This window comes from Chenopodium album, chromosome 9 (assembly GCF_948465745.1).
Source record: "Chenopodium album chromosome 9, dcCheAlbu1.1, whole genome shotgun sequence".
In the NCBI taxonomy this organism is placed as follows: domain Eukaryota; kingdom Viridiplantae; phylum Streptophyta; class Magnoliopsida; order Caryophyllales; family Amaranthaceae; genus Chenopodium; species Chenopodium album.
Genome location: NC_137842.1, coordinates 62788110 through 62856274, shown reverse-complemented (window position 1 = coordinate 62856274; position 68165 = coordinate 62788110). Strand labels below are relative to the sequence as shown.

The following is a 68165-nucleotide window of genomic DNA, read 5'->3' as shown; positions in this document are numbered from 1 at the left end:
TTAGCGAGAGAAACCACTTATCGCACAGCCTGAGCTTCAACACACTCCGTTGTAGAAAGCTCGGTTAGCTTAGTTGCTGTTAAAAGTATGCAGCCATTAGCGTGTCTAAACACCAGACCAAGCTCTACTGTGCCAACTATAGTGATGTGTGCATCTACATTTGCCTTAATACATCCTTACGAGGGGGCATTTTACATCAAGCCACTGTCCAATTGTTTGCTTGAACAGTAGGGCAAATCACCTTGTTCGCATACTCCATATAATCCTCCACTGGCCTACAATACCCCGCAGCGAGCAAAACTGCATTTGGCTTGGGCGTTTGTTCTAAAAATTATCAAGTTCCTGCATCACCAAACGACCCAAATCAAAGCTGCCATACGCCGAAGGATTCCTCCCTCCACTTTTCTATATAGCTAATTCTACCTAGCAACAAACTATTCAGTTGGAGCATTGGTCACGTACACTATCAGCTCACTATGGTCCCATATTTCCTATGTTGTAGAGCAATCAAACAAAGAGTGTATGATTATTTCCCTCGCAACCCCACAAATTGGGCAAGAAGCATCATTGGTAACATGTCGCTGCACAAGCTAGTCGTTGACAGCAAGATTAACTAACAAGGTTTGAAAGTTTATTTTTATGAGTTACGTTAAAATTAATGAATAAGATTTGAAAGTTTATTTTTACGAGTCACATCAGTAAATAATACCTACGAATAGTTGTTTGATAATATTTTCACATTAAAAAAATTATTATCCTACTATATGGCAAATGAGATAACATATACAAAGACATTATTGAGTGTAATTTCAATTATAAAAAAAAATTACACAATGATTTAGGAGTTATAAATTTTTAAAAAAAAAAAAAAAAAGAAGATAAACTTTTAACATTATACTTTTTTTCTAATATCTGACAAATGAAATATCATATTTATAATATACTTATTAACTGTAAATTCAATTTGCACATAATTAGAATCAATGAATAAGTCCTAAAAAAATAAAATAAAATAAATTCAATGAATAGGGTCGCATAATAATAATAATAATAATAATAATAATAATAATAATAATAATAATAATAATAATAATAATAATAATAATATAAAATCTAACAAGTAGTAGAAAATTAATCAATATTTATATGGTCTAATTAAGAAAATTATCCTTTCATATATTAACAAAACTAAGTTATAAACAATAAAAGTGCGAATAAGTTTAAATTACATAATATACGTATATCAGTATATGTTCAAGGCTGATAAGTTTAGATGAAAAGAACACTACTTGCATTTACAGCAATGATTGGGAAAACAACTCCCAATATTTTTTTTAGAAAGATTCACTACCATCCAGCTCTATAAGTCTAAGGGTCTATTCTCATACGTTTATTTTCAGTTCAGTTCCTAATTTCCTTCTCTTTATAAAATATTCATTTCAGTTCAGTTCAGCTCTAATAAGTCCAGATCATTTCAGTTTAGTTCAGCTCTAATAAGTTTAGTTCATTTCAATTTAGCTCAATTCAGTCAATGAGAACAGACCCTAAGACTAACAGTCTAACATTTGTGATATGTTTTCGTGATATTATCAAGCTTCTTTGTATTCTATTGCTGAGATGATTTTTTTTTTTTTTTTTTACTTTAATGGTTTAATGGAATCAAGAATTCTTTTGCTTATGGATGGAATTAAGAGCTATCAGGTTTTGCTAGATAAGTTTTCATTTCAAAATACTACATTATTGTTAGGCAAGGCTTGTGGTGTTATTTTTTAGTTCTTTTTCAAATGAATTGTTCATGTGTGGAAAGGAAGCTTAGCTTGTGCATTTCAATGGTGCGCAACATGAAAATTGTGTATAGATATATAGATAAAGATATGCTCTATAACAAAAAAAATGGTAAAGATATGTCGTTGATTTGATTGTACTTGGTATTAAGTAATAGTTTTTGAAATGATTATGTTCAGTTCAATTGAGTTGAGTTCAGTTCAGTTCAGTTTTTTTTAATTTCCTCCACTCATAAACAATTCATTTCAGCTCTATTCATTTCTGTTTAGCTCAGCTCCAATAAGTTTAGTTTAGTTTAGTTCAACCCCAATTACTTCAGTTCCAATCAGTTCAGCTCCAATCAGTTCAGTTTCGTTCCAATCAGTTCAGTTCAATTCAATTTAGTTTAGTAAATTGAAACGGGTCCTAAGTTGAACACTTATTTTGGCGATTTAACAAATTCAAATTATTAAAAAAAAAAAGAGAGAATACAACCTAAATATTAATATAACAACTTTAAATAATTAAAATTTTTGTAATCTATAAAATGTACATTCCCTGTAATCTTTAGGCCCTGTTCTTTTGAGTTTCTGGGTAGAGTAAAGCAAAGCAAATTTCAGTATAGCAGAGCAGATTGAAGCAGAGCCGAGCCGAGCAAAGCAGAGCAAGTTTCATTATTCATTACTACTACTACTACTACTACTACTACTACTACTACTACTACTACTACTACTACTGTAGGGAATTATAGGTACTACGCAGCGGAAAAAACATGAATCATATTCATACAATACCTAATCCCAAGATCTAATGCATAACACATAAAGAACATATAATCGTACCTTTGAAGCGTGATTCCACGTGCGATCGAGCAAGAACAATGGGAGATAAAGAACCCCAAGCGTGATTCCTCTACTTGGTCCACGGGCACAGATTAAGACCTCCACTAATGCTAGTTAGTTGTAATTGAACCCTTCAATTGACCTTCTATGGAGAAGAGCGAGCAACGAACCACCACGAACCACCACACGCGCCGCCAAAGGTGGCCGGCCGTACGGACGAGGGGAGGAGAGAGATAGCCGTGAGTTAGAGAGAGGAATTAGGGTTTTGGGATTGGTTGCCTTGATGTCAAAATACACTATGTGTGAATTATGACTGCTTGCATGCAACCCTAGGCATGGATCTTATTTATAGATCTCTTCTCTAAATAAGAGCCCATGTCAAAAGCCCAAAACTTATTTCCAATCTACCTTGCTAGCCCAATCCATTTCATGATTAGTTAAATGCTCATGAGAACCCATTAATGGGCCTCTAACTTGCTTAACCCAATACCCTTGCGTGTGACCTCATAGGATCCATTCTAGCAGGCTTTGGACCATTTGACTAGCCCAAAGATCATCTCTCATAGTCTAGCAACAGATGATGATGCCCCAAGAGAACGAACTTATTATCTCCATAATAGTGATCCTTGATATATCTAGTAATTGCACTTATCGAAGACACAACTCCTTCAACTACTACTACTACTACTACTACTACTACTACTACTACTACTATTAATATTATATTAATAATATTAATCATTATTATTATTATTAAATATTCATTGTTAATATTATAATTATTAAATATTAATTATTCATATTATAATTATTAAATATTAATTATTTATTATTATTATTAAATATTTATTATTTTTATTATGATCCAATATTAATTATTATTATAATTATTAAATACTAATTATTATTAAATATTATTTATTATTGTTATTAAATATTAATTTTTAATAATCTTATTATTATTAAATATTAATTTTTAATAATATTATTATTAAATATTAATTATTATTATAATAATTATTCAATATTAATATAATTATTATTAAATATTTATTATTATTTTTAAATATTAATTATTATTATAATAATTCAATATTAAGTATTATTTTTAAGCAGAGCAGAGCAAAGCAGATTTCAGCAGAGCAGAACAGCTCTAAAGAAAAGGGCCTTAATCGTTAATCTAAAAAATGTATTGTTTGTTTCCTACTATAATAGGATTTTAACTCAATTTTAAATCTAAAATAGAGAATTGTTCGAACATTGTTCGAGCAAAGAACTAGTTTTAAACTAAGGCGACCTCTTATTTTTGGGTATTTAACAAATTCAAATTATTTTTGCTAATTTAAATTACTCTTCGTACAAATTGAGTTCTATTGGACCTTTATGGCTTTATTTTCATTTCAGAAAATTTTTATTGGGCCTTTAGGTTGGGCCCGAGTAGGGTGGCCTAAAGGAGTTTGGGTATCTTACGGCACGCGTTTTTAGTGAAATTTAGGCACACAAGTTTATAAAAGCTTCAGTTGTATCATCTTATCATCATCCATCACGCTTTGGGCCGTTGGATTTGTTCCTTGTACAAATCAATGGTAGTTTTTTGTAGTGTATGATGCCTTCTTGTTGAATGTTATTATGTGTGATATAAGATTGTAACTTGTAAGTCACGATATCGATCGGATTAGAATCTCGTATAAAACCATGAGTTTTATGAACTAGTAACGTATGTAACTACGTGATAGAGTATAAAACATATTTCAAATTCGAATAGAGATAGTAACTCTAGTAAGTACGATTTTAATCTAAATCATTTTTTGTACTCCTGTGTGAAGACATACCGCTTTGATTGTGAATAATATACTACCTATATACTTCCTATGATTAGTAAGCGAATTATGCAGCCAGCAAGGTAGAATGTGAAAACTTTTGTTTCAGAAATGAATCGATGAAGTAATGAAATATGAATGAATAAGTCAGTGTAAGCAATACAACAATGCTTTGATTTTCAACAGTATGTGTAAGTATGTTGTATGTTGTATGTTGTCTCAAAAGAAGTTAATTTAAACCAGTCATCAATCATCATAAAAAGATATGTCAACAATACCATTCACTAATGATATGAGTTCCAAATTATGCACTCTGATGCCTGCAGTTGATAAATGTCATACAAGAAAGAACACAGGTTAACTACTAGCGAAAGGCACAATTATTGTGTGCAAGAAAGAGCAAAACACAACCCTGAAGCTCGTACATTAATCAACAAAGTAGCTAGGCTCAAATCTGATAATTATATACTCTCAAGTCCTTAAGCTATATCCGAATTCCATTATCACATTAGTAGTTCAATAAAAATAATGTGACTAAGGGTCTGTTCTCTTCGGTTTGATTTCAGTTCAATTCAGCTTCAATCAGTTCAGTTCAATAAACAATTCATTCCAGCTCTATTCAATTCAGTTTATCTCCAATCAGTTTAATAAATCAGAACATGCCTAATTGTTCGGAATGTTGAAATAATGTAAAACACATACTTTCTTTGTTTGAATTCTGTTCATCAATTTTGAAAATTTTAAACAGTAAAAAAAATTCAAGTTGAGTCAAAGCCTCAAAGGTATGTAAAATGTAATTTAGTTTGTGTTAGCTTTGAATAAGAGCTAAGCTACCAGGGCATTAACTCGGCATTCAATATAGCAGCAAGTATGGATATGCAAGCATTATCTCGTCTAAAAAGTTCTTTCGTTATGGGACAAATAAAAAGAAACGGAGAAAATAGCATACATACTTCGTCCTGGTATGTTTGCATAAGTTAAATCTAACATAATCTCAAAATCAAATCAATACTTAAGATCCGTCAATAAATAGCTAGCATAGGTACATGTATCTTGCATTCTTGCCACATGTTACGTTCCATTATATTGCTTGTTCGTTCATTCTCTTAAGAGAAGCATAAACTTAATAGAGTGATCATGATTATGTTCGTTGCCTTAATTTAGATCATTCCACTATGTACGGTACATCTTTTGCCTCAATCTTTGTAAGCAATTTATAGGCCAAAGAAAATCAAAACAAGCAACTTCCTTAGGATTGAAGTAGTTTACTAGCTTTGACTATTGTTGTCCTACAATAGAATATCCTTTGAAGATCCCAACACCACTACTAATTCACAATCATTGCGTCTCAATGTCCCATATATAGCTTATGGTTATATAGATTAGTTATTTATATTTTATTAAATGTAAATTAATTATTTATGAATTTCTTCAACCAAAAGCAAAATATGTATGTCAAAAAGGCTAAATAGAGAATTAGTGAAGGCCCTATTTTTTTGAGTTTATGGGGAAAGCAGAGTAAGTGTAAGCAGAGCCGATTTAGTCAACTGAGTAGGGCAGAGCAAATTTCAGTAAAACATAGCAGATTTCAGCAGAGCAAAGCAGTACTAAAGAATAGCGCTAAAACCAATTAATGAATATTTTCTAAGGCAAGGAAACGACTTTGATCAGACCTCAACATGTATGGTTTTATCCGGCTTGATTTTATGTACATATATGTGGATGATGGAAGCATGCAATTAGTAATAATACATAAAATTATATTAAAAAAATGAGATGTTAAAATCAACAAATACAAGGATTGAAGACAAAGGTTCACTTTCTCAATTTTAAAATAGTACTTTTCATCATTATTATTAGCATGTAACATTATATGTTAAATAACATGCTCTTTGACCCTTGATTTCTTAAAATGTAGGGTCAACTGGTCAAGAAAAGTCATTCCTTGGAATTCAATAATTTTTACAACGTATTTTTTAGCAATGGATCTGAATGGCATAACTTATAAATGCCCAATGTGGAGTAACTTTACTAATCCACGCAAAAAAAAAAAAAAAAAAAAAAAAATAAATAAATAAATTCTAGAATAACTTTTACTGCACCCACAACATCATTTAAAATAGAGTAATGTTATATGCAGCCCTTATCACTTAATATACTTCCTTTTTTAGTATTAAGTTGGGAATTTATCGACAATTCACAAATAAATCGGTGAAATAAATGTTTATTTATTGTCTTTTCTTTTCATTTTTAGCTTTATATTTGCAACCCTAAAGGCTGCCTATATTTTTTTCCTTTAAAATATACTTGTAATTAAGAATAAGAAAATTATGAAGCATATAGTTGTGGTACATAAACTTTTACTCGTATTCACCAAATACCTGATTTTTACTTATTAAAACTAATTTTAATTGTGGATAATGAAAAGTGGATTTTGTTTCGATGTTAAATCAATGTTACGAATTATGAGTACTTCACAACGATCCAAATAAAATTATTGTATATGGAGTATTTTTTAAGTTTAGTTTGCCGGCCACAAGACACATAATGAGAATCAATCTCAATAGCTCCTACACTAGTAGATCGGAAAACACTAACAACTTAAGTTATTTGTCACTTGCATTTAGTGTACTCCGTATTATTATTGTACTATGTATTAAAGTGAAGAATCATAACCTGGCGAATTGTACGGTTGTACTCAAGCGGCAGAGCTGTCCAACTGTAGAAACCTGAAGTAAAATTAAGTTGCATGGCTGTTGTTAACGGTTTACCAGCAGCTGCTATTCAGCTGCCCATGTTGCACTCTACGCTCTACTCGTGTGTTTATTTTCTGACTTTTTTCTTCTTTCAACTTCAATTTTGTCCAATGGACCCATCATATCTCTAACATTGATTTCCTTTAATAAGTCAAAAGAGTTTTTTTAGAAGTAAAAAATTTAATCAGGTGATACTCCCTCCGTCTTATACAGAAGTACGTACTCTGTATGTTTCAACCGGTTTAAATTATTTTGACACGTTTATGATGCATTAAAAAGACTTGAGGTGGTATATATATGGGTATGCGTATTAGATTTGAAATTGAAATTTCGTCTGTATTACTACTTTTTTGTGACTCTTTCTAGAAAAAAGTAGAGGAAGTGAGAATGAGTGAATGTTTCACATCCTACACTGAGAAAAAAATTCGAGTGAAAATTTTGTCATATAAGATAATGCGACAATTAAACTAGAATGAAAACGAATGTCAAATTTTAAACAAATTCAGTTTATAAAAAATAAGGTTATGATGGTGTGTTAATTAACCATATTGATAAATTCACATGCCTAAAATGAGATGAATCGAGCTTGAAGCCTAAACACCTTAAACCATCGCGATAGTTAGTTAGTTACAATTACAACTTCCTTTTTTTTTTTTTTTTTTTTCTTTTAATTATATTCTTTGTATGCCTGTAAAATATTTATACGTGCACAACGTTGATGATTTGAGACTTGATTTATACTCCGTATATGTTATTAGTGCATACTTAGTCGAAGCAATGCTTAAAGTAAGGCCTAATTGACCCTATTTAAATGTCTAGTGATCCACTAAAATCTTATATGTGTTAAATTTCAATTTGACTGAATATAATCTATATATTATACTAAAAGACAAGCGCCTCAATGTGAGACTGACAAATGTCTCTTTATGATTCGCTGTCTTTTTAAAAAAATTTAATTTTTTTTATTATACATTTATGTTTCCATATAAAAAAATATTCTAAATAACTACATAAACTATTATAATAAAGTCTAGCAATATTATTTCTAAAATAGTGTTAGGATTATTTTTGGGAATTGCCTTTATTAATAGCATACTAGCATAGAGTGATATTTCTTTGGTCATTAGTCATAATGTAATCAGTTACTATAATAGATGGTCGTGAAAATTGTCAGAGTATATATTATAGTAAAGTCTAGCAATATTATTGTGACATAATGAACAAAGGAAAGAATTATACAAGTATTTCATATTACATAATACGAGCATAATGGTAAGAACATCTATTATAGTAAAGTCTAGAAATATTATTTCTCAAATAAATAAATAAAAAGTCTACAAATATAATGGTAGCATGATAAGGTAAAAATAAAATATTCAAAAAATACATTAATAATAAAATATTCTTAAAATATTCAATTCAAATCATAGTATTCAAATAATAAAATAAGATACAATTTTTTTTTTTTTTTTGTATTATCATCTATATAAATAATAGCCATAGTCATAACATATATGTCTTTATATTTTTCATTTCAAGGCCATATTATGGAAAGATTAATATATTGTTCTTCAATATGACATTCACTATGATGTTTGACCATACCCCTCTTAAAGAATCATGGTGAATAAATTAATTTAACTTTGATTAAAAAAAAATATATATCTAATAATTTAATTTTAGATTAATGTAGAGTCTATGAATTGTTAATATACAATTTATTGAATTTTTTTTTGAGGGGAATACAATTTATTGAAATTAAATTAACTTAGATTAAAAATATATATCTAATGTAAATTTTTCTTAAAAAAGAGTTAAACAATATTTTCCTAACAATAATTATGCCAAAACTTTACGCATATATAATAATTAAAGATTTCGCACACTTTTAAAATATTATTTTTCTATAACCATTAATTTTTCATATTTCCTTACTAATTTAATGCTAATATTCAAAATTTAAATAATTATAGTATAAGAATACATATCCATAAAAAATATATTTACATACATGATTGGGTAGTTGATGAAATTTGTCTTTTATTCTTAAAAATATTAATAAATATCTTTCATTCGTATAAAAATTTACCAAATCCATATCTATATATTTGTGTAGTATATTCTATCAGTTATTGATTGGTTGTATGGATATTATGTACTCCGTAATTATTTTTTACACAATGATTTGCTTAGGAAAAATGTATATAGTGGTGGGTCAAATATAAGGTAAGTTATTATTGTGTCTAAAATTTGGTGAATACAACAAGTAAAACAAATATTCGATTGTATAGCTGCTTATGTTAAGAAAATTTTAGTTTATATCTATGTGGGGTAGGAAAGATTTAGTTTATATCTCTTATAATTATGTGAGTATTATTCATTTATTTTTCAAATAAACAAATAACATTATATAAAAAAAGGAAAAAAAATAAATCTAAATGACAAAATTAATTTGTTAGTAAAAATGAACCCTTTATTACTAATTGAATTATGTTAGTTTTTTTCCCTACGGGATTAATAATACCTTATTCAAAAAATCAATAAGTTGATTTATAAATCGTGCATCGCACGGTCACTATGCTAGTTGACTAATAAAAAAGTTCTAGCTTAAATTACGGCCCTCACCTTTGTGCACAATGTGTGTTGATCATACGAACGTTAGAAGGTCAAATCAAAGAAGTTAATTACTCATAATGTAAACTCTAGAGATCTACTTCCAGCGGGTGTGGATGTGTGTGGTAAAAATAACTTTACATCGTGTATTGCACATTTGCACTCCTATATATTAATATTAAAAATAAATATATATTAATATTAATATTAATATTAAAAACAAAAGAAAAATAGAACAAAAGCATCATATATAGATTAATAATAGTACAAGTATAATGTATATAGAGACACTACAACAGAAACATTTGTGTAAAATCAGATTATTATCAATTTATTATGACTAGTTGTCTAGTTTTGTGAGTTATTGTAGGTATGTGACCCTATCCTATTGATCTTAGGATCTTTTTCCTCTCAACTCAACTTACATATAAAGTGGTTTGCAATGATAATACGATCTCATCTAACAAAGATACAAAAAATCAGATACAAGAGACAAATATAATTGGGGAAAAAAATGTTTTGATTTGTACAAACTTTCATATGTGGCTGGTCATACAATTTGACCAATCATTATAGGGGTTATTTTATTAGTGCTATAGGAATTACTCACTCGGTCAGGTCGGGTTACTAAGTCGGTTAGGGTTTACTTGCTTAGTCAGAGGTTACTCAGTCAGGGGTTATTTAGTCGGTTAAGGGCTACTCACTCAATCAGGGGTTACTAAGAGCCTTTTCTCTTCGGCTTAATTTCAGTTCAGTTCAATTCAGCTTCAATCAGTTCAGTTCAGTTTAGCTCCAACCAGTTTAATTTCGAACAGAACATGCCATATATAAGTCGATCAGTGGCTACTTGGTCGGTTAAGGGTTACTTGGCCGATCAGGGGTTACTCGGTCAGAGGTTACTTGTCGATCAAGGATTACTTGGTACGTGACAGCTGGCCACACCCAAAAGTTGCTGATTAATTTTTATTTTTTTGTTATCATTTCATCCCATTATTCCTATAATTTGAGAAAAAAAAAAAAAAAAAAAGATGGTCAGTGGTTCTCTCGAGGCTATTCCCAATATTTGATTTACTTTCGTATTTCAAATCATGTTAATTTAAGCTTTGCTAATCCACTAGTTTGGACACTGGTCTAGTGGTCTTCCAATTCCATTGATGTCACTTAATTTAAGGCAGTTGACTTAATGACTTTTGACATCAGATAGAAGTATAGAGCTACCAAATGCCATGCATGTAACATAATCATGAATTCATGGTCCTCCGTCCTCGTCACCGGTTTGCTGTTAATGAGTATATCTATATGCACTTTTCCTACCCTAATACTATAATTGTACTTTTCCAACAATATGTAACTACACTGCCTACATGGCTACATTGCCTTTTTTACATTCAAATATATTTTCTCTTTCTCTATCTTTAAAATAAAATATATTACGGATCTGTTCACATTTATTGAACTGAGCTGAGCTGAACTGATTGGAGCTGAAATAAAATGAACTGATTGGAGCTGAAATAAAATGAACTGATTGGAGCTGAATTGAACTGAACTGAATAGAGCTGAAATAAATATTTTATGTGAGAAGGAAATTAGGAGTTGAAGTGAACTGATTGGAGTTGAACTGAATTGAATTGAAATTAAGGTGAACTGGAATTAAGGTGAAGTGAATAGGTCCTACGTACGTATATAGTAATATAATAAAATTAAGTATTACATAGTACTCCCGGCCTTTGAAGTAAAATATTGTCGGATAAGTATTACGTATAGTTTTATTTTATGTATCAACTTATGCCGAGTGATATTTACTAATAGAAAGATATACAAAATTATCATGAGCTGGTAAACGTAAATACATACGTGATAGTCATGACTCATGAGAAACACAAATTTTTATAGTATGTGATCAATCATACAATTAGTTGATGGTTTGCCCACTTATATGATAATAAATTTACAGCGATGATTAAATAGGATTAACTTAACAGAGAGGGGTTACTCCAAGTCTCCAATACAGAAATAGGGTAACTAACCTTTATAAACAAATTGAGTTATTCCTTTGATAGTCAAAGCAAAAGGGCATGAATTACTCGAATTGAATTACCAAATTGAGTTACTTTTTCATTAATTAATTGATGTTACTCATATAATACTACTTAGTATAATGAATTGAGGTTAAAATAACATGTACAAATTAAGATGACGTACTTTATGAATAGTTGAGGTTACCAATATGAATATAGTTACTCTTATAAACAAATGTGGTCACACTATATGACTAGTCACTCTCTCACTCACAACACCTGGCCTCTTAAGAATTGTAACATATTTTCTTTCTTTAATACCACGAACCCCATCATGTAATTTTTTAAGAAAAATTAACGATGTGCTATAAGTCAAGCATTTTCATAATTATTTTCATTCATTTATTTATTTTTAGTAGTCTAATGAAAAGCATTTTAGAAAGAACTTTCATAGTCATATATGCAGCAAAAAAAAAAAAAAAAAAAAAAAAAAAAAAAAAAAAAAAAACATTATTAGAAAGGTAATGCCTTTTTTCATTAGAAAGAGTAGCTTATTAAGTGATATAAATATTGAGAGGAGAATAGGAGTAGTAAATTGAAAAAGTGGATGTGAAAGTTGGATGATAAAGGGTTGCACAATTGCACATGATAACATGAATAGGTATAGGGCTAAGCCGGCTAACCGCATAAATGTTGTGTGTTGGTATATTCCTTAGCATATCCATCTTCTCCAACAACCCTTTACCACTATTTCATGCCCGGAAACTACCGACTAATTAGCTAAAAGTACAAACAAATTTAAAAGGAAAACTTTTGTATACACCCGGTTTTCAGTAATTTATTGTACATCGGGTACACTTTTGCAGATTTAGTGTCACTTTTATCAAATTTAGTGTCACTTTTGTCAAATTTATCAATGAAGCATAAATAACTCATATATATCAAGGTAACTTTTATGCGTTTTAGTGTAACTTTTGCATATTTTATTGTCACTTTATAACGGATGTTAAGTAATTTACTGAACATCCGTTTTATTTAAAAGTTTGTGAATTTAAAATACTTTTGAACATAAAAATTCCTAAAATTGGGTGTTCTTTGAAATCCTTGTAAATCACACATCATAATGGATATGAATTTTCTCATTATTAAAGGTTAGTGTTAAATATCACATGTAAATACACTACGAGTTGTCCCACATAAAAAATTAATTAATCAAACATTAGTTTAGTTTGATCTTTTTTCTTTTTTTTTTCTTTTTTTTTTTAAGAAAAATAATTTTGATCTATTAACAAGTTATAAACATCTTTATTACGAATGGATTTTTGAAACAAAATCTAGTCGGTTTGAAGAGTTTAGTTCTAAAATCTTTTCATATGAAAATGTACATTGTGACCCTACGTATGCTAAAAAAGTGATTTAAAAACACAGGAAACATACATATGATATTGTGGGATGATGAAGCATTGAAAACCCCATAAGAAATGTACATTATAAGTTATTCAACTAAATTATGTTTAATAATTAAAAAAAAAAAAAAAATCAAATGTAAACCTAAATTAAATGGCACAACTCTTTACCATTTGAGATACAGTTCATCCTACATATTGTAACTCAAAAATTACAAAAAAAAAAGAAAAAAAAAAAAGAATGGTAATATAAATTATGCATGTAACATCATAACACATTAATACTATATAATAGGTGATCATTATATGAATTAAATGGTTTATCATGTATGATCCTAAAATAGGTGAAGATATGGTCGGCACATCAAAAATCCTACAAAATTGATAAATCCATGTTCAAAGGGCAGTATTGCCTTGGGCCCCAAACTCACCTCAAAATAGAATATTCACCATGGGATTTGGAGGTCCACCTTTAACATTAGATTTTATTTTCCCTATTTTCTTTCATTACTCTATCTTTAATTTTGTTATCAATTCTTCAAAAATTCATTATCTAATAATCAACTTCTAAAAATAAAATTATACTCCGTAGTAATTACTACTCCGTAATTCGTAAGTCGAGTGAATAGTAAATGGGTAGAACTAATTTAGGAAAACAGATAGATAGTATATGCATTCGAAAACAATTACTCTTAGAAACACGTAATAGATTCATCCTGCAACATGCACACATTGTTTTTGATAGGTGTATATGAATTATCACAACACACTTTCAAAACCTTTAATACACATATATACTTTAATTTATTATTAACTTGTCAAACTCGTAACTAAAGGCGTACTCAAGCATACACAAGATGTAAGAATCAAATTCCCTACCAAGTGATATATAAGCAAAAAATTGTTGTAAACCCTAACTTCAAAATTAAAGCTTATACCACATATCAAATTAAAGTTATTAAAGAATATAAAATCCCAATGGTGGTGTGACAAGTGTACACATCATAACATATCTTGGCCTAAAAAATAGGAGAAGAATATTCCATTTCACCTAAAGGAGAAAACAGTTAGATCCTTGACAAAAAATAAAATGATTAAATTTGGTTCACCCATTGTGGTTGTCCCATAAACTAAATTTCAATTTGCATAAATTATAATGGGGTATTTTTTTTTATTACCCTGTAAACATGGGTATGTGCTACATGGAAGCTCTAACCTCTCGCCGCGTATAGAGAATATCAATGTTGTTCCTTTGTCTTTACTTTTAAAAGTTGGTTTAAAATGATCCCAAACACAACTACAATTAAAATTCGCAAAACAATTTGGCCTTGAATTGATAGTCACGTTGATAATAATGTATAAATAGTACTTGCTTCAATTTTCAAGTGATGAAACAATATATTAGAAGGCGATAATATTTGTAGTATAGTTACAATAACTATAATATATGTAAAAGTTACTATATAAGTTAAGATTGAAACAATATGATAATAACTAACTTTAAATTGATTGAAATATAATATGGTTTGATTTACGAATTCTATATCACGTCTATATTCACCTTATTTTCATTAATTTTAAGAAAAATAAGTTCAAATGATACAAATTGCTCAACTGGGATAATTATAGGAGAATTCGAGATAAAATTAAATTATATATAATTTGAGTAAGTTATTTTGAACAAGGGTTAGTAAGGAATGTTCAAATTTCTTCAATTCAATTTATAGCTAAAGTATATTCAGATAAGTTTAATTTGCAAGTTTGAATAAGTAAAAGTCAGGTGAATAAAATGCACTATCAACTTTTAATTCTCTTGTAGGAGCGGAGCATTCTCTAAAGTTGGAAAGATCGAATTAATTAATATCCGTTCAATTAAGTGATATAATATAGGTTAAAATTCAGTCAATTGAATGAAATTAGTCATAGTTGAAGATATTCCATTACCATTACATCAGTAGTGGTTCCTCATGTCATGTTGGAAGAAGGCACAAATAGAGTAGTTTAAGAAGTTGAAACTTTTGACTAGCTATGATATGATTCTCCAATTGACAACCCAAAAGATTGGTTCTAATTTTTCACCGTTTAAAGATAGTTTTCTTTTCTTTTTTCTTTCATAATTTTAGAGGAAATTTTCCAACTCGTTAACATTATTGACCACATATATAGTATGGCATAGGGTTAGCATATTTTAGAATATCCTATTAAACTTCTTATGTTAAATTAGCTGGTGAATCAAACTATTCTTTTAGAGGAAATTAATGAAAGAATTAACATTTTCAATTAAAGGGGGTGAACTTTAAGCGAGTGGTAATGTGATTGTTTATGATATATAGTTGGATCGTTCTCATACTCTTGAATTTTTGTTGTACATGGAAATTATTGTACATACGTATCAATTCTAACCTCTAAGAGATGCTATATACTTCGTATATGTTTTTAGTAAACTCATTCATCATCATTGAATTGACTCATATAATAATAATTAAAGGTAGGGATTGCTAATATACAGATGAAGCATTATATTATTAGTGTATAACAACATTATTGAATTAATAATTAGTAGACTAATAGATAGATAATTGGTCAATTACATATACTACCTCCGTTAATTATTATGTGCAACAAAGGAATATTTTATGTCTCACAAGTAATACCCCTTTGTTGCACACAATAATTAACGAAGGTAGTAATAGAAAAATATGGAATATATTAGCTAGCATATATAGCATTTTGCCATTTTCATCCAAATATATAAATATATATTTCGTCTTTTTCTTTAATCTATTTTTTGAAATCATGTAAATAATAAATCATGTACAATATCTTGAATGAGGACCTTTATATAAATGTAGTGTTATTTTTTTTGTTTCAGCTCGTTGATCGATAGATATATAAAGGACGTGTTAATGTGTTGATGTAAGTACATAGTATAGCAATAGCATGCAAGATTGCAAGGTAAGGTTATTGTGGCCCGTGCCAATATAATGGTGTTCATCGAGAAGAGTCTTATCCTGATTGTTTGTGCACGGCGCGGCCATGCAATTCTTTGGCTAATAAAGCATGCATGTATGTAATGTGTGCCACTAGATAGGGCACTCCATGTCCACACATATAACCAACATGTTACATGTAAGTTATGTGTGAATCCGTAATATATATATTAGTCTTGATAGAGTATAAAATATATTTCTGGATTTCAATCATCAACTTAAGTTTTTGATTGAGATGATTCTCTAACATGGAATCGGAGCTAGCGTGACACAAAGGTCACGGGTTCTAATCTCATCCATCCCTCCTTTCAAAGTGGAATATTAAGCGCAGGGTATGTGTCAAACGCGGGTCTGGGCCGCACCCGCAAACCAAGAGAGAGAGTCCACTTTACAAGTCCAAGGAGGTTCCATCCCAAAACCATATGGCAATAGGAGGAGTAGCCCCTTAGCCTTATAAAGTGTTTAACTCTCTCTTTTTCAACCAATGTGGGACACTTACATGTGGTGGCACTTGAGAGGTTTATTCTTCAATACTCCCCCTCACATGTAAGGTCCCTTTTTAACTTTGTCTCATGTGATTTTTCGGGCTAAAGTGCTTCTTCACTCCCCCTCACACGGACCTACTCTTGGCCCAGTGAACTTTAGCCATTTAAGGTCCCATATCGTGGGCCTGGCTCTGATACCATGTCAAACGCGGGTCTGGGCCGCACCCGCAAACCAAGAGAAGCTTTGAATTGAATTAAATATTGTCATAGGTGTCGGATCAATTTGGGTCACTATTGTGAGGGGATCGGGATATGTCTAATCGAAATTAAATTTGCTAAATTATTGTGTCCATATAGATGAAAATTTAGTGTTTTGCACCTCTCTTTGAACTATTATAGGATGTTAGATACTGTAAAGTTGTAAACCATAATACCATATCAACAACTTATCAGATACATTCCATAGAGTTCTTAATATAAGCTTGCTTACATTACTGGCTTACTGCATTGTTGTAGTTTAATCCACCTAATTTTGTGGCATGTATGTATCTTATATACAAAGTGTTGGTAATTCGAGTAATTTTTACTTAGTAAAGTACTTAGCAACATTAACTTGATTAGCAACACTTCAATATTGTGATTGTTATTCTTATTTTCCTATGATCGTTCAGTTTTATTATTGTTATTAATTATTATTATTTCTTGTTTGTGTGGTTAATTACGATTTCTCAACAGATTTTTAACAACTTAACCTTTTCATGTGTAAGTTTGTTTTGAATCTAGCTCCACTTAGCTAGCTAGTACACAATATACTCCGTATCTTAGCTAACTATTTATTTAATTAACAATTTTTTTTAGAGAAACATCACCATAAAAAGAATTTGTGTAGCAAAAAATGTCACTTTTCAAAAGAAAAACAAGGACCAACATAAAAAGTACTTATGATTGTTATGGATATGCAAGGGGAAACTAAGGGGGAGCATAATGTTAGGAATTTTGAGAAATTGGCCAATAAGATATACGTACACCTCAATTACGTAAAAAGGATTCCTACGAAGTATAATTTAATTAACAAAATCACTGTCAAATTTGTAGACCTTAATTATTTTAGTAACTGATTTTATTTTAGTAATATTTTGGTCACCAAGTTGAATTATAATTGATTCCTTAAAAATGTAATGGAAAGATTGACAAGTACTAAGCTATCACCTTTCTAACTTCTCACTGGCTAAGAGAGTAGGGGTCTGTTCTCTTCAGATTATTTTCATTTCAGTTTAGTTTCAATAATTTCACTTCAGTTCAGTTCTTAATTTCCTTTTATCATAAAATATTCAGTTCAGCTCAATTCAACCAATAAGATTAGACTAGGCCCTAGGAGTATATATATAATTTTATCTACTTCATCAAGCCTTAATCTATTCATCTTATTTTTATTTTATATCACAAAAATAAGTTATTATAAGAATTAATGAATTATTCAACATCAAATTACAACTACAATAATTTTAATAAGGTGTAATAAGTTCAAGAAATTTCCGATGAGATATTAATATAAGTGAATAAGGTGAATAATTTGGAGCTAAACATAATCAAAATAAATTTTTGAATGGATTTTTCTAAACATTCCATCAAAATACAAATATGAAATAGCTTACTAGTGAGTAGTGACTACCCATTGTTTGTTTTTTTTATTTTCCATATGGTGCACGTAAAAACTAATATTGTACTATGTTCAATTTTGTTTTATACAATAAGATATGAGAGGCCCCTCCTATCACATACAGGAGGGGGTGGGGGGTGGTGTGAAGATCGAACCCTCGTCACTGGGGGGGAGATGGAGGAACTATAACCTACCCTCCACTCCTTAATCCTCATTTGTACTATGTTAGAGTCTTAGGCTTTAATTCAAAAATACCATACACGGTGTGAGGGGTAATAAGTTTTTAACATGCAAAGCCTTAAAAACACTTGACACGAAGGTATGACAATTGACAAACTATTAAACAAGTCGACCAGAAAGCTAAGCATACTAGACAAATTATATTGTGGATTAAATTTTTCTTATCTACAAAACATTTCTAAGTTCCTTTATTTGCTCTTATCCAATACAATAGCAAAACGTGAGAAATTAATCAATGATTGTTAGTTCTTTTCACCTTTATGATTTTTCTTATCTAGAATATATAGTAGCAAATGTTACATTCATATCTTTAGTTGGGTCCTTAATATCTATTTTACAAACCAATTCTTGAAAAGTTTGTTGTTCATCTTAGAACCAAAAGTACTATTAGTTTTGATATTTTTAGTAAAAAATAATTATTATACATTTTCTTGTACTTCAAATCATCCAATGCACATCTAATCAGATCAGACCTCAATCCTCATGAATATTTTAATCGGTCTAATAATTACAGTTTAGACATTTAGAGCTTGTTCTCTTCATGTTATTTTCAGTTCAGTTCAGTTCAGTTCAGCTCCAATAAGTTCAGTTTAGTTCAGTTCAGTCAATTATAACAGGCCCTAATTAAAAGTGGGAGGGAAATGTAAATGGATCCCAACCCCTAAGTACCCTTAGCTTATTTAAGGAGATTTAAACTCAAACCTGTAAAATCTAAGGCAAGAAGTCTTATCAAGCAAGTCAAACCTCGCCGGACTAGCAACTTCTACTAAGTAATACTTCGTACAAGTATAATAATGTTTACTTTCGTTAATCATATCTGCAGAAACATATCGGCCCAACTAACTGACTTATCCTAATGTATAATGAAATTAAATTTGAATGGTTGGCTGAGGTAGGCCTTGATAATTTGCTAAAGATTGCACTAAAGTAATCAAATAATATCATACGTATAAAAATGATCTCACTTTAATCTTTTATCAAGCTGGTAGGATTTACTAAACTAATAATGCAAATTATAGTTTAGATATTATATGCCCTTTCTGTTAACATAACATACGTGATACGTGTATTATTTGTAATAATCAAGGGGAAGCAAAATATAGATGTAGGTCGTACAGCTACAAAAATACAAAGTAGTATTGAATTGAAAAAGATTTTAAGTGTAGTTATTGTGTATATTAAAATGAATATACCTCGATAATATAAGTTCACGAAAAATAAGTTTAGAAAAGGGTAGATAAGAGCTGCACTACGTACAATTTACAATTACAATCAAAATAATTTATATTCACTTACTTTTATGCGTTAATATAATTTAAATTTTAAAAATATATAAGTTCAAATAAGTTATGATAAGATTTTTAAAGGGTTATCAAAGTTCAACTCACAACTATACTCAAAACACCATAGTACCATACCAATTTTGCTCTTAATTTTGAAATTAAATAATTAGTATTGTAATATTGTGATTGTGAAACGACTAATCGAATATGTTCAACAATTTGTTGTACATTGAACGTTATATTGCCATAATAAGCCCCTAATTGCATAAGTGTTTTTACATATTAATCAAATATATACTACCTCCGTTACAGGTTATGTGCAACGATTAGACATTTCCCCTCTCGTTGCACATAACCTGTAACGGAGGTAGTATATATATTGATAGATATTATATTTAGGATAATATTTGCCACATTATAGGATATATTTAATATATATTTTGTATGTTTATATATAATGCTTATGAATGTTAGGATATTTCCTATATAGATTAATATTATCAATTTTCGAACTCTTAAATTAATGGAAAAATGGAAATTAAAAATCCAATCTTTGCAGTTTTTCCTCCTAAAAATCCAACCTTCATTTTATTCCACAAAAATCCAACCTTTATACCCCCCTTCATCTAAAGGTCCATTACCTGTTGATGACCGGTTTTTTAAGTTAGATGCCACGTGTCAACTATTAATAGGTCGATTATAATTTTAATTATTAAAAAAAAATTAATTAAAAAAAAATTAGAAACCCAGCCCACCCTATCCCCACCGGCCACCGGAATTCCCACCCTCTTCCTCTAAATTATCTAGCAGCCCCAAAAATTTCCGGCAGCCACCTCTTCCCCCCCCCCCCCCCCCCCATCTGACCAACCTCCATGATTTTTTTTTCAATTTTCTCCATCCTCCATTAAATTCGGCCACCATTCCTCCCCTTACCCTCCCTTTCCGTCCACAACCTAGCTCGCACCACCGCCCAACTCTATTTCCACCCTCAAAACCGCACCTGCTCCAATCCTCCAACCCACAAATACGCCAGCCACCAAGAAATAAACCCAGCCAACAACTCCGATCCAAACCCAAACCCCCCACAAACCGCCCAGCCACCAATTAAAACCGCCCAGCCACGAAAATACCTGCCCACAAATTAAACAACCTTTGGGCTTTGAAACCGACCGTACCACCCAAAAATCGTCGCCGAAAAACGTTGCAGTATCACGAATTTGGATGCGGTAGTACGTAGAGGAAAGAGGAAATCACTAGGGGTTGGATATCAGAGCGGCAAGAGGGTGGCAATTGGGGTTTCGGGGCGGCAGGTGGGTGGGTCTTGTGGTTTCAAGGGGGCAGCAGGTGGGTGGGTTGATTGTTTCCGTTTTTGTGGAGAGAGGAGAGAGAAAGAGGAGGAGTGAGAAGGGAAAGTGAGAAAATTAAAAAAAAAAAAATTAACCTGTTAATCAGGTTAAAGGTCAAATGGATCTGTTGGAGAAGGGGGGTATGAAGGTTGGATTTTTGTGGAATAAAATAAAAGTTGGATTTTTAGGAAGAAAAAGTGCAAAGGTTGGATTTTTAATTTCCATTTTTCCTAAATTAATTAGGTTTACTTCATTAAACTTAGCTTTATGAATTATACCGGTACACTTGTTATTATCATGATGAACAAGTTACGTGCATATCATGCACACTCTTATATCATACTACATATAAAAATTCAACCCAAACCTTTTACAATAATACAAAAAACAAAAGTAACTTTACCATGCATATGTTTGATTTGATTTTTAGAGAAAAATATCTCCCCTTCAGAAATTCTTCCATAATTTTTTTTTTAATTTTTTTATAAAACATTAAAACATATTTGGCATAAATATATGAACGGAATTAATTATTAGTAAGAGAATCATAACCGAAAGCAAATTAAACAAAAGTCAAGCTCACAATTAAGGAAATTCAAAGAATCTCTTGTTTAAAAGAAGGGATATAAAAATTGTTGTTAAACATTTTTAAAAAAAAAATTTAAAAAGAAAAAGAGTTAGGACTATTGAAGGAATAAACTATTAGACAGTTTGCAAAAGAACAAAGAGTAAACGTGAAGTGTGAAAAGTCATTGATAATTTCGTTTTTTTGGAAGGTCAGAATCTTATGCACTCACATTTTTAAGCTGGTTAAAAGTGATCAATATGTATTGGATTCTTAATTTTGATGGGTTAGATTCTTATTTTTGGGTGTAAGTTGGAGGAAAACAATTAAGCTTTATATGTAAACGCAAAGCAAGTTTATTTCAACTTATATTATCTAATACAAATAATAATTATTCTTCATTTCAACTTATTTTTCGGTAAGGGCGAAATAAAGTTTATTAGCGTGTTTTGTGCGTAGAATTTGTTATATAGATCTGGGTGCACCATATATTCGTACATCCAAGGGTATTGTTTCGATTATTATATCTTCAAATGAGCAAACAAATATCCTTGGATGCACCACGCACTTGAGTGTATATAACAATCCTCTTTGGTGTGCAATTGGTTATATTTTGTCCCGCATATAAAAAAACAAAATACTCGGTAATTCATATAACAATGACCGAGTAACCAATATAAGTATATAACGCTTTTGATCATATAACCTATGTAACGCTGACCGAGTAACATTAAACACTAATGAAGTAACTTCCATTATGTCACCAGTCACATATAAAAGTTGGTGAATAAAATTATCATATTATTGTCTTAATATTATATAACATAATGCGAAAATCAATTACAACACTAATATGGAGGTCGGCATATAAATATAAAGCACAATCTATAATTAATTAAAACCACATTTGTTCATTTTATCGTATATATCTTAATAATTTCGTGAAATACTCAACGTGGGAGATAAAGTTATATTTTCATCATAGTTTATTATATAGATTTATAATTCTAATGTATGGTTGATGACAAAAATTTATGATTTATTTAGTTAATATAATTTGACCACAAAAGTCAAATCTAAGACTTAATTTGTTGATGGAGATCTTAATAATGCAACAACTTTCACCGATTATAAGTAGGAGTTCATGTTCAGTGTATAGCTAATCGAGAAAAACATGTACGTAAATGGAATATGCTGAAAATTGTCTTTATTTTGGTTTTCGAATGACAAGGCTATAGTATACAGAAATACTTGCGTGGACCTGGTTCACAATAATATTATTGTGGACCCGAGGTTTATACACACGCAACTGACATTATATTGAACATAGTGACCTTTATTTTTAACATATTAACCTTATTTTTAACATAGTAACCTTTATTAAAAGTTGTATAACGTTTAATACTATTGTGAACTTGAAGTACGACGTTATGACCCTAATTTTAATATAGTGACCTTTATTATTAATATTGACCTTATAAAATATTTCATTAAAAAAATTAACCTCTTATAGCCTATATATTACCAAAATGACTTTTATTTTCAACATAGTAACCTTCATTTTATTATAGTGACATTTTTTTTTATTAATAAAACAACCATAGTTTCACTAATGTTAGTGGTCCACAATAAATTAGTGTGAACCAGGTTCATTTAAGAATTTGTATATAGTATAGTACTACGTGATTGAATTTTTTTTTTTGTTTTTTTTTATCTACTCATTTGCCTATTTTGAGGGTAAATTTTTGAAAGATAAAAATTCTTCCTAATAATATAATAAGTTGTTAAAAATTGTTGTTAAAACTTCTTTTTAATGAATCTTAACTTGTTCTCCATCTTCATTCAAAATTGTTTTAAAAAAATTTAAGTATAATGAGTAGATATACCATTCAGATAAACAAATTGTGTTTATTTGTGTCAACTTTGGATTATTCACCAAATAAATCAAGAATTATGTATGTAATAAAAAGTAGGATTGTAGTAATGCATTAATTTTTTTATCCAATCAGATCAAGTTCGAGCAACTTATTCGTGTATGACTTGGGTCAGGGTTGAGTTTCTCTTAGTAACTTCGAGTTAAGTTCATTGATTTACTTTTAGATTTGATAAAAAAAAAAATCGCATAGTTAATCAACTCGACTTACTTAATTTTAAGGGATGAAATTGGTTATCAATTCTCATTAATTTAGACTTAGTTTTTTGTTCAAATTTCTATATAAAACAGAGACATGAAAATTGAAAAGTACTACTCCGTATTTTTCAATATGAATGACTTGGATTTTCCATTTATTTATAAAGTTTTATTCCGTACACATGCTCACACTTTATACATAAATAATACACAAGTACTTATATATCTTCCGTCAATTAGACTAAATCTAATTGTAAAAGCTTATATCTAAGTTTAAAAATAATTATACTGCGTCCAATCACCCCGTAAGCATATTCAATTGATCCAATAAGACACATCTATACTAACATAGTAACATGCCTATCTCATAAATTCAAGTATGATTTACAATTTACATACAATACAAGGTACTCTTTTGGTACATTCCATAGATTCCAAACCATTATTTGGTGTTTATACACAAGAGAGCATGCAAATGATCAGAAAAAAAAACCTTTGTGTTACAAGCTCCATGAGCACAACACACGCATATAGATCCAAATTGAAACATAAATGACTCACACTCTTCTAGTCAAATGGCTCAAACCCTTGTTGTAAAATTCATGTACATACCTTATTGGTCCACTAACAACATCCTTTTTTTTCGAAAGAAATGTTTCCCAAAAAAAAAAAAAGAAAAAAGAAAAAAGTAAAACGCTAAATTACGAAAATACCCTTTACAACACTTACACCAATTCTCCTCATAACACCCACCCCTATAAATTCCAATTCCCATCACCCTTCATTCCTACAACTCTAGCTCAAACACACACTCTCCAAACAATTCCTTAATATTATTTTTTTAATTAAAAAAATTTAAAATATTAAATTACCAAAATACCCTTCTCACCACCTATAACACCCACCCCTATAAATTCCAATTCCAATCCCCCTCTCATTTCACTCAACCCAAAACACACACTCTCTCCAAATTATCCTCTAATCAAAACTTCATAATTTTCCCATTTTTCTAAAATCTAAAAAAGAAAAATGGGAGTAAACTCAAATAGAGTAGAAGATGAGAATCATTGTTTTGAAACAACTCTCAATATCATCCCAAATCACAACAACAATATTAATAATACAACAGCACAAACAATGGTGGTGCAATTACCAAACCACCCTTCATCTCCAACAGAATTACACCGTGTTTGTTTGCCACCAAAAAGAAGCACTCTCCAAAAACTAAAACACAGGGTTTCAGATATATTCTTCCCAGATAATCCATTCCATAAATTCAACAACCAAACATGGCTTAAGAAATTTATTCTTACTCTTGAGTTTTTATTCCCTGTTTTTCAATGGGGTCCCACTTATAGTCTTAAGCTTTTTAGGGCTGATCTTATTTCTGGCCTCACCATTGCTAGCCTTGCCATCCCTCAGGTATATTTTTTTTTTGTCTGGTTCGTGCACCACATACGTCGGTATTTTATTTTTATCAGAAAAACAAAGTTAGGAGCGCAAAAAACTTATATTAGTTTGTTATAAAAGTGCACAAAATTCTGTTTTTTTTTTCTTCTTCATATTTTTAAATTATGATATTTTGCTGGATTTATGACTTATGAATGAGTAGAGTATATGAAAATTAAGTAGAAATAGTAAATATCTAAATTCATGGAATGATCCATGATTTTAGTAGCTGGCCAACTTTATGCGTAGTACTACAATACAGTGATCCATAAGATATTTAATGCTTATAAGTAGCCCGATTTTAGATTTTTATTTTAATTTAAAATTTTTGTTTTATAATGATATATTGAATGAGAAGTCTTAGTCAAAGAATTTAATTAACAAAATCTTACATTACTTCATTACTTGGATTGCAGGGAATCAGCTATGCAAAGCTAGCCAACCTACCACCAATCATTGGCCTATGTAAGCTACTCATAATTTTTTTTTTTTTACTACATCCGTTTTTAAAAGTACTTCCTGTTTATACGTCGATTGTTCGTCGTGTAGATTCAAGCTTTGTGCCACCATTGATATACTCAATACTAGGGAGTTCAAAGCATTTAGCAGTGGGCCCAGTTTCAATAGCTTCATTAGTAATGGGAACAATGCTAAGTGAAGTTGTTTCTCCAACTGAAGAACCAATTCTTTATCTTAAGCTTGCTTTTACTTCTACCTTTTTTGCTGGTGTTTTTCAAGCTGCTCTTGGTTTTCTCAGGTTTGTTATTTTTTCTCCTTTTTTTTTGGGTTTCAACACCTTTTTTTTTTTGGAGAATATTCTAAGAATATTCTTTTTTGGGTGGGTTGGAAAAAATAGTTGAAACACATTTAATGGCAAAAAAACATCATTATGTATGTGATCTTACATGTGAATTGTTTTAGGCATAATATGTATACAACTTTGACAATTGGTATGTTTATAATCTATTTGTAAAAATTATAAGAAAAAATGTAAATATTTTAGAATACATCGTATTAAGATAATAACACATGATAAATAACTTACAACTTACAAATTCAAGTGATTTTTTCATAATTTTTATATGTATGTGATGGCATATAAGCGGTTTTGTAATATCACTATATTAACCGTTTTTTATCGTGAAAGATAGCTCTTGACTTAAAAGTGACGTCATTTATTTAGACAATACAAGTAATGTTTCTATAAAATAAATACGGAGTAAAAGTTTTTTTGAGAGTTATGAGCTAAACTAGTTGACAATCGACACCACCCGATGTCGGTACGTACTTCATACTCCGTACTATTTAAGACACTCTTCCACACTAAATGATGATAGTGCAATGAATTACTCCATGTTCCCAAAATAAAGAATTATATAGCGGTGGGATGATTAATAGAAAGAGCCAAAGGAATTTGGACTATTACAGAAAGAGATATACCCAAAATTGAAATAAATAATTTTTTTTAAAAAAATTTGTGAAAAATAAATAAATTTAAAGTAGCAATTTGTAATTTTGTAGTTGAAAGTAATAAATTCAAAAATCTGTGGGTTTAATTGCAGGTTGGGATTTGTGATAGATTTTCTGTCAAAAGCAACCCTAATAGGATTTATGGCTGGGGCAGCAGTCATAGTGTCATTGCAACAGCTCAAGGGTTTACTTGGGATGGTCCACTTTACTAACCAAATGCAGATCATTCCTGTTTTGTCCTCTGTTTTGAAGTACAAAGACGAGGTATTCTACGTGATTATGTTTTTCCGTATATATTCCTTCTCATTTTTATCGGTGTATACTTATACTTGTACTCGTAGGTCTTTTACGGAGTATAACCTACGAGTACAAGTATTTTTAAAAAAATGTCCGTTGTCTAGAACTGTAATTCTATTTAAAATTTTATAGTTAATGAATAGGGTTGATATTGATAATTTTTTATTTTTTGGGACGACAGTGGGCTTGGCCAATAATTTTAATGGGCTTATGCTTCCTTTTCTTTCTTCTTTCAGCAAGACATATTGTAAGTAGCATTTTGCTATTGTTTTTCTTCTTTTGTTTTTGTTGTTGTATTTTTACAATTTTATTTGATTTATACTATGTATTGACACATTTTTTGTTCTTTCTAATTTTTTTTTTTACCCAGAGTGCCAAAAGGCCTAAGCTGTTCTGGTTATCAGCAGCTGCACCATTAACATCAGTTATCGTCTCTACAATCATGGTGTTCGCTATTAAGCCAAATCCTCAACGTATCCCAATTGTAAGAAAATTATATAAATACTTGGATTTCATACATAAATTACATCATATTATATATAAAAAAGATGGTACATTTGAAGAATTTAAGGCATTGTTTAGACATCTAATAATATCATGCTGTTCTTTTGCAATATACTAGATTGGTCACTTGCCTAAGGGCCTCAACCCACCTTCAGCAAACATGCTCTATTTCAGTGGCTCTTATCTCGTTCTTGCCATCAAAACCGGCCTTGTTAGCGGCATTCTTGCTCTCACTGTAAGCATTCTGCATACTAATTTACAATCATGAATCATTTGTCCAACAATATACGAAGTACTTTTCTTGCAAAAGATCGAAACTTACATGTATATCTTTCGTCCCCTTTCTTATTTGTAGGAAGGAATAGCTGTTGGAAGAACATTTGCAGCCCTTAACAACTACCAAGTTGATGGTAACAAAGAAATGATGGCGATTGGTCTCATGAATATGGCGGGTTCTTGCTCTTCTTGCTATGTCACAACAGGTAATAATCTCATATTCTATAATCTATACTTGAGGAACACAGTTTATGATATTTTTTCCCTGATGTTTAGCTAATTATTTCTTCAAATCATAATGTGCAGGATCATTTTCAAGGTCTGCAGTGAACTATAATGCAGGAGCTAAAACCGCGATCTCAAACATAGTCATGGCATCAGCAGTCCTCATTACTCTTCTGTTCCTCATGCCTCTGTTCCATTACACGCCGACTGTTATCTTAGCTGCTATCATCATCACAGCAGTCATTGGTTTGATCGATTACCAATCTGCTATTCATTTGTGGAAGGTTGATAAACTTGATTTCTTGGCTTGTGTATGCTCCTTCTTCGGCGTCCTCTTTGTTTCAGTTCCTCTAGGACTTGCTATTGCTGTAAGTCAATCTGTTTCATACTCTTTAAGTAAAAGATCATATAAAGTCCTGTGAATGACAGCCTCATGATATAATGAAACAATCATTTTACAGGTAGGAATTTCGGTGTTCAAAATTTTGCTTCATGTCACTAGGCCAAACACAAATGTTCTAGGAAACATTCCCGGAACTCAAACTTACCAAAGCCTTGGTAGATATAGAGAAGCAATGAGGATCCCTTCGTTCCTCATCCTCGCTATTGAGTCTCCTATCTACTTTGCAAACTCGACCTATCTTCAGGAGAGGTTCGATTACTATCCTAATCTCATGGCATTCAAAAATAGATATTTATTAAATTTTAATTATTCTAACACAACTTGTGATACAGAATACTAGGATGGGTTCGAGAGGAGGAAGAGCGAATCAAAGCTAACAATGACAGCGTGATGAAATGCGTAATCTTAGACATGAGTGGTAAGTTTAAATCTAGCATCCCCTATTTTTTCTTTAGCTCAAGCAACTACTTTCAAGTTGCTACATAACGTGCCTATATTTTGAACTATGCACATCTCACAATTTTGTCAGTCACTTTCTTGTTACATATATTGTCGAGTTTGTCTAGACCAACCCTTACCCGACAACCCACCCTACACTGAATGATACGCGTAAGTACACCACCTAATTCACCTATTTGCAATTTCTTTTATGCAGCCGTAACAGCTATAGATACAAGTGGGATTGAACTGCTTGGCGAGCTTAGGAAGATGCTTGATAGAATGTCACTGCAACTAGTACTAGCAAATCCAGCAGGAAACGTGATGGAAAAACTGCACGTTTCAAAAGTCATAGAATCCTTTGGCACACAAGGGCTTTACTTGACAGTCGGAGAAGCGATAGCTGATATTTCATCATCATGGAAAGCTCAACCTTAACCAACCTCCAAGAGACAATTCAAGTAGACATAAAATATAATTGGAATCATTTTAGGTTAGAATTAGTCTAGCAGAGTTGTAGCAGTACCATAAATGTAACTAATGTGAACCATCAAGTTCCAGCTCTTTCAAGGAGGAGATTTTGAGGCCTTTTTTTTTTTTTAAAAGTAGGTCTTGGTCCTTTCGGAAAAAAATAATGGAAGAAAAGTTGCGCGAAATAGCCAAATTACCCTGTGATTACCTATTTAATAATAGTGAAAATTAGTGACGGTAGGCAAATACCGTTATTTTTATGTTCTTTTTCCTTCCATTTTGTCGTTTTCGCTTTCATTTTAAATAACCTTATCAAAAGAATAATTAATCTGTTGATTAGAAAGAAAAGCTTCAAATTTATATTAATGAAAGGTTGGAGAAAAGGGAAGAAAAGTGTGTATATAAATTTGGCTGATTAGTACAGATTTTTGACACAAAATGGGATACCCCATTAACAAGATTCTGAAAAATAATATTAGAAGAAACAACAGTACAAACCATTAAGCCAATTTATGAATGTTGATAAGCATATTATAGACTAGGTAACCCTACCACATTTCTACTTTTTCAAAATAGAATCAAATTTTTTTTTGGTTTCTTTTTTTGATAAATAGAAACCATGAAAACTGCCTTCTCATCTTAAAGATGAGTCAATCTTTATCAATCACAAAAAAAAAAAAAAAAAAAAAAAAAAAAAAAAAAAAAAAAAAAAAAAAAAGAAAAAAGAGCACTAATATTTTTGATATGATATAGAACTATAGAAGTCTTTGTTTGTAATATACTTTTGGTAAAATGCAATATTTGTGATGGGGCTCAACTTCCAACTTGATGAGTTGACTCTCTCAACCATTGACTGTAGGGTGTAGCAGTAATCACTCCAAAATTGATCTATCTCTTTGTCACAAGTGTATGATTTTATGTTTAACTACTTAAAAAAGTTAAAAGTTCACTAATTTCACAGTGTAAAAGTGCTTAAAATATAATAAATAATTATCACTATGATTGATAAAAGCTCAAAATATGAACAACCATATCTTTAGCACCATTGTTGAAACATTCTTATCCTTAACACCTTAACATAAATGCACTTATCTATGAATTTTGCCCAATGCAAACTACTTTTCAACAATTTCTTTTTAGGGACTCATGAGATGTACACTATTTACCAATCTCTATGGCGGAATCTACCCAAACGCGATGTTTGCATAACACACGATATCTTGACACAACCCAAAATCGGCCTTATACTTATAGGTCCTAAACGTGGAAGGTACAATTTCCTCACACCAACTCGCGTACGTACAAGGCAAAATTCATGCTCTAGAACATGGATTTGAGAACTTCAAAACTTTGCTTTGGGTGTACCTTCTTCATGTCCTATCAATGTATTATAGACTTTTGTAAAAGGAGATGGAAAACAAATGGATATGGCTAAGAGGGCAGCAACAATTACTGAGACAATTGGCTACTTTTTACTTGCTTCTAGATTTTACCTATTGATTGTCTCCACCCACAAAGAACAATGAAATGAAGATAGCATTTCAATAATTGTTATCTATACTAACTAAATGGATAATTAAGATGTCACTTCTATCTTCTTTTATGGCTCCACTTCGATTATTTACATAGATAATTCTGTGGATTTGGTACAGTAATTGTTAGAATATAGAGTTCTTGGTCTCAAAATAATGTCCTCTCTTTCGTAAGGAGGATACACTGAATTGAAAGCCGAAATAGCTTCTTTCAATAAGGCGGACATACAATTGAGTAGAGCATACAAATGTGATTCTAGTTGCGTAAAAAATAAATGCAAGCAAGAGTGCAGAGACGAATGCATGCACAAAAAAACAGACAAACAAAGAAAGCCAAAAGTTGTACAGGAGGAGTTCATGCCAGCAACACCAAAGATTTTCTATTGTCAAGAAAAAAATAACGGTACAAAACAATGGACAACCAATGAATCTAATTGAGATTTGATTAAATGAAATCTGAACAATTGATTGATCCTCTTGAGAAGATGCCTAGAGATTTTACAAGTTCTTGGAAAACTATGCGTACCTAGTAACAGCAAAAGCTCTATGTTTCAAAATACCTTTTTAACTCTTGCTAAGTGTTGCTCCCATGTGGAATCAACCAAAACAATAAGAGCTCCGTGTAAAGCGCTCCAGTCGATACATCCTCGTGAAATATAACTTGATAATCTATATATACTTAAGTTTCCTCCACAAGCGCCTTAGAGAGCAAAGCCACCAATTCCAAGTTAAGAATAACAATTTCTCTCACATAAGTTTTTCCGGTCAATCATACATCTGTACAAGCAAAGTGTCAAATTAGAACACAGTTTATGGATATAATTCATTTTGGATTTTCGGTCAATAAGAAAAACAATTGCACAAGAATTACATGCTCTCAACTTCGAATTTCAAGTTATATGCATTTCGACCATGAACAGAGCAACAAACTGATACCAAACACACTTCCCATTAGGCAAAGCAATCAACCAAACAACTCCCAAGAGATGAAGAAAAAAGCAATCATCTTCATAAGTGTTACCATTTTGCAAACTGAAACACCCTAACTTCACCTAAAGCTTAATATAATAATATCTGCCTAATCTGAATTACCAACTTCATCCCACATGAGACTATTATCCAATCGCACTAAACCAGACTATATCACAAAGTAATTCAACATACCATCAAGACTAGAAAAACCATACCCCATGCATATATCACAAGGTAATTCATGGTACCATCAAGACCAGAAAATTCCTATCCCATTAAGACCATAACATGCGATTAACACCTGAAACCCCCCAACAAGTTAGGAAGTGAATCCTACAAATTCCAGTCTGCAGCTGCCTCCTCTAGTAGCCACTGCAAACAGTCCTAAACCAGTGGATCTACAAGCCAGAAACACAACTCATTATAGACCTTGAAACATTAATGACAATAGGGGGATACAAGGAGCTCGAACAAATGACAGAGCATTCAGACCAAGCCTCAGACCTAAGGTCTTTCAAGCCCAGACTACTCATGTCACTGACCTAGTGGGGAATGATTTTCCATAGGTAAGACAACAACATTTTGAAGTACAGAAACAAAAGGTTCAATATACAAGCATTCTGGTCCAGTATAAGGGTATCATCATAATATATAACAGAATAATCACAAAGATGCCAGAATATACAAGCTAAGTTTAGGATGTTTGCTATCAGCCCATTTGGTGCAGGTGTATTCTAGCCTTGGAAACAGCATTAAAAAAATTGATTTGAATCACTAGTTGGTAATGTCTTCTCATATGTTCATTATTGGCACTTGCTAGAAAGAAAAATAAAAGAGCTAAGAAGTTAAGGATTTTTTTGAAGCAGCCATATAACGAGTATATCACAGATATACACAGAATAAAATATACAGCTACAGATCACTGAAAACTAGAGTTTTGAAATAAAAAAATTAAATGTCAAGGTGTAAAATGATTATTTGCTTACTTGAACGTAAACGAGTAATAGGAATCTCCCGAAGTTCACGTCTTATGCACAAGTATTCACCAAGTAATGCCATAACTGCAAGTCCAGCGATATTAACAATCCACCACGTAAATGACGAAGGCCATCCACCATACACAACACAAATGATGAGATGGATGATGTAGATAGTTGCGGAAAAATCTAAGCACTTTTTTGCCCTCTCGACCAGATAAAGTAGATAGCCAGCTCTGATCATAGATGAAATTTCATAAATTAGATCTTTAATGACATCTAAGAATTATGATCAATTCTAAATAAACTGTTTCAGAACTTAATATGCACTTGAAAAAGGAGATAAGAAAACACCAAGATATATCTTATACAAGTCAGCAAAAGATTACGCTAGGTTAGAAAGAATGAAAAGCTAGTAAATTTTCATTTCCATTACTGCAAAGGCATTATGTGGTTCAACCATCTGCTGATCACAGGCACCCATATCCAACCCCATTGGACTAAGTTCTAGTTCAGAACACTGATTATTGGTACAATCGCATTCTTTATAGGTTTGTTGATGTATTACAATCAAGTACTCACAGTCTACTCCATGCAAGAGAAAAGACAGCCCAATAGAAAGAAAAAATAAAATAAAATTAGTAGACACCAAAGGCATGAAACAACATCCCCCCTCCCCCCCCCCCCCCCCCCCAAAATAATGCTTAAAAACTCTGCAATAATGCATTAAATTCTATGCTAATTTGATTAATAAAATATGTAGTCTAATTTTTGAAGAAGATTCCTCAAACAAAATGCATCAATTGTTGTCGAAGCTGCTAAAAACTCTTCACAAGTTGATGGTGTTACCAAGTTACTACTGTCTGTTTTTCAAAGTCCAGATGAAAGGTGTACGTCCATTCAGTAGTACTTTCTCTTTCATCTTGGTCAGAGACCCATTTATTATCAAAGTTTCCAACTAGTCTTAAATTGTCTCCATAAGCATAAATCATCCCATAATTTAAGATGTTTTTTTTTACCATCCATTCTTGTTTGCAGCACTTCAATAGGATATATAATAGGTGTCTCAACACATCTACTAACATGAACAACTCCAAAGACAATATTCAGTCATGGTAAAATGCCTCAGGCTTCCAACTAGGCTGCTGTATAAAGTTGAGTCATTTAATTTCCTCTCCCCAATTTATTTTCATAACTGTCGCAACAGTACAGCATAATGGTTTGCAACTTTGCACGATATTCATTATAAACTTCCTTGGTAGCTTATTTGTGTAGTTCTTCTCTAAAACAGAAACTAAACTTTGATGTGGATCAACTTTTATTCCAAGAATAAAAATAGTATAACATCAATATCTAACTTCAAGCTCATCAACATCACAACATGTAAGCTAATTCTCAGGATATCTCCTACATACTCATATGGCCATTTAATCAATCCAAATAGAATCTTAATACCCCATCAATGCTGGCAATTCAGCTGTTAAATGCTTTCATGTCTTCAAAAAAAACTTTTGGTACTTCCACTTACATGTCTTAAGACTGAAAAATGTGGACTTAAGAATGAGAAAAAAAAAAAAACTTCCACACTTAGTTTGTAGCCTTTTTCTACAAAACAACACCCCCCCCCCCCCTTCCCTTCTCCCTGTCCCAAAAAAAAAAAAAAAAAAAAAAAAAAAAGAACCAGCAGTATTGCCCATTAATAAGATGCTTGTAACATAACCTTTATGAGAGAAGAGCAATATCAGACAAATCAGAAATGAAAAGGCAAAGAGTCCCTCTCAAATAACTTGAATTGAGTCTACCATAACCATTTACTTTCTTCTATTTAACAAGCCGGAGGCATCCACCATTGGCCAGAAAAGATGGCGAAGATGACATCTTCATATTAAACGTTCATATTATACGTCTTTAAAGGGACCAGTCCTCCTATGATATCTTTCAATCAAAAGTACCATATGCAATACTGAGAATCCGAGACAAATTCAAATCTAGCTCATAAAGCTAAATGCATTCACTTTTATAACTTTTGAAAAATCTACAACAAAGGTCTTTCCAATGCCAACTTGTAAGAAAATCTAGGCTCATCTCCACAAAAAAAAAAAAAAGGGGTACAATAAAACATAATGATCTGCTAATGAAAAACAAGTTCCTAACAGCACAAAAGCCCATAGCGTCCATAATAGTCCTTAAAAAAAGGAGCAAAACCTAATAGTAATCACATAAATAGGCCTAAGAACCTTCTCTTAGGAGCAATCTTTAGATGCCTTTCACTCTGTCTAAAAACTTCCCTAAATATTTTACCGCTAAGACTTATTTCAAAGGAGCAAACAAAGTAGATTAGAATCCATGCCCTTGTTCATCCATTCATGTTCTACTAGCATCCAATGCCTTCAACAATACTCTTATTGACAAAATATAAGAGAAAGCTAGGAATAGAGGAGTCCAGAGTCAAACTTCTATGTCACTAATATTCTTTAACATCCTCCTCACTCAAAGATCTTTTACTCATAACTACTTATGTCTTGGTAGTTGGTACCCACCAAAAAAATAAAAAATTCTCAACTCTAAACTATTGGCCATATTAAGAGGCGATCTGATGTTAACTTCCAATTGTCTCATCACCCTTTATTCATGAAATAAATACAACTCCTCTTGTTAGCCATTTTGGGAGCTAAAATGAAAAATTGTTTCTTACTTCATACATCTAGCTTTCGGTTGCAATCACAGAAGACATTACAACTAGTCCTTAGAACTGTGCTCTTCCAACAAAGCCAAACTAGTACATAAAACACAACCTATCTAACAATCTCCTGAATTGGACAACAGTTTTGACTCCATCAGTCTATGATTCATATGCTTCAATATCCACATAAGAGCAAACCAATCCAGCCCCTACAAGTGCACTGAATTCTCTTGAGTGGAGTTATATATTTAGGTTACAATTAGCTACAATAGCACAAACCCACCAAACCCCTCCTCCAACATGTGCACAAAAACAGATCAACCTCAAAGCCACATTACAATGACACTATATCACAACTGCGTACAACTACTCATCAAAAAGAAATTGACCAAAATCCATAATTGAGTACCCACCCTTCTTTAATTCTTTTCTGTGATTTGAACTACAACAAACACCTAGTAACAAAAGACTTTTATATTTGAACAATTTTCAACAACCACCGTGAAGCATAATCATAAATCTAAAATCAGATCAAACATCATTCTTAGTAGTTAGTACAGAAAGCACCCTCATTACTCTTTCATAAAACTTACCAAATCAATCAACCAAATCACCAAATCTATTCAACTTCATCAGCCCTCAAGCATCTTCAGAAAACTGTCCTACCCCATTGGTCCAAACTAGATCATAATTCTCAAAATATAAGTTCAACCTAACAATAAAATACAAGCCCACCTAACAAAAATAAAAATAAAAAAACCCCAAATACAGCAAAACATCTGAAACTATGATTACAACATAATTGATGAATTATAACCAAAATTATTAGAAATTGAAACAAATTAAGAAAATGGGCTTACCCAGCAAGGGAAGTGAGGAGAAAGGAAGCAATGACACACCAACCAGTGACGGTAGAAGCAGTAACAGCGGCGAAATCGAAGAAATAAAAGAGGCTCATTCTTGAAACCCTAGTTCCAACTAAAAGGGCAAACAATAATCCCAGTGTTACATAATACAAACATTGCAAACACACAATTTGAGCGACGATCATCCATGGGTCCCACACCACCGCCCCAAAGAACATGACTCTAATTTCTCTCTCCTCTCTTTCTGTCCTACTAAAATTCGATCAACACTGAATTTCGATCACAGTAATTAGGGTTCTACGGAACCCATGAAACCAAAATTCGGATCTTTTGGATTAAAATCGACGGATCAGATGTGAAAGAAAGATTAACAAATTGGGTGAATGATGAAGATCAAATTGATCAGATTTGGGGGAGGAATTGTTGCAATAGTTGAAATTAGGGTTTCAGAATTGTGAAAAATGAGTGAATCGGAAGAGAGAAGGGGGAAGAAAGGAGACCGTTGAGACACAGCTGATTCTTCCACTTCACATAAACAGAGAAAGAAAGTGAGGAGAGAGAAAATGGGTTTATGTAAATTAATTAACATAGAATATTCATCAATAGACCGCATAGCGCAGTGGATTAGCGCGTTTGACTTCGGATCAAAAGGTCGTGGGTTCGACTCCCACTGTGGTCGAATTTGTTTTTTAGTTTGTGATCTATTTTTTGCACGGGTTATAATTAATAAATAGGATTACTCTATCGATTTCTAAATAAATATTCGGGTCTACTCACTATCTAGTTTATCTTATTTACACTTATTTTAGGTCTAATAAGTTCGGTTTATTTAAGATAGGTCAATTCAGGAAAAATAAGTTCAGATAAGTTTTATTTAGGAAAAATAAGTTCTCACAAGGGTTACCTAAGCTAAAATTATAATTATGAAAAAAAAAAAGTTCAAAATATAATTAAAATAAGTTTTTAATAATCTCTCTGGTCTAGAGTATTGAGAAGTAAGTATTGTCAAGGTAGATGTGATGTTGATATGTTCTCTCTAAAGCAAGATTCTTCAAATGCTTGGAGAGGTATTGTGGAGAATTTGGATACTCTTCGAAAGGGTATCAAATCAGCGGTTGGCAATGGGTTAGCTACTAATTTCTGGTGGCATCGATGGGCTACTAATGACCCTTTGATGGAATATGTAGTCGCTAGACCCCCTGATGATATATTGGAATGCAAAGTTAATCACATGTGGGATGAGAATCGGGGGTGGAGATGGGAGTTGTTTGCGGACTACCTTCCTACTGACATTCTCAAAGTGATTGAATCTCATGAATTAATGCTTGATGATGTGGCAATTGACTGCATTACTTGGAAGGGTACTCCGTCTGGGGGCTTCTCAATCAAGTCAGCCATCCAAATCATGCGGCATACTCAACCAGCTGAAGCTGAAGATCGAACTATGTGGAAGCACATTTGGCAATTAAAAGCCTTTCAGAGAATTCGTTTCTTTTTATGGTTAGCTAGTCATGGAAAAATAATGACTAATGCAACTAGATTCATGCGTCACCTAACAGGGGATCCAAGATGCTTTGCGTGTGGGTATGTGGAGGAGAGTATTTTCCATGTCCTAAGAGACTGCCCAACTGCCAGATTAGTTTGGAATAAGTTCGGAATTAATTTCGATGCTAAGTGGCTGAGTACCTCTGCTAGGCAATGGATTGAAGATAATCTGAGATCGACGAGTGCTAGCGACAGTGAAGACTGGGCTCTTATTTTTGCTACTACATGCTGGTGGATATGGAGATGGCGAAATGAGCGTACTTTCAATCATGATGTATCTATTCCTTTGGATCATAACGCCTTTATTATAGCCAGAGTTGGTGAAATCCGTCGAGCATTCGATAGCAATATCATGGATAATGTTTTGGGTAAAAGGAAATATAGAGAGACTCTTGTTCGATGGGAATTCCCAATAGAAGGTTGGGTTAGACTCAACACAGATGGTGCTTCAAAAGGTAATCCGGGTCCAGCAGGGGCTGGAGGCGTTATCCGAGGCCATAGAGGGGAACTTCATGAGATGTTTGCAATCAATTGTGGAATATGCTCATGCACTAAAGCTGAACTGTTGGGGGTTATGAGAGGACTAGCAATTGCGTGGAATGGGGGGCATCGGTTAGTGCAAGTTACAGTCGACTCGGAGACTATAATCCGAATGTTGGTGGATCCAACTCCTCCCAACTCTCCTTATTTTCACATAATTCGAAAATGCAAATCTCTAATCACTCGCAGTGGTTGGAAGGTTACCGTTGGACATTGTTACAGGGAAGCTAATCAAGTGGCAGATAAATTAGCTAACATTGGAGTGGTGTCAACGGAAAAACTTATTCTCTTTGAGGCGGTCCCGGAGGATCTTCGTGCCGTTTTATTGGAGGATTTAGGAGGGGTCACGAGGCCTAGGATGGTGCCTTTGATGGGCAATTAGAGACCTCGTTTAGTTGGAGGATAGTAGTAGTATTTTTGTGTTTTGATTTCTTGTTTTTTAGTTTCTGTTTTTTGCTTTGGGTCCGTTTCCTTTCTAGTTTGTATTAGCTTTCTCTTCTTTTTGGGGCTTGCCCCTCGTGTGCACCAAAAAAAAAAAAAAAAAGAAAAAGAAAAATTCGAATAAGTAATATTAAATTCATATAAGTAAAATTCAAATGAATAGAACACATTCTTAATTTGAATTTTAGCATTATTCACGAAATCCTTTTTTTTTTTAAAAAAAAAAAAAAAAAAAAAATTCACAAAATCCATTTTAACCAATGCTAATTATTTATATATGAAAAAATAGTCACATTTGCGTCAAATTTGTATAGTACATAAATGTTATTTTTTGGTGTTGCACTTAACTCCTTGAAATGTATGCAGTTGATTTGATCATGGATTCATGGGGGTGTGGCCAGGGCCCTGGGATGCGGTAGTGGTGTGCTGTTGAGCATTGTTTCTTTAGTATGATTGATTTGTATATATAATACATGTTAATTTTTGAGATTCTATATAAAATCAAACATGTACAATTAATAATTCGGGTATTATCCGAGAATATAGATGAAAATGGATAGGGTTTGGGTGTATAGGGATTAGCAATACCTAATGTGGACTCAGTATTTTTGTTCCATACTCATACCCTACCCGAACCATTAGGGTCTTAAAATTTTAAGACCCTACTGATCCAATTTGGGTCCTTTGCCAACTATTAAAGTACACAATATACATAAGAAATTAGTTCTATTAACATAAATGAAGGTTATTATTCTATATGGGGTTGACCGTTATCAACATACACCATAAATTTAAACTATTACTTAACCACATTCTTTTTGAGTGAAACGTTTGATAGTTTAATGATTACATTAAAAAATAATTGACAAAGAGAAAATAGTAATTACACAAAGTCTTATATGTAGCTGATCACACCGTGTGACCAGCCACTATAATGGTTACTTCGCTAGTGTAATGGGAGTTACTTGGTCATTATTAATAATACAATAAACTAGATTAATCCCATGCGTTACACGGTTTAAATAGATTTTATTTGTTTAAAATAGTTGTCAATATTCTTTATTTAAAAAAGTGTACTCCAATTTTTTTTTTGGTGAAGGATTCAAAAAAGTGTAATCATAATCTTATTTATTAATTTTGAAAGAAATATTGTAATTGTTTAGTTTTAGAACTTAGGAGAAAAAAAATGATGTCAAAAATACTTTTTGCGAATTTTCATAAGAAATTGACAAGTGTAATTTAATGGTGTCAGCATGTTTTGTTTTAGTAATAGTTAATAGATAAAAGGAAAGTCCTAATAAGTGAATTTAAAATTCTTATTAGGATATATTAGGATAATTGAATAATCTAATTTATTTTTGTTGTTTTATTAGTACTAATATATTTTATTATTAAAAAAATCTAAAACTTTCCTTTTATTTTAAAATAAAAATCTTAAAATTTTCTAAAAAGTAAAATGAATAAACTTTCTTATAATAATTAAAAAAAAAAGGAAATATAAGGGATAGGATAGTATCTAGCTTTTATTGCCGGTTGAGTAATCACATTTTACCCTTCACAAACAAAAAAAAAAACAAAAAAAAAAACAAAAAAACAAAAAAAACAAAAAACAAAAATGTCAACCTTATTTCTTCTACCTCCGTATTGTCTTCCATTACACCCACCATCATATTGTCCCCGGCTTCTCCGGCAACCTTGCATTCCGCCTCGAGAGTTTATTAATTGGCTTCCTCCAATTCCCGGCTTCATAAAAGTTAATATTGATGCAAAAGGTTGGTTATGGAGTAGTTGCAAGAGATGAACAAGGTGTTTGGATTAACGGATATTGTGGGTATTATCTTGATGATCAATTTGACAAACATGTTGGTCCGAAAGCTGGAAAAGTTGTTAAGGGAGAGATAAAAGCTATATTGGTTGGTCTCTTAATATCAAAAGAAAAGGATTTCAAACAAGTAGTCATCGAATCAGACTCAAAAAAAGCCATTGATATGATAAATGCAGTAAACAATAAAACCATGTACAAGTATTCATGGTTAGATAAAGAAGCTGTGGATATGGTATTGGAGTGTAGGGAATTGGCGAATGAACTATGTTATTGTTGCTTTCAACACAAGAAAAGGGAAGGTAATTTTTGTGCCGATAAAATGGCTGAACTTGGCACTCAAGGAAGTGAAGTTGAGCAGAAGTTTGAGCATCCTCCGGATGAAGTGGTTCCGTTTCTAATCGCAGACTATTATAGATTTCCGTTTCCAAGGGGTATTAAGATGACCAAAAAAGAAATCTTAAATATTTGTGACTACTTAAGTAGTTAGTTGCATTGTTGTAAAATGTATGTAATTAATTAAATTACTGTATAGTAATGATTAATTAGGAGGTGGTTTACTTCGAACTTAGGGGTTATTTGTGAGCTTCTGATCTTAATTTAGAAGATCATCATATCAAGTATTTGTTTTGTATTCTTTAATTTTCAAAGAATGAATGTCGTCGTATGTACTCGATCATAATGTTGTGTGTTGCGATTGCTATTCTAATTAATTTGCAATTGGAATATTATTATATATATGATATGATCAAGAATTCAAGACTGTTCATTGTTTGATTTCCAATTTTAATTCAGAGTATTACTTATGGTATGATTCAGATTGCCGGTCTTTAATTTGTTCATTGTTTATTTTTCAATCTTAGAAACAATTTCAGATCAGTATATAAGGAGTAGAGTTCTTTCGTGTAGCTACGAGTCATACGACAACATATATTACAAGTACTCCTATACATTTTACCTTTCAATATTAAGAAATCTAATATATATATATATATATATATATATATATATATATATATATATATATATATATATATATATATATATATATATATATATATATATATATATATATTATATATAAATAAAGGGGAGTTTTTTTCCCGAGTTTTTAGAGAGTCACGTAGGATTTAGTTTTCTCGGCGCGCCATGTAGGATTATAAATCTTAATAGTAGCCAATATTTAAAAAAAAATCAAATAAAACGTGTATTGCACGGGTTCATCTAGTTTATAAAAATTATTCCAAAAAAATAATAGGAAATATAGAAGTTATTCCAAAAAAAAAATTATGAGAGTTGAGGATTGAGGTTTTGGAGAAACCTCATTAAATGACTGTGTAATTATATATTAGATATACTCCCTTAATAATTGGACCGAAAAAAAAAAAATAATACTCGTAACATTTTGAAATCTATATAGAACAAGGAAAAAACATTAGATATATTTAAAAGAACATGGGAAAAAAAAGAACATTATTGATATTTATAAAGAACGCGAGCATAATATGTTCTTTAAGTTTGATTATTATGTTCTTTGAGTTTGAAATATATGTTCTTTACATTATATAATATGTTCTTTAATGTTAAAAAAAAAAATAAAAAAAAAACCGAGTAACCAGGAAAAGAGCATGTTCTTTAATGTATTATCATGTTCTTTTTGTAAAGATTTTATATTCTTTGGCTAGAGGTAATCAAAGTTAGACCGGCCCAGCCTGATTTTGGGCAGAAATTTTTCGCCCCCCAAATCGGGTCGGACCCAACCCGTAAATTTAATTTTTTGAGCGGGTTTGGTAATGAGTTTTTATGCATTTTAGTTTTTTTTTTTTACTCGACCCGAAAAGCCCGCACGGCCGGACCATTTTGGGCGGGTTTGGGCACAAAAAATTGGCCCAAAACTTGTCCCGACCCGAGAAGTGAGCTGATTTTTTAATGTTGGCCCGGCCCGCCCAATGATCACCTCTATCTTTATCAAACGCAAACATGTTCTTTTTTGTCAAATATTATGTTCTTTTTCAAACACGTTCAACCACCCGATTAACCATGAAAAATAACATGTTCTTTTTGTAAAGACTTTATGTTCTTTGTAATGGCATGTTCTTGTCAAACACAGGTATGTTCTTTTTCAAACACTAGCATATTTTTTTTTTCCCCATGTTCTTTAAAAATGTCTAATGTACTTTCGGGTGCACCCGGCCGACCCTGGTGCACTATACTATATGTTAAAACCATCTACTGATTTGAGGTAAAGAAAAAAAAAATGCAAGTAGAAGCTTAGAGCACTAGAGATTAATAATAACTCAAATATTCAGTCAAATGTGCCTGTGGATCTTGACAAAAAAGATTTACATACATCAGTTTCTAGAAACTCATCTTTACATGGCAATGGCAATGGCATTAGAATATATTATGTGAAATTACAGAAGCCAGAGAAATTATAGGCTAGAGTAAAATAATGCGCGAGAAAAATCAATGATTAGAACCCAAGAAGGTGGACAATTTACCCGAGAGCTCTCACTGGCTACTTGTTCTTTTCCTCCGGGTAGTTTTCTTTACTGGTGCTGCAGTAGAATCAATAGCAGGCTCAGATTCTTGCTTTGATTGGTTGTTAACAACTGTTTGAGTTTGAGATTCGGTTTCTTCCTCAGAATCACTGTTATTAGCAGGCGATTTTCGTTGCTTAGGCTTACCGTTAGATGCAGTTTTTGAAGAATTTACTTCAGCTCTCAATCTTAAAATTTCACCCTTTGCAGAAGCTAAATCCTCCTCCAGTTTTCTGGCTTTCTTCTGCAAATTCTCTCTTTCAGTACCAAGTCTCATGATAACACTCTGTGCATCTTCAAAATTTTCTAGGGTTTCTTGGGCAGCTTTCTTTTCAGTTTCAAGAGAATTGTTGAGGAACTCTTTTTCCTCCTCGAGACTGGAAATTCGGGAATTAGACACCTCAAGATCTTTAGAAAGCATCAATGCTTGTTGATTCATCTCATCAAGTGATCTAATTGCTTCATTGAGACTGGTCTCGAGAGATTTCCTTGCCTCCTTGTCCTCCAGTATTTGGTTTTCCAAGGTTTGTACTTCACTATTTAAGGAAGCAACCATTTTCTTTTCCTCTGTCAAATCATTGGTTGCACTTTCAGCCTTTTTATACACTTCAACCAATTTCTGCTGAAGGCTATCACAATTCTTGGATGTTGCTGTCAAATCCTTAGACACAATTTCCAGCTCCTTTTTAGTTCTATTCAGAGCCTCCTTCACTGAACTTAGCTCCCCAGCTAGTGTTTCTGAATGTAAAGTAGCCTCATTTAGGCTTCTCTGAAGTGACTCTCTTGTTGTTGAAAACTCTGCTTGAACTTTCGAGAGTTCAGCCTCAAGCCCTGATGACAACTTTCGCGACTCTTCTAACAGCTTATTCAGATCAGATGCTTCAATTTTTGATGATTCAAAAGCTTCTTTTGTCAGTTGAAGCTCCTGTTTTAAACTTTGCACAAATTTGGTTTCTTTATCAAGCATTTCCATATAGTTGTCCCTGTCTTGAGTCAGATCAGATATCAAAGCTTGCTTAGCACTAGCTTCGTTCACAAGCAGCTCGTACTTTTCTTTTAGTACATTCAGTTCACTCTCTTTCTCCTCTAAAAGTCTCCTATCATCAGCTGTCTTTTTCTCAGATGATGATTTCAGATCATCATACTCATGCTCAAGCGTGTTGAGCTTTAATTTTAAATTGTCACGATCAACCGTCAAAGAATCAACACTAACATTCAGATCGTCCAACATCGAATTCTTCTGCTCTAGTTCATTTTGATACTTCAACAGCTGTTCATTCAAATTTATAATCTGTGATTTAAGGTCATCAACTTCATCCCTAGTATGTCTATAGGAAGAGTTCAACTCAGTCAGATCAGAATCCTTTTGCGCAAGAGAGGAGTTAAGGCCTTGTATAGTTTCCTCCTTTTCCTTTATTTCTGAACTCAACAAGTTAACTCTTTCTTGCAAGACTGCAACTGAGCCATCCTTCTCCTTCACTTTCTCTTCAAGTGAACCTTTTTCTTTTGCAGCCTTATCAAGTTTAACCCCAAGATCTTCAATATCGAGCAGCAGCTGTTCTATTTTCTGTTTTTCACCTTGTAGCTCTTGACCTAGCCCAGTTATTGTGCTGTTTGCCGACTCTAAACGATTTACCAAAGACAGCTGCTCTTCTTTTGCTTTGTTGAGTAGCTTATCTTGTTCTTCCTGTTTGGAAGATAATTTTGACTCAAAGTTCTTCTCCAAGGTTACAATGGCAGCATCCTTTTCCTTCAGTTGGTAGTTAAGCTGCAAGTTTCAAGACCGTTCAATAAGACAATAACACATTAAAAGAATTAACATGTTGCATCAAATATTTGGGGAAATTTCAAGATAAGTAATCAATCACATGAGGAAGCCTTAAAGACTAAATATACAGATGAAAGCAGACGTTGCTAAAAATAGAGGGAAAGGGAAGATTACCTAAAAATAATCAATAAGAAGAAATGACTTACATATTCTATCTTCGCCTCTGATGTTGCCTTGTCCTTTCGCGCCAAAGAATAGAGAGCAGCAAGCACACCAGAACCAAGGAGTCCTATTGCATTTAATAGAGATAGAAAAGGATTCGATGATCCATTTCTTTGACTTGTTTTCTGCCAATAAAAGTTTCTCATTTCAGCTAATAGCTAACTTCACCAAGACAGAAAAAAAGTAAATCAATTTGAAGTATTTATCACAAAGAAAGAAAACAAATAAACCTCAATGGCTTGATTTTCTTCTCCGCTTCTTTCTTTATCTTCTGCTACAAAAAAAGTTACAGAACCATGTAAGAAACTCAGGATCACATAAACAGAAACCGCATTTACCATTAAAGCGTGTATATTGGTACATCTATCTTCCTCCACCCCCTAAAAGATACCCTTTAGATATCAACCCAAAAACCCTAACAATGGTGAGTATCACTCCATGGAAATCCAACCAAGTGTGGGCCAAAAAGATTGGAAAGCTATTAGCCAAAAGCCTTTGAGTCTCTTCATGGAAAACCACCCAAGTTACGCCAAGAACCTCATTGTCGCAATAGAACTAGTGCTCCAATTGCTCTCCTAAGTGAAACACTTGGAGAACTCCTCCAAGATAACCATTGCACATGGACAAGGGTTTTTTTTTTTTCCAGAGGCAAATCTGCATAATTAGGACTGAGAAGTCCATTTTGAACAGCTAATTCACAACTTAAATCATGAGTGTTAGTGTGTTACCATGTTTCATACTATAAAGAAAATTATTAAACTCTCAATCTGCACCTTCCACACACGCTCTTTTAAGAAGAAAATAGATAAGGGATTTGAAGATATCCAGCTACAATACGGAAATAAGTATTTATTGGCCTCTCAACAGACTATGTATTATTATTTAACACAGATCACCAAAATTATCTTCACGCCAATTAATGTAGGATACATGCATCTGAAAGTCAACTGAGAGTTTTGGAATATAAACCCTAAGTAACTAAAAAATAATACTTCATAATATTTAAAAATTAATGGGTTCTTTGACCAGAATTAAGTTGAGAAGCCATTTTCTGGCAACTAGATTAGTGTTGTCAATGAGCCAAGCTTATTAAGAAAGAACAAAATTAATCAGTTGATTGAACAATATAGTATAAATCACACCAGAAAGAGAGAGGGGAGGGGGACAGTGCAGTAAGAACTACAAACAAACTAAAACTGAGGGACACGTCTATTTTAAGGATATATTTCAGTCACCGCCTGCAAAATAATGTAATGTAGAAAGAAAATGTTATAATGAAAGTGGACAAAAACGAAGAAGAAGAAGAAGAGAAAAAAAAAAAAAAAAAAAAAAAAAAAGAGCAAAAATGGGAGCAGTGTAAGTGAATGCCCAAAAAAAGAATACTAAAATAAAAATTTTGATAGTAGGGGGGGGGCAAGGGGAGATAAAAAGAGAGGGAAAATGTGAGTGAAAATACCAAAGTTTGAAAAAACCTTAACAAAGGAAATGAATAGACTTTGCAAAACACAATGAGTTTAGGAACAACCAAAAAAAGAAGAGGGTACATTTAAAGTCATGACTTGTCCTCAACGTAGAGTTTTCCCTCCACCCTATCCAATCCCATATTTTCCCTATCCTTAAAAACTCATATCACTCTACGTTAGGTCTTCCCCTACCCCTCACAAGTCACAATCCCATCACTTTGCCACTCTTCAAGCCTCCTTAACAGAGCCTCACTCGATCTCCGTCTTACATGGCCAAACTACCTTAGGTGATTCTCCCTCATCTTGTTCTCAATAGACGTAACCCCTAATTTCTTCCAAATTATTTTATTTCCAACCAACCCTTTCTAAAATTCCTCCAAGGATTTCTAAGATATTGTTTCACTTCCTTAAATAAATGAATAGCAGGACAATTCAGATCAACATCACCTTCACCTACTTAAATATCATCATTTGAGAGGATTGTGGAAGCCATCAGTCGAAAGGGCCTAGAGTCTTAGGCCATTACTGCTTCTTACAGTTTGACTATAACATGTTGTTTGGATAGCAAATAAGGAAGGAAAGAAGGGGAAGGGAATGGAAAAGAAAAAAAAAAAAGAGGGGGGGGGGGGGGGGGGGGGGGGAGCTCCATTTCCTCTCCAAATCTCTCCAATTTTGGAGGGATTATGCTTATTAAAGAGAGAGGGAAAATGGATCCCTCCCTCTCCTTTCTCTTCCTTCCCCCAATCCTTTACCCAAACAAGAGAGTTTGTCCCCCTCCATTTCTCTTCCTTTCTTTTCCTTCCACCTGCTTCTATCCAAACAAAGCGTAAGACTCTTAAAATTTGACCACCACCATGAGAGGATATGCTAAAGGGGGAATTGAGTTGACTACAAATGATGAATTAGTTGAGGCTTCATTCTTCCTCCGATTGGGAATGATCAACAATAATGATGGACAATTCTCTAGGCTTTGTCCCCTCTCTCTCACCAAGGAAAACAAAAACAAAAAGAAAACACAATAAGAATTCACAAAAACAAGCCTTGCACCAAAATATCTACTCATCCTTTGCAAATAAGAGAACATATAGGCGGTAATGTGTAACAGTTCAAGCTTACTGTTTATGGCAGCTTCAAGGAGGCAACCTCCAGCTAGAGAGAGGAAGAGAGGAAATAGAGAGAAAAGAGGAGGATTTATTATCATTCTCAACATAAGGATCAATTACAGCTTGTTCATTATTTATATCAGCAGCTAACAAATGAATTGGTTAGTAAGCAAATTAAGAGTTAACAGAATTCCTAGTTAAAGGAAAAGAGAACTAGCTCCTATTCTCGTAATAATCCTGTTACATAATGCGATATAAGAACCATATCGAACAGGGAATAAAAAAGGAGTGTCCATGAACCATAGTGACCTAATCATTCATAGATCTGTAAATAGCGAGGATATCAGAAGTCAGAATACACCAGGCTTTGAAAAGCACAGGTAGCAAACAGAGGTAACCCTAAGCACTAAAAGATTATGTTATGAAGTTGAGAAGAGACAGGGGTTTGAACAGAACCTTTAAGAAATCTACAGCCTGCAGAAAGATGGGGAAACAGTATCAAGACTACCCACTATCGAGTCAACCAAGGGTGATCAAGAAGATGAAAAATGATGTAATGGCTTGTCCTCACCTCCTCTCTTTCATCAGACTGCAAATTTCATGTATGCCCTCTAAAATCATTAATAAATAACAGGAAAGGAGGACAAACAAACCATAAAAAACCCAAGGAATTAGTTCCACCTCCATATATCTTTGCTGGTCATGAAGACTCTTAGACACGTCGCATTGTCGCTTGAAAGCTTTGAAACCTTGAGATTAGGCCAATAATAATCTACAAAATCCTTAAACCTGCTAATCCACTTCCTAATTCTATATGTCACTGTCAAATTGCACATTCTTTTACCACCACCAAATCTTCTCTCCTTAACACCACATTCAAAGGATTATAATTTCATCTGAAACTATAAAATGTATGCTGATCCTTCTCAATCATCACATTCCTGTCAATAGATCATCCAAACAGCCCAACTTCCTTTCCTCATCGAAAAGCCGACAAATTATTAGTTAATCTGACCCGCAATCTCCTGCATAGATTCCAATACTACTACAACTGAAATTTCAACTAAACTACTTCACATCAATATATGACTGGAAAATAATTAATTACCAAAATCAATACATATACAGTAAAAGATGAAACAGTAACAATTCAATACACAAATACAGTGAAATTCGAGCAGAATTCCAGGGTTGAAGAGCATGAAACGCCAGATTAAAACCCAGAAAAATCACAGCATCTAAATAAATAATAATCAACACCCATCTCATCAAACACCAAAATTAGCAAATGCATCAAATAATTCCAAACAAAAATTGAAAAATCAATACCCTAAAACAGATTTACCAGAGGCAAAAGCATCATTATTCCAAGGCAAAAGGGGGAAAACTGAGATGCCCAGAAGCAACAAAGCTCTCCTTTTACAAGAATCAATATCTTGTGGGGTCAATTGGCGATGCAAAGAAGCCATTGGAACTCTGCCATTTTTACTGCTTCTTCTTTTACCCTCTGCATTTCGAAGGTAGAGGAAGAGTGGACGAGAAGAGAGAGAAAGAGATGAAGAAGAAGAAGGGTGAGAAGGAGGAGGAGAGAGAAAATGGTGAAGAGGAGAGTGTAAAAAGTAAGAGCTTCCCATTGTTAAGTGTCAATCAACAATGGCGGATTTGGGTGATTTTGTTGTTTCTGAGATAGAGATGAGCTCAGAGACTGACACCTTGGTTCAATGGTGTTTGATTGATTCTTTCTATCTCTATTTTATTTTAATTGTTTTTTTGTCAACAAATAAGATGAGAAAATGTGGCTGAAATATAAAAATGGAATTGAACAAGTAATGGAATGTGATACTTTTTTTTTTTTTTTTTTTTTTTTTGACAAAATATGATACTGTTATCAGTTTGTTGTCAACTGAGAAATTTTTGATATACCCCTTAATGGAGCATTATGATCCATGAATTGTATTCAATTTAGACACATAAATAACACAATTATGAAATTTGTTATATATACCCGAGTGCAAGGTGTACTCAAGTGTATTATGCTCATTTTAAATATTTTTTTTTTTGCTCATATTAAAATCTAAAATGAGCAAAATTATATCAAATGAGCAACAAAAACACTTTTTGGTGCACCTACCTTCTCTATGTATACCCGGGTGTATATAAAATTTCACATGCAATCAAGTTGTCTCTGATGCCCTCTAGACTTGTCGTAAGTGCCTTTAATTTTGTTGGAAGCTCAATAGAGTGCTCAAAATAAAAACTCACATACGAGTACGGAGTATAAAGGAGAGGGAAAAGGGGTGAACAAAACCTAGGCCATTGTCTTGTGGATAGAATACTTGTGTTTTAATGTACCTAATGTATAAAAAGGAGTTTGAAGGCTTAATGGACCACATACATGCACAGCCAGACTAGACTTGGATATGTCATTTGTGCTTCTATAAAGACATTTTTTTTTCCTCTCGTGAATTGCATAATATTTGACTTGTTATTATTAGCAAGATTTCTTAGCTGTTACAAATCAACTGCTACTTTAATTGAGTCCTTGATTTTGTTATGTATTTGATTCGATTTCGTGGTTTGCTCTCTAATTAATTGCTACTTGCTTTTATTCTCCAAGTCTAGCCTATTTAAACCCATTCCTTATTCAAACTAAAATACATAGAAATCATCACACATTTATTTTCTTAAAAATTATTCTCTAGTTCTGAGCAAAAATTATAATTTTCATCCGTGAATTGTGAATGCACACAATTTGCAAAGTGGTGCTCATTGGAGGGTGACGATGGCAAAGTTTTTACTACATAGGGTAGTGCGATATCGCCCTTGAGGACATTGTTCATCTCCATGTAAGTTTTTATTGCTTTATTTTCAACCTCTTTTGATTCAAAATATGAAATGAATCATCTAAATTTCTATGCAAGTGAACCAACGTTTTTTAGGCAAGTTTAATCAATATCTTTCCTACTAAAGTGAACCAATGTCTATAAGGCAAGTTTAAATGACTAAAGAGAATGTTCTTATGGTATTGAAAACAATCTCTTGCCGACATGTTTAATTGTCTGTCCGCCTTGCAGCAATGCAGCCTACCCTAATGTGTGCATCAATGTCGTTGCTAGCTTGCTACGCATACGATATACATGATTACATTCCATTGTGACCTAAAGTAGATCCACCTCGACTTACTTTTCTCACCTCCTACAATTCCAATCAATATACGTCCAAATAAACCATTACAAAGATAAGAGTTAATGAAGTTTATGATATCAAAACTACCTTCAACCACTTCAACACAAGTACAAGTAATTAAACTAGTTGACATTCACTTTCAACCACTCAACACAAGTATGAGTAATTAAACTAGTTGACATTCACCTTTAACTCGATAATCTCATGTTCTCATCGCCCAATCTCGTACAACTATCTCTTGGCTCGAAGTAAGAGGCAACATGTGATCTGATGACATGAACGGTAACTGATTAGCTGAAGCACAAAAATGAGATCATCACCATCAGCTGGCCGAGGATAACGCACTCAGCTCACTTTAGCAGGACACATTCCCTGCTCCTCCTTCCTAAATCTTCAAACCCCTTTTTCTCTCTCTTCCAAATTTGTTCAGTTTTCCCTTTTTAATTTCATCTGAAACCCTTGACTGCTATTAAAATAAACAATTTCCATCAAAATATTATTTGGGGTTTTTCAATACCCTTGAAATTGGGCGCTAATCAATGCCAATTTTCAATCATGAACTGTATTTTTTTGGGAATTTTTTCTGGGTCACAAAGATGCAATCTTTGAGGTGAGATTCTGGATTTTTTTGCGTTTTTTAGTCTTTTATGATGGAGAATTTTTGTGGGTTATTACTGAATCTTGAGATTTTTAGGGTATTTTGTTGTTGTTTGTTGTAGATTTCCCTTGATGTTTCAATAAAGAGTTTTGAATTGCATGTACATTTCATTTGTAATTCTGAGCAGATTTGATTAGTTTAGGTATGAATTTAGCCTTTTTATGGAAGGATTTTGAGGTGTGATTGAAGATGCATTGTTGGTTGTTTGGAAATTTGGTGCAGAAAATCATTTAGTTGCAGTAAAAGCAGGCCTGAATTGTGAATTTTGTTTTAAGGTAATATTCTTGTGGTTGGAATGCAATCTTAATAAACCAGTTTGAGGTAACTTGTGATTTTGTTGCTTCAATTGAGAATGGATGATGATAAGGGTAACGGTTCGAGGTATATTTCGAAAACATATGGTCAGAATGACCAGCAAGAGTATGGTTCCTCGCTCCGTCCTAAGGGTTCTGGATTCAGTGATAGGTATCCTAGGGAGAGTAATCAATATCCCGGTGATGAGGAGGAAGATATAGAAGATGAAGAATTAGGGGAAGAAGATGTGGAAAGGAATGGTGTTCGAATGATAGGCAAAGATACTTATGATGATGAGGAGGACGAGGAAGAAGAGGGGGAGGGGGAGGGGGAGGGGGAGGACGAGGAAGAGGAGGATGACTCTGATGATGAAGAAGACGACGACAATGATGATCATGAGGATGGTAAAAGATTTAATGGGAAGGCAGAGGATATCAGCAATGGAAAGCCTAGGAAGAAGCGGAAGTTAAAGACTATAATATCAAATTATGAATTTGCTCCGCGTGTGCCCACCCCAACCGTTCAGAAAGCTACATTGCCTCAAGTTCAACCTACATCGAGTGGGCAAAATCCTGTGGGAGATTGGACTGAAAAAGAGACTTTTGCCTTATTAGATGCATGGGGAGAGCGGTTTCTTAGACTAGGCAGGAAGAGTCTTCGTTCAGATGAATGGCAAGAAGTTGCAGAAAAAGTGTCACAGGAGACAAATGTTGAAAGAACTGATGCTCAATGTCGAAATCGATTGGATACATTGAAGAAAAAGTACAAAAAAGAGAGTACCAGGTTAACAGCAGGTGGAAGTGGCGTTAGCCAGTGGGTTTTCTACAGAAGGATGGATATGTTGCTGTCTTCTTCTCATCAGCAAACTGGCCTTTCATGTGGAATTGACTCGGGAGAGTATGTATTTATGAACTCTAACGTGTACTTGAATCGTGCAAATGGATTGGATGAGATGAGAGATAGCCCAGGAAATTCAGATTATCTGAGAGATGAGGACGGCAATGATTCAGATGGACTCCCACCTAAGGGAAAGAAGAATAAAGGGAGAAGAGTTGACGGTTCTTCTGTCCAATTGCTCGCTGATTCTATTGAGAAATTCAGTGAGGTATATGAGAAGATTGAAAGTAATAAAAGAAAGCAGATGGCAGAGTTGGAAAACATGAGGATGGATTTCCACAGGCAACTAGAAACACAGAGGAGGGAAATTCTGGAGAGAGCTCAAGCCGAGATTGCAAAAATAAGACAAGGTGATGATGATGATGATGATGAAGAAAATGATCTCTCTGCTGAAAACCTCAGTGGATAATGATCTAATATGTAGTGGTTAGTATTCAGTTGTAGCTCGTAAATAATGTAATTCATGTTCATCGATTGCCTGCTAAATGTTGTACCATATTCTGTAATAGGGGGTTAGCATGGACAGGTTGTATTTTTACAGATTCAGGCACCTCATTTGACAGTTTATATGAGTTTCTTAGGTTAAAAGTCGATTCAAAGACTTCAACGCTTGGCAGAACTATATGTATTCCAAATCAATGGAAATTTATAACTATAATGCCTGTTTAAGTCCTTTAGGCCTGCTATTCAAAACTTTGCTGCAGAGAGCTTCCTTTACCACAATAGTTTTCTGGTTTCAAAAATTTAAACACAATTAGCGTCAACAAAGTGTATCTGACTCACCTTTGTCATGAACATTGTAACATTTGCTATCAGCAGCGAAGGCATAATATGGATCCAGCCATCAGCATAGCGTCACTCCTTTCCACACAGATCAAACTTGAGATGCCCAAGCTTCTTTATGTCCTGGTTCTTCCTCACCATCCAAGATCCAGGTACTTCAGTTCAGTCAAGGAGCAATTGTTCAATACACGAGTTTAACAAGTTCCCAATGCTTCTATAAGGAAGTTTTCCTCAACATTTCAACAACTTCAGGCTAAATTATAAATGGGTTTTTGACATCTCCAGAGCCCCAATATAATCCAAAGATAGGTCACATGCATTCAGATAAGACAATGCAAATGCTCTACTGCTCTAGTCTTTAAATGGATATTTCAAAATAATAGAAAAACATGTTACCAAAATAAACAAATTAATAAAAATATATATATACACGTAGTATATGACTAAAGGAATGTGTTACAATAAATACTACATACTCTGTATGTATAATAAGTTCTTAAAAAGATGATAGTTATGTAACCAAAATATGGAATTAGCGAGAAACATGTCCATCAGTACAAAAGAAGCAATTTCCAGAAGATAGTGATTTTCTTACGCTCAACTCCAAAAGGATTAACTCCAGCTAGATGATGGGCAGCTGTTCCCATCACTTTTAACATGAGAAAACGATACAGAATTAAAATTATTACTCAAAACAAGAATGTCCTCCAGAATGGCATCAAGGTCCGTGTTAAAAATCGCTGCTCTGTTCAATCTGCTCACAAGTAGTTCACAATTCGACTCCACCACTATGGCACTATGTGCTTCAGTCCGTATCTTCTACCAAGACAGAGCGCCATTACTATGGCTTTAGCTTCAGCTATACTAGGGGACCACCAGGCTTTCATGCGTCACACAGCAGCAAGCAGAACCTCTGCTTGACTGTCCCACGCCACCACTCCTAACCTGGCCGGCTGGCCCAATCTTCAGTATTCAGGGCTGCATCAATGTTCAGCTTAATCACACCAACAGGAGGGGCTGACCATGTTTTCTGATGGGAGGGTTTCTTCATCACGGGCTTGGAATAAATTTGTTTTGCATACTTACCTTGTTCTTCCTTTACCTGAACACACGATTAAGTAAGATGGTGTTTGGCGTTTCTTTCCTGTCAAACATTTTCTTATTTCTTTCAGCCCACAACCACCATGCTAGGATGGCACCACCCTACTTTAATTTGGTGTCAATATTCCTCCCCATCACAGGAGGATTTTGAGTCCCCAACTCCCCATCACGCATCAAGATATTGCACTTAGTCTCCTCCCACAGACTCCTAACTCAAATACATTCATACAGTACATGCCATGGACTTTCTTGTTCTGACTGGCACCAAGTGCAAGAAGAATCCTCAATCAGGTGGCAGCTCTTATAAATAGTTCAGGTAGGAATTGTGTTGGTAAACAATTTCCAAAGAAAGTGCCAGACCTTAGGTGAGACATCAAGGCTCCAAATTTCAACCCAAGCGTGATGAAAATCATCAAAATTACAGTTTTTTCCTTGGCATATAAGCTGATTTTACAGAATACTCATCTTTCCTTCGAAAAAGCCCAGTATATTTCATCCTTTGGGGTACAACTGATGGGGATATCAAGTATGCATTTCTGATCCCTAACAAGTACCAAATCAGTCCTCCATTCCATACGCTCTGCATCAATTAGATCACTCTCATTAAAATAATCCTCTAACAAATCAGTCCTCCATTCCATACGCTCTGCAATTCCCATTTGATTATGTTTTTTGTTATGTATATTTGTTATGTATAGTTCACTAACATTGGTCAAAGTAGAGCATATGAATAGTGCTTAAGTCTAAATAGGCATATTTATTATAAAAAAAAAAAAAATGGACTCTAATGAGTATTTTTTTTCATCCATTAAATTTATTGAAAAATAAATAAATAACCCCAACAAAACTAAAAACTGTCCTGAGGATGACATATTAACACTAAAAAGGTGCTGTCATAGGTGCATGATTTTGTTTGTTGCTTGGGATGTAAGATTGGAACACGAAGACTTGTTTAGTTGTTATAGATGAAAACAGCACTACAAAACATAAATAGCTATAAAATCAGAAATGAAAACTAGCCTGATCGCCAAAGCCAGAAAGGAATTGGTAGGAGAGATGCTTACTCATCAAGATATTACAGCCTCACTTCATCCAATACTATAACAAATGGCTCATCAGACTAATATGAAAACCAAAGAAGCATTATGAAGAAAATATCCTCATAAATCACACAGACATCGACCTATCATTGCACTGGAAAGGTTAGTATTTAGCTTTCATAACCCATGAAAATTTAAGCAAATGAATAGTCAATTAAGGCAGCAACAGTAACAAATAAGCAGCATACCTGACTACTGTACAAAAGTTGGTGGTGTAGGCTCATCATCTATCTTTCCCACTGCCTCAAGAAGTGATGAATATGTTATTTGGTCATACTGAAAACCATTGTTATTCATCTCTTTCATCAATTTCACAGACTCCTCAAACATACCAGCACGACTAAGACAACTAAGCATAGTATTGTAGGAAACAGCATCTGGTTTGATGGGTAAATTCTTCATCTTCTCAAACATTTCTATTGCTTGTTTTGGACCACCTGCTCGAGCCACACCATTTAATATGATATTTCGTGAGTTTATATCTGGTGCACAGCTATTTTCTTCCATAGTCTGAAGCAACCTTTGTGCTTCATTTATCATGCCAGCCCTCGCTAACGCAGACATGAGTGCATTATAAGCATAAACATTTGGATTGCAGCCAGCTTTCTTCATCTCATTGAAAAGATCTATTGCTTCATCAAGACAACCACTTTTACCATACTGTTTAATCATCACGGCATAAACTCTAGCACTTGAGGTACCAGAGGTTTCTTTCAGCTCCTGGAATAGCTCCTTTGCAGCATCATATCGTTTTGCTTTTCCAAGGCTATTAATCAGACTGCAATATGCTGCTGGGCAAGGAGGAAAACCCTTCTCATCCATTTCTTCAAGAAGCATCAAAGCCTCCTCAACTCTATGCTTCTTGCAAAAACCATCAATCAGAATGGAGTAAGTGTAAGAGCTAGGAGCAATCCCAACTCCCTTCATTTTGTCGAACAATGCAGAGGCCTGAGCTAGTGGAGCATTGGCTTCAAATAAACATTTGATTACTGTGTTATATGTGACCACATTTGGTATACACTGCAAAGATTCCATATCTTCAAACACCTTAAGTGCCTCAGCCAAAAGACCAGACCTGCCTAAAACATTTATTAAGTTGTTAATTAAGACAACATCTGGCTTGCATCCTTCTTTTAGCATACTTAAAAAGGTCTCATAAGCCTCATCCACTCGGCCAAGTTTACCAAGTCCCTTAATCAATTCAGTATACGTGTAAACAGTTAGAGAACACCCCTTTTCTTTCATTTCTTTGACCAGATCCAATGCCTTGTCAGCCCTGGCCTGCTTGAAATAAATGGCCAATATTGTTGTATAGATCTTTGCGTTGGGAACTAATCCATTAACCTTCATCTCATCAAACAACCTCACAGCAGAATCGTCACGGCCCAGTTTTCCAAATGCTTGTATCAAAGCACCATATGTTACTGTATCAGGGAAGCAGCTGTCATCATTACACATCTCAGTATAAAGCTCATGCACCTTTTCATAATGACCTCCTTGCATCAACATCAAGATGAGGGAGTTGTAAGTGCTTGACGTTGGTTTACACTTGTGCCTTTTAATCTGATAGAAGATTGAAACTGCTTTGTTCAGCATTTTAGCATGGCCTAAAACTCTCAGAACTTCAGAAAATTCAGATGGGCTAAAGTGACATGAGCTTCGAACAAAGTCTTGGATCGTCTTCCAAAGTTCACTAGCTGATCCAGCTTCAAACAAACAATGGATCAAAGCCATGTAACTGGTAGAGTCATGCTCAAAATTCCTCCTTTTCCCTGCCCACTTAAAGAACTGAATCTTGACATTTATATCAACATCTATTTTAAGAACTTCACATACCAATCTATGATCCACCCTTAGCTTCAGTACTTCCAAAGCCTTTTCAGCATCAGGCCCCCACTTAAATACTTTCAAAATCCTGATAAATCTCTCGTCTAATGCTCGAGCATAACTCTTTCGACTTGGTGACGTGCTTTGGGAATCAGACACTGGATTTTTTACAAGAAACATTTTGACAATCTCATTATCTGCAGTGTGACAAAAGGCATGTAGGAGTGAAGTCACATTATTCAGATGTATATACACTGAAGGATATATGACTGATAGAAGATAGCAGGCAAGAAACAGACTCCAGATCATTTTATTATCATTAAATACTCGACCAATGAAAAGAGCAGAATTCAGAACCGATGTTCCATTCAATTATCATTTGATGCTATACAAATCATAGTTGTCTAGAAGTGCACTCATTTCAATCACAAACTAAAATACCTCAATGGTCAGCCCAGTTTATTTTTCCAAGAATGTGTTTGTAAACAATTTTTAAAAAAATGTTAAAGGAAGTCCTAAGATTTGGGAAGAAAGGAAAAAAAATAAAGTATAAGGTTGGTTTAATTGGTTCTCAAAGTGGAGACAACATAACTTCAGTTCACTTCTTGCTATGTCTTTGTGAAACCAAACTCATGCAAATCCCGCTTACAACCAAACAATTCAAATGCCACTTCCTAAACTTTCTTTTCTCTTCCGTCCTCTTCCCATCAGATCAAAGCAGCAATTCAAAACTAGCATGGTTTTCTTTTTGGAATGAATAGCCAAAATACATACATTGTAAGTTTGTAACATTATATGCACGACAAAAAATCCTAAAATTAGCGGAATTTTACACAAGGATCAATAGCGTGCACTCTACCTGTTTGCTTAATTCGTTGGCATAATCTAGGAATCGTTGATATTGCTCGCCTTCCAGTAGCCACACCAATCATCATTTCCCCGCGTTAAGCCCCCTACAACTCCTACAAGTAAGTTATTTCGCACGAAACCCTGTCAAATGATAGAATACCTCAACAAACCAAGAACACCCCAAAATGAAGAGTTCATCACTTTGGGTTACTCAACACATTGCTAACATTTTCAATTGACAAACAAATTCAGGCTCGTCGCTGAATCAGGGCAAGAGAGGCAGCTGATTTGGGAGATAATTCAATATTCATAGTTCAGTCCAAACATTAAAGGGTTTTGCAACACATTATCAACCAAATTTGATTCAAATATCAAATTAATTCTTCTTGCTTAAGCAAATGAATAACAAAATTCTAGCATAGTGATATTGTTTCAGTTAATCACATTATAAACAATAGTTCAATAATCAATTCACCATAAAAAAACCCTAAATTGAGTTAGATTAACGATTAATACTAGATTGTGAAACTGATATTTGATGATGAAGAAAAACAAACATCTTACTTCACAGTAGCTGCTTCAATGGAAGAGAGAAAGCTCAAAAGCCGCTTCAATAAAGGAAAGAAAGCTCAGAAGCCGCTTCAATGGAGAATTCAGAGTACGCTTCAATGGAGGAGAGAGGGTGCAATTAGGCCTTGTTCAATTTGTTTTTTTCTTTATTTAAAAAAAAAAAAAAAAAAAAAAACTTAGCCGGTTCTAATACGATTATTTCTAGTTCCGTTCAGCTTTAATAAGTTCAGTTCATTTTATTTCATTACATCTCCTAATTTTCTTCTCATATAAGTTCAGTTCAGTTTTAATAGATTCGGTTCAGTCAATGTTTAGGAACTGAACTTATTAGATATGAACTGAACTGAAATGAATATTTTATAAGAGAAGGAAATTAGGAGCTGAACTGAATTGAACTGAAAATAATAGTATGAAAACAGGCCCTTAGACTTGGTTCATTTAGTAATAATAATTTCATTCATTAAAATTAATTTAACTTCAATTAAAATAATTTCAATTCAAGAAAAATTATTTCAATTTAGCAAATATCGGTGAAGTAAAAAAGGGTTTTACTTTTTAGTGTTCCCTTCGCATTTTATTACGAGTACTTACCATTTAGTAAACAGGGTTTTACTCTTTAATAATCCCTTCATATTTTATCATACTGATAAAAAATTCAAGAGAAATGGAGAAATAATGAGTACGAGTATCAATTTAATTTCTACTATTACTCACTCTCTAATCTCTATAGTACTTGTATTATTTTTTTATACTCCATTTTTTAGGGTGAATTTAGAGTGTCCTCTATTTGGGTAAGGGTAAAATTAGAGAGTCCAAAATTTGGATTAAATTAACTTTAAAATTCAATCTATTCCAAATCAAATTAGTCATTCAAATTGATTTTTTTGGATCAATCAAAAACCTGAAATTGCTCTTGAAGTCATTAAATAGTGGTGTAAAATATTTAAATTTATTAACATAAATAGCACAATAAGTTAACCCAAAACTTCTATATCTATATCTATACTTATATATTAAAAAGCGTTTCTAAAAACGTTTATGTGCCATGAGGCACTCTGCCATGTCATCATCCTAATATGAGCATATTCTAATGAAAATGTCTATCTTGAGATTTGAACTCACAACCTAAAATTATGCATTAGAAGCTTTACCATCTCATCTATCCATTAATAATGCTTTTATACTTGATTCATAAATATATATATATATGGGCTGAAGATCTGAATATACATTTAATGATTGTGGTTCTTAAAATACCTATTCTATTATTTGCTAATAATGCTCATCGATAAGGTAACGCAAACAAGAAATATTAACTATTGTTATAAATATACTAATTTTATTTATTTAATTATTTTGATAATAATTATGTCTTTATTTTCATATTGATTATAAATTATATACAAAAGACATGTTTATATAATTAGTGTTTGTTCTATAAATAAATTGTTTAAAGGTTAAATGAAAATCTATTATATAAATAAACAAATAATGAATAAATGGAATAATATAGAATGAATCTATCTATTCAATTATAAGTGTTCAAAGTAAAAACTCGGGGCATCGCCCGGGTCACACACTAGTATATAACAATGGTAAGGATGCCCCGGGTCACATACTAGTTAAAATTTAAAACATTCTCCTTAAGACATGGTCCATTGAAATTTTTGAATAGGCTTGAAAATGCTTTTTTTATGCAATTTTAGTTGTTTTTTCCTAGCCCAAAAAAAGTGTACGGCTCCACCATATTTGGCGGAATTAGGCACATAATTTCCAGAGCGAGAAATGGGTTTTTTTTTTTTTTTTTTTTTTTTACCTCAGCCCAATCCAACCAATGATAACCTCTAGGATCAACATAAGTCAATTTGTAAAACCATTTCCATTGGTGAGACTCAATTTTGAGTACAGAAATACAAAATCATCTCCCTTGGTAAAACCATCTCCATTGGTGATACCTGAACCACTTCTCAAATTAACATCTCATGTGAAGTCTAATTTCCCAATAGTGAAACTCCTTGAAGTATACTAATGTCACTTTCAATTTAAAACCCACCAAATCCATATTGAAAGTTTTTTATTAAAAAAAATTAAAATAAAACTTAAATAATTTATAAAATATATTATAATATTGATAAGGGCCCAACACTTTTTTACAAATGATATCAATAAGTTGGTATCTAAATTTGCAACTTTTTTTTGGAGTTGTTAAGTTTAAATACCAACGAGTTCCTAAGTTTATATTATCTCACACTAAGTTTAAATACCAATTTATTGGTATCCTTCGCAAAAAATACTCTTTCTCAAAAAAAAAAAAAATAAATAAATAAATAAATAAATAAAAATTCCATTAAGGCATCAAGTCTCACCCATGGAGATGGTCTAATATTTCGTAACATATTTAATAACATTGTTTATAAATATATCCGGTCATTTGGCCAAAAAAAAAAAAAAAATGTAGTTTAATTTAGTTCGAATTTTGAACTTGATCCAAACTATCAAAATCTAATTTAGATTTGATTTGAGAAAATTGATCATATTGGACTCAATTACTATATTCAAAACTTGATTTTAATTGTCTCAAAAAAAAAAAAAAAAAAAAAAAAAAAAAAACACTTGATTTTAATTCACATAGTGATTTTGGCCCGGATTAGAATTACCGAATAAACAAATCTACTACCTCCGTTAAATATTACTCTATAGTTGCAACTTTAGGGTATTATTTATCAGATATAAAAAATTCCAATGTTATAACTAATTAACGGAGATAGTATACCAAAATTAGAGAGGCACGGATATTCACATTCTAATGTGTCAAATTTAGTGAAAAATCAAATGGAGCAAGCAAATAGGACCAAAGGAAGCTTTAATTAATGCATGGATTAGGTACTGGTATACTAATGTGCTTAAAAAGTTAATTGAAATGATAGTTTTTTGGAATTTAACAATGGATTCTCTTTGGAAATTTTTAATTTTCTAACTAGAGTAAATATCATGAACAAGCGTGTACCAAAAAAATAATCCAATTTTCAAATTTTTTATTTTCTAACTAGAGTAAATATCATAATCCAATTTACATATCAAGGGTTTTATGTAGATGATGGGTAGACTGGTAGAGTACACCAGGATCTATTGAGCCTATAATCCCTAATATGTACTGAGATGATAGAATTTTAGATCGGCTTGCGTGAATAGCCAAACACTAAGCAGCCGATTCACACGAATCTAAAACCTTCCAAACAAATTGATAACAGCAAATCAAAGAAATAAATTTCGTGATCATTGAACTTCAAAATAGCTTAAAAATACTACTTTCCAGTAACAAATAGAAGTGAAAATTCAAGTAAAAACATTAAGAAAAGTCTTCTAATCCCTCATCATCCCTTTAAAACCCATTCATAAAACTGGATTTTAAAGGAACCTCGTCACACACCCCTTCCACCTATAAAAAAAGTAGATAATAAGCACTCCTAATGAGAAATCAATATTACAATATTCTAACCGGATGAAGAACAAAAACATCTGGTAGCTCCTCCCTGTAAGAGCCCCTCCTGCAAAGGTCAATGGGCTCAAAAAAGAAACGTAAACCTGAACAAGAAGAAAAACCAGCCAACCCCTTGTAAAGAATTATCCTGAAGCAAACCCATTGCATAAACTTAGGCAGAACCAGGAGCAGTTTCTGGCTTCTCAGTCTCCATGGGCTCTGCATTTGGTGTCTCGTTGCTGTCATCAACACCACCATCCGCATTGGCATCTCCACCTGGAGAAGGAGCCTCACCACCTTGAGCCTGCTGAGGTTGTGGCTCAGGAGTAGCTGGCTTTGGAGGGGCTGGTTTGGGTTTCGTCATTATTGGTCTACATAGCCTGTTATGCACCAATGCATTGTTAATTAGGCACAAAGAAACAAAATTATAGCACATCACATGCTTCATACGTAACTCTATGTATATCAGCTACAAGCCTAAACCAGAAATGTATTTCCAAGTACGCTAAATTGATAAAACAAAATCATTTTAAATTTCCCAAAAAAGTACTAATAACTCCTCCATACTGTAAATTGTAATGCACAATTGCAACCACCCAAAGCTAACTGAGCACTAGTATGGTGAAATCTTGGACAGTGAGATAAATAATAAACTCCTCTAAAAGAAAGAACTCAAACAAAAATAACATGAAACAATGAAGCATTACCTGTCAAGCTCCTCAGTTTTCTTCAACACATCCGCTGACCTCAGAGCAGGAGTTGCATATTTAGGAAGTGCATCCTGTTGCTGCTGCTTCTCTCTGAGCCATGCTTCTGCTTCCACACAGGCATTTAGGACCTAAAATCATTCCGAAAGGTCAAAGAAACCGATTAAGTGGCTGAGGTAACATATGCGAGTCACAGTAGCAAAAGAAGTCCACGTATACTACCTTCTGTTTATCCGCAAGATCAATGTGTTCAAATTTGGAATCATTTGACACTGCAGCATCTCTATAGCTATTGATACAATAGGTTAGCTGCTGGATAACATTTCCCCGCTCCATGTGATCCTTGTAACGTTCTTCAATCGGATCACCTTGCTGCAGTTTATAAACAATAATGTCAGCAAAAATTTATATACAAGGGAAAGACAATATTAGGAACTGCAATCACATAAATCTTGCCTTTTTTAGCTCCTCAAGCTTAGCAACATAGACACTCTTAATTTCATCTTCACCATCCTCATACAACCAGTCTTCAACCTCTTGAAGTCTAGCAATAAACTCATCTTTCTCGGAAGGAGTGACAAACTCCTGGTATTTGTCATTAAGCTGGATACAATAAAAGAAAATGAAAGTTTAGGCACGACATTATATTTTGGCATAAACGACGATCCACTAAGTTACAGTGCGCCAAATACCTTGTTTCTCATGTCGTAGACATAGGCCTCAACAGCATTTTTCCGATCCTTTGTTTCCTCCATCACACGATCTTGCAAAGCTAATTCAAACTCCTTTTCAACTGCCTTTTGCAAATCAACTTGTGACAAACCACCATGAACTAGCTCAGTGACTGGGACATTTGTTTTCTTAATCTTCTTCTTAGCTTCAGCCTGTAAGAAAGACAGCAAAACATAAGAGCCACTAAAAACACAACTTCCAAAGTGCAACATCATGTAGCTTAGGAGTTCAACTGCAATAGCTTTCCACACAAAAATCGATAGCAAATCAACCATCTAAAAGCTATCTGTTTGAAGAGCCTTTAAAGTTCCCAAATTTTATTTTGTAAAATGAGAAGCTTGACTAAGCAAAACAGAGCAAGGAAATTAACTAAATTATAAAGCAAATTTCATCATAAAATAAAATAAAAATAAAATAAACAAAAAAACAGAAAAGGGACAGCCTAAATTGCATTTCAATATTATAGAGACCTGAAGTCAGAAGACCACACCCACCAAGGTGTCACGTTTTAGATAGACAATTACACAAAGCAAAATTACAACCATCACAAATCATGCAACCCAAAAGGTAACATCAAAGTCTGGACATTCACTTCTTTAACAATTGAGTTATATTCAATAATTGAGCAATTTTGACTATAACCAGTAAAATCTAAAGTGAGTTGTTAGTAAAAAAAATTATTAGCTAACACCTAGAAGCCTAATTGCACTATAAGCCTACGTAGAACCTGGTCCTAAACAACAGAAGCAGGTGAAAGAGTTCACAAATACCTTGGCATCAGTATCCATCTGCACTGGCTTATCATCAGCTGCTGTTGCTTCAGGGGTACCATTTTCTGCTGCTGTTGCTTCTGCAGCACCCTTAGCATCTTGCATGTTCACATCAGCTTCACCAACAAGAGTCTCATTTGCAGTATCATCAGTATCCATTTTAGTAGTTTCTTTCACCACTGGAACCTCAACTTCTTCCTCTTCCAAGAGCTGAAATAACCAAGAATTTCCATAAGTCATGTAAACATGAAAGTAAATACAGCTTACATCACCACATTCACCAGTAATCAAATTAGTAGTAGACTCACTGTTGCTGATTCAATAGCCACAATTCCATGAAGATTCAGCCGCACTCTGACCTTAAGCTTTGCACGATCACCATTAGTTGATTGAATAGGGCCAATCTGTCCATTCCCCAGAAATATATAGAGGGCCAAAAGCATATTTAGAATAGCAGTAGAGCAAAATTACCAACAAAAAATTGCATATTGTAAAAACATACGATAGATACGTAACAAAGTAACCAAGAGTACTACACTACTACTAACCGTGTAGGAACTAATCTTAGCTGGAGCCTGCAACTCACTGACATCAGCATACTGCACATCAACAGCAAAAGTACCTGACCGGAGGATTGTTACAGCCTTCAAACAGGGTATAGTACTCCCTTTAGGAATTACAGTTATAGTTTGCTGCCCCTCTGCAGCCTCATTCTGACCATCAGCAGCAACCCCTTTCCATGACAATGAAATGGGAAACGGGAAACTTTCATTAACCTGCAGCAGGGAAAAAGAGCATAAGAAAAGAGAAATGATATGAAAATAATCCAGCAGCAATATCACACTAAGCATTTAGGAAATCCCTAACTAACACACAGTAGTTTATGAGCCTTTTAAGCCACGCATAAAGATAATGTATAGTCCATTAGTCCGTACAGGAATTTGCAAAGTATGACAGAGTACAGATGACAGACCAAAGGTCAGCTGCAACTTCATCATAACAATCTCATGAAAAGAGAAGTTTTAAAATGGAACACAAATGTAGCCACAACAGAAGCCACACAATAATCACACTAGACCGCAAAATAATGTAAAGTTCTAGCAGCAGACCACCATATCCATTATAAAAGACGAAGTGGAATGTAAATCTCACCTGAAATTCTTTTACTTTGAATGTAGGGCTGAGAATTGCACACTGTAATGCACAGCCCTTTGCTACACACTCACTGGCATTCATCGTGCGGCGAGGATCCTTCCCAAAGAAGTCAGTCAAAATCTTCAAAACAGCAGGAATCCTAGAAGCTGAGCCTACCAACTCAACAGCATGAATTTGGTCAACTGTAAGACCTGCCTCTGCAAGAGCCTTTTCCAAAGGCTTCTTCACACGCTCCAAAATTGGTATGCAAATTTGCTCAAACTCATCCCTCTTGATAAATCTTCTAACATCCTTCTCCTCCATAAGGCACTCAATGTTCAACGGCGCCTCTGGATTAGCACTGAGAACCTTCTTCAACTTCTCACAGGCTGCTCTCAGCCTGAGGCAAGCTCTAGCATTTTGATAAACATCGATCTTATACTCGTCCTTGAACTTAGCAGCGAAATGCTGGAAAAGAGCATCATCAAAGTCACGCCCACCCAAAGACCGGTCAAATGAGTGAGCCAACACTTTGAGTTGGGCTTTCTTGAAAGCAGCAATGCATACTTGCAAACTTGAATGTCCAACATCCACAAATGCAACATTAATTGGGTCACTTTCAGGTAGATCTGTCTTGTAGATTCCATAAGCCAGAGCAGTAGCCGTAGTTTCATGAATCAATCGCAAAGGATGGAGTCCAGCAATGGTAGCTGCATCTATCACAGCTCTTCTCTGAAGATCAGTAAAGTACGTCGGGATTCCAATGCAGCAATCAACAACTGCAGCATTCAAATTCTTTTCTGCTATGCCCTTCAAATTCGAAAACAGCATACCCAAAACCTGAGTCGGGGTGAATGTTTTGGTCTCTCCCAAGTACTTCACATGGATCAAAGGATATCCATCAGGCCCTTCAGTCACCATAAATGGCATTGATTTCAAATCCTTCTGCAGCTCAGGATCAGAATATAGCCGACCTATTAATCTTTTTATCTGTGAGATAGTGGTCTTAGGGTTCATCATCGCTGATGCCGCTCCAGCTGTCCCAATAAACCGCTGCTTGTCACCAAAGCAGACAATTGCAGGGGTCTCCCGTTTAGATTCATCATTCAGCACAACGTCTATCCCTCTTTGCCTTGCGACAGCAACGACACAGCTCTCATTACCAAAATCAAACCCGACCACGCTCATCTTTACAACAAAACGTGATCAACCTGAAGAAAACAAATGCATAGGTAAAATACTTTGTCAAAATCGGGTCTTCCAATTCACCAATCCACGCTTAAACAACTATAAAATCGGGAAAATCATGCAGAAACAAAATGCCGAAACCCCGAAATACTAATTACGAGCAAATTATCAATATATAACCTTAAAAAAAACTATTAGAAATTTAAGTAGCTCAATCCTTTCCTATAGACAAATGCAGCAACAAACACACACTCAAAAGTTTCCATTTTCGACGTTTTGAATTCAAAAAATTCCGATTAAATAAAACCATTTTCAATCCTTCACCAATTAATCAGATATTACGAGTATAACCATCACAATGCGTTCATTAAAAGTTCATACAGATTCATGATTATGAACTGAAACATCAATCTAATCAAATTCGAGCATAATCAATTACAAAATTACTTCATAAAACAAAAAATTACGACAGAAAATTACAATTCATACCTAAAACAATCTCAAGCAAAAAAAAGCAAACAGATCTAAATTAACCAAAAACAAATCTGAATCCAAACAAAAAATCGAAAAAACTAGGGTTTGTAGATCAAACTCACCTCGAGGAAGAAGATCTAATGGCGCAAAGAAGATCGGACGGCTGAGAAGAGGAGAGAGAAACGACGTGAAGAAAGGGGGTTCTGGAAAATCCCCTAAATAAGCACTTTGTTAGAGAGAGAAATGAGGTGGTGTTGTTGTAAGGCGGAAGAGAGAGAGAGTGGGGGAGATTTACAAGGGTTTTAAATATCGAACCCAAACGAATGGTCAAGGGTTTATATGTAATTAACTACTTCGTGACGTCTCTAGAGAAAATGGTTTGTTCTAGAAACATCTTTTTCTATCTTAGAAGTATGATGCGTTTACTTGTGTTTTATTGGTGTTTAGGGCGTTAAGTGGGTGTGATTATATTAAGCTCGAGCGCGGTT

At 33.3% G+C, this 68165-nt stretch overlaps 7 protein-coding genes and 1 non-coding gene across 18 annotated transcripts; 4 read left to right on the top strand and 4 right to left on the bottom strand.

The window, feature by feature from the left end:
* Positions 1-24742: 24742 nt before the first annotated feature.
* LOC145560095 (putative sulfate transporter 3.4) lies at positions 24743-29712 on the top strand. 2 transcript variants are annotated; one of them, XM_081621353.1, is made up of 12 exons: positions 24745-25341; positions 25785-25833; positions 25918-26125; positions 26931-27102; positions 27317-27382; positions 27506-27619; positions 27758-27874; positions 27995-28121; positions 28222-28508; positions 28602-28792; positions 28876-28961; positions 29199-29712. In XM_081621353.1, exons 1-12 carry the CDS (start codon positions 24949-24951, stop codon positions 29417-29419), a joined length of 2031 nt encoding a protein of 676 aa, XP_081477479.1. In that variant the 5' UTR covers positions 24745-24948; the 3' UTR covers positions 29420-29712. The 2 variants fall into 2 exon arrangements, with proteins under 2 accessions (XP_081477478.1, XP_081477479.1); XM_081621352.1 differs by having other exon boundaries at positions 24743-25341; positions 27317-27619.
* Positions 29713-31338: 1626 nt separating this feature from the next.
* On the bottom strand, positions 31339-36978 carry LOC145560094 (uncharacterized). The gene is made up of 3 exons (XM_081621351.1): positions 36477-36978; positions 32943-33169; positions 31339-31761 (listed from the first exon to the last, which is right to left on the bottom strand). Exons 1-3 carry the CDS (start codon positions 36698-36700, stop codon positions 31754-31756), a joined length of 459 nt encoding a protein of 152 aa, XP_081477477.1. The 5' UTR covers positions 36701-36978; the 3' UTR covers positions 31339-31753.
* Positions 36979-37087: 109 nt separating this feature from the next.
* On the top strand, positions 37088-37161 carry TRNAR-UCG (transfer RNA arginine (anticodon UCG)). Its single transcript has one exon. It is a non-coding gene; the product is annotated as a tRNA-Arg (tRNA).
* A 3610-nt stretch (positions 37162-40771) lies between these two features.
* Positions 40772-41320, top strand: LOC145557899 (uncharacterized). The gene has a single exon (XM_081619076.1). It carries the CDS (start codon positions 40772-40774, stop codon positions 41318-41320), a length of 549 nt encoding a protein of 182 aa, XP_081475202.1.
* A 1794-nt stretch (positions 41321-43114) lies between these two features.
* Positions 43115-49685, bottom strand: LOC145558694 (MAR-binding filament-like protein 1-1). 2 transcript variants are annotated; one of them, XM_081620003.1, is made up of 4 exons: positions 49272-49685; positions 45591-45634; positions 45345-45485; positions 43115-45138 (listed from the first exon to the last, which is right to left on the bottom strand). In XM_081620003.1, the coding sequence occupies exons 1-4, from the start codon at positions 49558-49560 to the stop codon at positions 43342-43344; spliced, it is 2271 nt and encodes a 756-aa protein (XP_081476129.1). In that variant the 5' UTR covers positions 49561-49685; the 3' UTR covers positions 43115-43341. The 2 variants fall into 2 exon arrangements, with proteins under 2 accessions (XP_081476129.1, XP_081476130.1); XM_081620004.1 differs by having other exon boundaries at positions 45591-45631.
* Positions 49686-51347: 1662 nt separating this feature from the next.
* On the top strand, positions 51348-53684 carry LOC145558693 (uncharacterized). 2 transcript variants are annotated; one of them, XM_081620001.1, is made up of 2 exons: positions 51348-51722; positions 51993-53684. In XM_081620001.1, the coding sequence occupies exon 2, from the start codon at positions 52123-52125 to the stop codon at positions 53368-53370; it is 1248 nt and encodes a 415-aa protein (XP_081476127.1). In that variant the 5' UTR covers positions 51348-51722; positions 51993-52122; the 3' UTR covers positions 53371-53684. The 2 variants fall into 2 exon arrangements, 1 of the variants encoding a protein (XP_081476127.1); XR_014092604.1 differs by having other exon boundaries at positions 51349-53473; positions 53525-53684.
* Positions 53685-54140: 456 nt separating this feature from the next.
* LOC145558691 (pentatricopeptide repeat-containing protein At3g16010-like) lies at positions 54141-59325 on the bottom strand. 8 transcript variants are annotated; one of them, XR_014092601.1, is made up of 5 exons: positions 59186-59325; positions 58632-58725; positions 56134-57969; positions 55910-56028; positions 54141-55425 (listed from the first exon to the last, which is right to left on the bottom strand). XR_014092601.1 is itself a non-coding variant. In XM_081619999.1 (4 exons), exons 2-3 carry the CDS (start codon positions 58705-58707, stop codon positions 56138-56140), a joined length of 1908 nt encoding a protein of 635 aa, XP_081476125.1. In that variant the 5' UTR covers positions 58708-58734; positions 59186-59315; the 3' UTR covers positions 54141-55425; positions 56134-56137. The 8 variants fall into 8 exon arrangements, 2 of the variants coding, with proteins under 2 accessions (XP_081476125.1, XP_081476126.1); XR_014092603.1 differs by having other exon boundaries at positions 56134-57930; XR_014092598.1 differs by having other exon boundaries at positions 58632-58734; positions 59186-59315.
* Positions 59326-62446: 3121 nt separating this feature from the next.
* Positions 62447-67961, bottom strand: LOC145558690 (heat shock 70 kDa protein 14-like). Its single transcript, XM_081619998.1, has 10 exons — positions 67800-67961; positions 66034-67226; positions 65430-65657; positions 65190-65285; positions 64882-65091; positions 64072-64263; positions 63836-63982; positions 63602-63751; positions 63380-63510; positions 62447-63052 (listed from the first exon to the last, which is right to left on the bottom strand). Exons 2-10 carry the CDS (start codon positions 67201-67203, stop codon positions 62845-62847), a joined length of 2532 nt encoding a protein of 843 aa, XP_081476124.1. The 5' UTR covers positions 67204-67226; positions 67800-67961; the 3' UTR covers positions 62447-62844.
* Between the last annotated feature and the right edge of the window lie 204 nt (positions 67962-68165).

Coding starts and splice junctions, on each gene's coding strand:
- LOC145560095 (XM_081621352.1), top strand. CDS start 24,949: ATGGGAGTAAACTCAAATAGAGTAGAAGATGAGAATCATTGTTTTGAA. Junction 25,834..25,917: donor ACCACCAATCATTGGCCTAT/GTAAGCTACTCA, acceptor TTCGTCGTGTAG/ATTCAAGCTTTGTGCCACCA. Junction 27,875..27,994: donor GCGGCATTCTTGCTCTCACT/GTAAGCATTCTG, acceptor TCTTATTTGTAG/GAAGGAATAGCTGTTGGAAG.
- LOC145560094 (XM_081621351.1), bottom strand. CDS start 36,700: ATGTTCTTTGGGGCGGTGGTGTGGGACCCATGGATGATCGTCGCTCAA. Junction 33,170..36,476: donor CTCCTCACTTCCCTTGCTGG/GTAAGCCCATTT, acceptor ATCTATGATCAG/AGCTGGCTATCTACTTTATC.
- LOC145557899 (XM_081619076.1), top strand. CDS start 40,772: ATGCAAAAGGTTGGTTATGGAGTAGTTGCAAGAGATGAACAAGGTGTT.
- LOC145558694 (XM_081620003.1), bottom strand. CDS start 49,560: ATGGGAAGCTCTTACTTTTTACACTCTCCTCTTCACCATTTTCTCTCT. Junction 45,635..49,271: donor TAATGATGCTTTTGCCTCTG/GTAAATCTGTTT, acceptor CTTTTTTTGTAG/CAGAAGATAAAGAAAGAAGC. Junction 45,486..45,590: donor AAGAAAATCAAGCCATTGAG/GTTTATTTGTTT, acceptor TTTTATTGGCAG/AAAACAAGTCAAAGAAATGG.
- LOC145558693 (XM_081620001.1), top strand. CDS start 52,123: ATGGATGATGATAAGGGTAACGGTTCGAGGTATATTTCGAAAACATAT.
- LOC145558691 (XM_081619999.1), bottom strand. CDS start 58,707: ATGATGATTGGTGTGGCTACTGGAAGGCGAGCAATATCAACGATTCCT. Junction 57,970..58,631: donor CCAACGAATTAAGCAAACAG/GTAGAGTGCACG, acceptor GTCACACTGCAG/ATAATGAGATTGTCAAAATG.
- LOC145558690 (XM_081619998.1), bottom strand. CDS start 67,203: ATGAGCGTGGTCGGGTTTGATTTTGGTAATGAGAGCTGTGTCGTTGCT. Junction 65,092..65,189: donor TGGCTATTGAATCAGCAACA/GTGAGTCTACTA, acceptor TGGTTATTTCAG/CTCTTGGAAGAGGAAGAAGT. Junction 63,983..64,071: donor TCTACGACATGAGAAACAAG/GTATTTGGCGCA, acceptor TATTGTATCCAG/CTTAATGACAAATACCAGGA.